Raw genomic sequence first — 72,089 nt, 5'->3', positions numbered from 1 at the left:
TTTATCCTTGACCTTTGGGAGTTTGAGTTTAAGTGTCTTGAGGTAGCCTCCTTTAAGTTAAATCTGCTAGATGTTCTATAACCTTCTTGTATTTGGATATTAATATCTTTCTCTAGGTTTGGGAAGTTCTCTGTTATTATCCTTTTGAATAAACTTTTACCTCTATATCTTTCTCTACCTCCTCTTTAAGGCCAGTAAATTAAATTTGTCCATTTGAGGCTATTTTCTAGATATTTTAGAAATGCTGTATTCTTTTTTATTCTTGCCTCTTCTATTTGTGTTTTCAAATAGCCTGTCTCCAATGTCACAACTTCTTTGTTTTGCATTATCAATTCTGCTATTAGAGATTCTAATGCATTCTTCAGTATGTCAGTTGTATTTTTCAACCCCAGGATTTCTCCTTGACTCTTTTTAATTATTTCAGTATTTTTGTTAAATGTTCTGATAGAATTCTGAATTCCTTCTCTGTGTTATCTTGAATTTCTTTGTGTTTCCTCTAATCTGCCAGGACTGTGTCATTCCCCTCAAGGCAATGGGTTCCCCACTGCCCCAGGGTATGTCTAGAAATGTCACTTGGGAACTAGGGCCTGGAATGGGGTCCTTATTATTGTGACTGATGCCTTATCCTATTGTGGTTGGCTGCTATCCAAGATGTGAGACAAAAGTCCTCTTTATCTTTCTCTCCTCTCCTAAAGTGGACACAAGGGTCACTTTTGGAGTCACAAGCTGTGCTGCCTGGGTTTTGGGAAAAGGTGGCACAAGCATTTTCATAGCTGCCCAGGCAAGTGTCTTACTAGTCTGTGTGCCCTTAAGTCCACGGACTCTGAGCCCAGCTTAGCACTAGGAATCGCAATCCTTGTGGTCCAGACCGCCTTTCAAGTGTATTTAGGACCCCAGAACACTTTAGCCCATAGTTGCTGAAGGGACTTTTTTTGAGGAACATCCATGCTATTGTCCATAATTGACAGAACTAATTTACATTCTCACCAACTGTGTGTAAAGTCCCCTCCCCCACTTTTTTAAAACAGTCTTTTTGGTAATAATCATTTTAACAGTGTGAGGTGATAGCTCATTGTGGTTTTAATTTTCATTTTTTGATGATTAGTGATGTTGAGCCTTTCATCATATATCTGCTGGCCATTTGAATATCTTCTTTTGACAAATGTCTGTTCAGATCCTCTACACATTTTAAAATTGTTTATTTGCTTTCTATTATTGAGTTGTTGGAATTTCTTATATATTTTGTATATTAACATCATCAGATTTATTGTTTGCAAATATATTCTGTAAGTTGTCTCTTCACTCTGTTGTTTTCTTGGCTGTGCAGAAGCTTTTGTTTAATGCAATTCCGTTTGTCTATTTTTGCTTTTGTTCCCTGTGTTCTTGGGGTCATATTTAAAAAAATTATTGCTCAGACCAATGTCATGGAGGTTTTCCCCCACGTTTTTCTTCTAGTAGTTTTATAGTTTCAGGTTTCATTTTTAAGTTTTGAGTTGATTTTTGTATGTGGTGTAAGATGAGAATCTAATTTAATTATTCTGCTTTTGGATATCCAGTGTTCACAGCACGATTTATTGAAGAGATTATCTTTTCCTTATTGTGTATTTATGGCATTTTTGTCAAAATCAATGGACTGTAAATGTGTCGATTTATTTCTGGGCTCTCTATTCTGTTCCATTGGTCCATATGTCTGTCTTTATGTGCCAGTACCATGCTATTTTGATGACTACAAATTAGTAGTAGATTTTGAAATCACATAGTTTGATGCTCCCAGCCTTATTCATAATTATTTAGGTCTTCTGGGTCTTTGAGGTTGTATATGAATTTTAAGATTTCTTTCTATGTTGTGAAAAATGTCATTAGACTTTTGATAGGGATTTAATTGAACCTGCCAATTTATTTTGATAGTATGAACATTTTAACAATATTAATTCTTCCAGTCCATGAACATGGGACATATTTCCACTTATTAATGTCTTCTTCAATTTATTTTACCAATGTTTTATAATTTTCCACGTATACATCTTCCAACTTTTTGGTTAAATTTATTCCGATTATTATCTTTTTCATAGTGATTCCAAACAGAATTGTTTTCCTGACTTTTTGGGATAGTTTATTGTTAGTGTATAGAAATACTACTAACTTTTGTATGATAATTTTGGATATTACAACTTTACTGTTTGTTTATTAGTTCTAACATCTTTTTTTGGGGGAGAGACTTTAGGATTTCTGTATCACACATCTGTAAACAGAGAAAATTTAATTTCTTCCTTTCTACTTTGGATGACTTGTACTTCATTTTATTGCTTAATTACTTAGCTTAAGACTTCCAGTATGATGTTGAATAGAAGTGGTGAGAGTAGAAATTCTCATCTTATTCCCAATCTTAGAGGAAAAGCTTTCAACTTTTTGCCATTGAATCTGATGTTAGTTGTGGGCTTGTCACATATGGTCTTCATTGTGTTGAGAATTACATTCTTTCTGTAATTAATTTGTTGAGAGTTTTTATTATAAAATGATGTTGAATTTTGTCAGTTTTTCTTCATCCATTGAGATGATCATATAGTTTTTGTCCTCTATTCTCTTAATGTAGTATTTGCATATATTGAACCATCCTTGTATCTCAGAGATAAATCCCACTTGATCAAAGCAGATTATCCTTTTAATGTGCTGTTGAATTTGGTTTGCTAGGATTTTATTAAGGAAATTTGCATCTATGTTCATCAGGGATATTGGCCTGTAGTCTTCTTTTCTGTTAGTGTCCTAGTGTGGCTTTGGTATTAGGGTAATGTTGTCCTCATAAAATGAATTTGGAAATATTCCCTCCTCTTCATTTTGTTTTGGAAGAGTTTGAGAAGGATTGGCATTAGTTCTTTAAATGTTTGGTAGAGTTTAGTAGTAATCCGTTCCTGGGATTTTCTTTGATGGAAAACTTTTATTATTTGTTCATTCTCTTTGTTCATTATTGGTTTGGTCATATATTCTATTTCTTCATAATTCAGTCTTGTTAGATTGTATGTGGCCAGGAATTTATCTGTTGTTTCTGGGTTATTCAATTTGTAAGTCTGTAATTGTTCATAGTAGTCTTTTGTGATTCTTCATATTTCTGTGGTATGAGTTGTAATGTCTCTTCTTTTCATTTTATTTGTAAGTCTTCTCTCTTTTTTATTTGGTTTTTAATGTATTTTCAATATCTGTGTTAAATTTCTCATTTTGGTTGTTTACTGTGTTCCTGATTTTTTAAAAATGATTTGTCTGTATTTTCCTTTACATCGTGAAGCTTTAAAAGCAATTATGTTGAATTATATTTCAGACTGTTTACATACCTCCATTTCTTTGGGGTCAGCAACTTGGAAATTATTGTGTTCTTTTGGTGGTGTGATTTATTGGTTTTTCATTGTTTCTTGTTACCCTCTCATTGATGTCTGCACATTTAGTGGAGTAGTCCTCTCTTGCAAATTTCATTGGCTAATTTCAGTGTGGAAAGATTTTCTCTTATGAGGCATGATCTTGCTTTGCAATCCTTGTGGCCCAGACTGACACAAGGATCTAATGGGATGGACTGAGTGGGTGGAATGGATTGGTTTTGGAACCAGTGGGATGTGGCTTTATAGTCCTTGTGTGGCCCTGTTAGCTGATGTCAATGTTGACCCAGATTTGAGGGATCCTCAGTGGCCAAATGCTTGGATGTTTGCAGTGACAGCAAGGGTTGTCAGGCTCGTTGCTGGTGGTGGCTGCTAAGGTCTTCCTTATTTATTTTTCTCCCACTGGGGAAGTTGTGGCTTAGGGAATCCCATTTGACATGGGTCTGGTGTTGGTGGCACAGGTATATTATGGGTGGCACCTATTTTGCAGCCATGTAACTGAGGCTTGGATCATGGGCACACCTGAAGGAACTATGGTTTTGTGATCTGGAATGATAATGACACTGGTGCTTAGGGTGAAGGCACTCCTGCCACCACATAGGTAACAGTGCTAGAGGTGTGAATGCTTTGAAGCAGCCAGGGAGCCAAGAATGGGAGCATAGATATATGTAGAGTTACAATGGCTCTGGAGTTGGGGTGGGTACTAACTTTCTGTGGAGGATGAACTGGTGCCCAAAGTGTGGGCATGCTCAGAGAGACCTTGACTCCAGGGTCCGGAGCTTGCTCTACTGATGGACCAGAGTCTGATACATGGGTGGGTGCAGTGCAGCCACAGACTCTCGGTCTGAGTGTGAGATCTTAAGGGGCAGCTGCAGTTTGGGGTTTGCATGGTGTTGGGGAGGTGGCAGCTCCTTTTCCAAAGTAGCTCAATAGCATCTGCTTCTTGCAGGTGGAGGCAGTACAGTTGTGTCTCCCTCTCTAGGATTTCCTGGTGGGAATGGCTCTTGGTTATCTCAGTGGCATAAATGCTAGTGTTCTCTGCAAAGCAGGGATCATGATGACTACCACCACATGGCTGAACTAATTGCCTCAACCTTTCCTCTTTGTTCCTAATCATCTCCTGGCATCTCAAGTATGCAGATATCACTAGAAATCCTTTGTGTGTGGTTATTCTCCATATTTTTGCTCCTCTGTATTGCTGCAGATTCTTTAATGGGCCCTTGAGCACTCTCAGAGCTATTTTGGTTTGTGGATAGCTGTCTCTCTCTCTCTCGATATATATATATATAAGATATATATATTTATATATTATATATAAGATATATATCTTATATATGATATATTTATATATATCATATATAAGATATATATTTATATATATTACATATAAGATATGTATTTATATATCTTATATATAATATATATTTATATATATTACATATAAGATATGTATTTATATATCTTATATATAATATATATTATATACAATATATAATATATAATATATATATTTATATATTATATATTTTTTTGTGATGGGGATGAAGGCTAGTATCTTTCTTACTCCATAATCTTGGTGGTATCTCAGAAAACTTTCTTATGTCTCATAATTTATGTCTTTGCAGAGCCAGCCAGCCACTTTGTCGGTCTTCGGGGCAGATAATCCATGGGTGCCAAGAACAATGTGACTGAGTTTGTTTTATTTGGCCTTTTTGAGAGCAGAGAGATGCAGCATGCATGCTTTGTGGTATTCTTCCTCTTTCATGTGCTCACTGTCCTGGGGAACCTTCTGGTCGTCATCACCATCAATGCTAGCAACACCTTGAAGTCTCCCATGTATTTCTTCCTGAGCCACTTGTCTTTTGCTGACATATGTTATCCATCTGCTACCATACCGAAGATGAGTGCTGACACTTTTGTGGAGCATAAGATCATCTCCTTCAATGGCTGCATGACCCAGCTCTTTTGTGCCCACTTCTTTGGTGGCACTGAGATCTTCCTCCTTACAGCCATGGCCTATGACTGCTATGTGGCCATCTGTAGGCCCCTGCACTACACAGCCATCATGGATTGCCGGAAGTGTGGCCTGCTAGCGGGGGCCTCCTGGTTAGCTGGCTTCCTGCATTCCATCCTGCAGACCCTCCTCATGGTTCAGCTGCCTTTTTTTGGGCCCAATGAGATAGACAACTTCTTCTGTGATGTTCATCCCCTGCTCAAGTTGGCCTGTGCAGACACCTACATGGTGGGTCTCATTGTGTTGGCCAACAGTGGTATGATTTCTTTAGCATCCTTTTTTATCCTTATCATTTCCTATGTTATCATCTTAGTGAACCTAAGAAGCCAGTCATCTGAGGGCTGGCGTAAGTCTCTCTCCACATGTGGCTCACACATAATCACATCCTTTTGGTTCTCATGCCCCCCATGTTCATGTACATTCGTCCCTCCACCACCCTGGCTGCTGATAAACTTATCATCCTCTTTAACATTGTGATGCCACCTTTGCTGAACCCTTTGATCTATATGTTAAGGAACAATGAGGTGAAAAATGCCATGAGGAAGCTGTTTAGGGTCAAGAGGAGCTTAGGGAAGAAGTGACACTCCAGAGAATCTCAATCCAGCCAGGAAATTGGGAGACTTTCCATCTTGTAGCATCTAACACAGCCTTTGTATTTCCAGTCTGATGTTTGCAATGGCAATTATCCTCCTAGCTCTTGTTGTTATAATAATTCCACATATTCTTTCAATCCTTTATTCATTAAATATTTATTGAATGTTTACAGTGAGTGAGAATACAAATAAAAGTAAGATATAATCTTTCCCTCAAGGAGAGTACAGTCCAGGATGCTTTTAGTGCGATATTTAAGAGCTCATTCAGGAAACGTGTGAGGGCCTGTGAATGAGGGAGTGTCTTGGAAGTCCAGATATCTCACTGATAAATGAATAAAATCACTACATAATTCCTTTGTGTTGGCTAACACAGGGCTCAATGGAATTCATTCTTTTCTTTTAAGAGTAAAGAGCCACTTTACTTTTACCCTTTCATGCTCTCAGAAGGCAGATACATAAATAAATAAGTAAATAAATAATGTGGAGAGGTCAAGGGATTTACTAAAAGTTACACTTTAACTCCAGAGCAGGGTGAGGACTAGAACACAGGTCCCTAATTCAGATTTCAGAGCTTTTCCTCAGGACCTCTTGATAAAGTGTGACTAAATGGACACCAAGCAGGAATGACCAAGAACTTTTGAAAGACCAGGAATGATGGTGATGATGACTTGGGATTATGAAGAGAACAACCAGGAAGAATAAGTTGTCAGCACTTCTTTCAGTGGTGCAGATTCCTCTCTCCAGCAGAACAGCTGACTGCTCCCCTCTTTAACCCCTGTTGCTTTGCTCCATTTTGCCGCTAGAGGGAGCCAAGTTAGTAAAGGATGCAATTAAACGAGCCGGATTAGGTATCTCAAACATTCGTGGGTCATGTAACCTCACTGGGCCTCAATTTCCATATTTACTGAAGGAGATATTGACAATACCAGCTTCAGAAGGCTGTGAGAGGACCTATAAGACTTTGTAAAGACCTAAATCAAAATCTGTTTTTCAATGGTGGCTGCTAGTTGTGTTAACATAATATCTTCGATTCCCCTTTCTCTTCCTATTCACCCCTCTATCCCTGCCTTTCCCTCAAAGCCCTTGTAACCAAACTATCTGATTATTTCATTTACTCCAAAAATGTTTATTGAACACTTAGGATTTGCTGGGTGATATTCCTGGGGCTAGAAGTACAGCACAAAAGAAAGCAGGCAAAACTCTTTGTTCTCATGGAGTTTATATTTCATTGTGTGGTAAAAGCTGACCCTTACTGAATTCTTCCAATCTGCAGACATTCTTCTAAATGTTTTAATTGTATTAACTTTTTAAATCCTTTCAACAACTTCATGAATGAGATATAATCACCAGGAATGTGATGAGGATTGGGTGAAACTAGTGGTAGTAAAGAGGACTCATTAGTACCATCTGATGCTGAACAAACACAAATGCAAACGTTGATCTTGATTATGAAAAAATAGTAGCAATAAAATAGCAGTTGACACCTTGAAAGCATAATATTCTCAGAAGTTTTCATACACCAGCTTAATCTGTGTTGGATAAATAATCCCCTTATAAAACTCCTTGGAACAATGTGGGAGCATGCATGAGTGGTTATTCAGGTTTAAAGGTAAGTGGCCGGGCGCGGTGGCTCACGCCTGTAATCCTAGCACTTTGGGAAGCCAAGGCGGGAGGATCAAGAGGTCAGGAGACCGAGGCCATCCTGGCTAACACGGTGAAACCCCGTCTCTACTAAAAATACCAAAAATTAGCCGGGCGTGATGGCGGGGTCCTGTAGTCCCAGCTACTCGGGAGGCTGAGGCAGGAGAATGGCGTGAACCCGGGAGGTGGAGCTTGCAGTGAGCCAAGATCGCGCCACTGCACTCTAGCCTGGGCAACAGAGTGAGACTCCATCTCAAAAAAAAAAAAAAAAAAAAGATAAGTGGAGATACAGACAGGCTAAACTATGTACATAGGCCACACACAGACTTCTGATTGCTAGTTTAGTGCTCTTTCACTACTGCTTTCATACAGTATTTTAAAGTAGAGTGACAGTGGTATGTATGTCTTAAATATATATGCAGGCATGCATGTATGTATATATGTATTCACGAAGATGAAGACAGGTATATAAGGCGCAATCTCAGCTCACTGCAACATCCACCTCCCAGGCTCAAGTAATTCTCATGCCTCAGCCTTGCTAGTAGCTGGGACTGCAGCACATGCCACCAACGTCCTGCTAATTTTTGTATTTTTAGTAGAGACGGGGTTTCACCATGTTGGCCAGGCTGTTTCTGAACTCCTCACCTCAAATGATCTGCCTGCCTTGGCCTCCCAAAATGGTGGTATTACAGGCGTGAACCTCCACGCCTGGCCTCTACTCTTTTCTTTGAGGAAATTGAAGCACTTACATCATGGATTTGTCAGATCAGAGGTGACTGGAAAGCAATCACTCAGGAATCCCACTCTTTGCCTAGACTTCTGTTTACAGAAGATTGACCAACTCAGGAGCCATTTTAGGGTGTGGAATCATAGGTGTGCTCGATATGGCAGATGTTTCTTCCTGCTTCATGCTGGGTTGAGGGAAGAGGGAGAAATTGGGTTGGAGGAAGTAGATCATGTATTTCAGGGGAAAGACATCATCTGAGTTTCAGCTACAAGTGAGAAGACTGGATAAGTACTACAGGAGGAGCTGCATAAGGTATGAGCACTTGGCATTAAGAGAAGAGACTGCTGTATGATACGGTGGAAATTACACTAGATGGAAAGTCAGGAAACAGGGTTCCAGTTGCAGAGCCATCCCCACCTCCATCCAAGTTCTCTGGGCTCCCATTTCCTGATGTATACAATTAAGGAGATTGGTTCGAATCTCTAAGGACCTTCAGCTCAGATAGCCTATGATTCCATTTTGTTCAGGAATATAGACTACATGAAATCTGGGTCAATCTTATTTTTTTCTCATTTTATTCACATATTTCCTTAGAATTATTTTTAGGTGATTTTATAAAAAGAAAATATTGCATACAGTTCCCATAGATTTACGGACTTGACATAATTATCACAAGAGGGAAAAATATCAAATTAAGAAGATTTAATTGTGTTTTTCACTACTCTTCCTCTCTAAGAGGCAACTCCATTTTAATGTTCCCACTACAGGTATTCTGAAAGTTACTAGTAGATGAAGCACACTGACTGGTCACTCAGCCACTCTGTCAGTACATTTACCCTTCAGTACTGAGTTTTCCGGGAGGACTTCTTAGTTATAAATACAGACAAGATGTAATTGTTATTATAAATTTACTTATTCTGCTGTGGTTGGAGAGAGAGCAGAGAAAGGATGTGGTGGTAGGTATGGTATTGGGAAGAGACTATGAACTCCTCCTTCTTGGAAGGTGAAAGTGTCCACAGTGAAGGCAGAAAAGGAAGGTAGGCTACAGGTGAGAAGTTGCCCCATAGCTGATTTCTTTCCTAAAAGATTTAAAAATATTATTACTTAAAAATATTTGATACAAAAAATATATTTATTTTTTAATATATGTAATATGTAATACATAATAAAATTGTATATTAATGTTATAAAACATAATTAATAAACATCTATGAACTTGTTATCAACTTAAGAACAATCCTAATAACTTGTGTCATATGTGTCTTCTCTATTCTATTTCTTTGCCTTCACAGTGATAACCAATATTCTCGTTTGGTTGACGACTTCCTTACTTTATGAAAATAGTTTTAACATATGTGTATATACACCTAACCAATATGTTGTTTAATTTTTCTTATTTTTAATTTTATAAAAATAGTGTTACACATTTGTAGTCTTCTGACTTGTTTTTTTCACTTAACATAATATTTCAAAAATTCATCCTTGTTGTTGAATGTAATTGTATTTCATCATTTTTACTATTGCACAAGATGTCATTGGGTGAATATGCCACAATTATTTTACTATTCTTTTTTAAATATACCTTGGTTGTTTCCATATTTCTCAGCTATCTGAGTGCTGTTATGAACATTCTTGTATGTGTGGAAAAGTTTTCCTGGGGCATATACCTAGGGATTGAATTGCTATGTTGAAGGGTATGCAAATGTTTCAACTTTACCAAAAAAATGTCAATTTGCTTTTGAAAGTGGTTGCACCAATATTCACTCCCTACAGCAATGTATAAGAGATTCTGATGATCTACACTCTTGCCAACACATGGCACGGTCAAAACACTTTAACAGTTTTGCCAATCTTAAGAGTACTCATAGTATACCCTATGTCTTAGTCCCCTTTGGCTGCTATAACAAAAATGTTATACACTGGGTGGCTCAAACAACAAACAGTTACTTCTCACAGTTCTAGAGGCTCCAAATTAAGTCCCAGATTCAAGCACTGGCAGCTTTGATATCTGGTGAGCTGGGGACCTGCTTCCTGGTTTATAGATGGCCATCTTCTTTCTATGTCCTCACATGGTGGTAGGTGTGAGGGTGCACTCTACAGTCTTTTTTAAAGGAGCATTAATCACATTTATGACAGCTCCATCCTCATAGCCTAATCACCTCCCAAAGGCACACCTCTAAATACCATCACATTGGGGGTTAGGATTTCAATGTATGAATTTTGCGAATGTTGGTGGTGATGGGGGATGTGGGGAGAAGTAATACAAACATTCAGTTTATAGCACCCTCTCTGTAATATATAATTCTATGACTACTAATGAGATTGAACAAAATTTTACATGCATCTTCTCATATGTGCTTCCTTTTCTGTAAATTGCCTATCATATCTTTTGCCCATTATTCTATTGATTTATTTGAATTAAAAATAGATTTCTAAGAGTTTCGTGTATATTTGGACTAATCCTTTGTCAATTACATATCAGTTATAAGATTAACTTGTGGCTTATCTTTTCATTTTATTTTGTGCTAAATATTTTTATTTTCAATGTAGTTAGTTTTAAATTTTCCATTGTTAGTGATTTTTGTGCTTGTTTAAAAAATATCTTTCTTAAATCAAGGTCAGGAAGATATTAACTGATAGTTTTTCCAAAAATTTAAAGTTGTGCTTTTCATTTAAGTTCTACCTCAAATAGACTGTTGGAAACTGTTTGAGGAAAGGATTAACTTTTAAATTTTCCCCCACCATATGGATAACCAAACATTCCATCATCATTTATTGAAGAGTCCTTCTTTTCTCCATTAGTCTACAATGTCAGTTCTGTCATATACATTTCTGTATTTGTATGAGTCTGGTTCTGGGCCAAGCTTACACTGTCTTAATTACTATATTTTTATAAGGTCTTGATATCTGATAGGACAAGGTCCTCTAAACTTGTTTTGTCTATTTTGAGTCATCATCTTTTAGACAATTTAAAAACTAAATTGTCAAATATCATACAATAACTCGTTGGAATTTTTGTATAAAATTGTTTCTGCAAATAATTTGGAAATACTATGCAGCCATAACTTGTATTTTACAAGTACTTGTATTTTATGAGATAACTCATAAAATACTTGTATTTTATGAGATAACTTTTATGAGTTATCTCATAAAATACAAGTAATGGGATACCTTTGATTTGGTTAGGTGTTACTAGACAGAAACTCTTTTGAAAATCTAAAGGCATAGATTTCTGTGGAAGTAACTTATTAAAGAAATGTTCTCTGGAAAGGGGATACTGGAAGCAAGACAGAGTAGTGGAGAAATCTAAACAAGGATGCAGTTTCAAGTAATTTTCAGCACAGGATCACTTTAGCCTTATCTTGTGGGGAAATGCTGGAGTGTAAACGATGCCAAGCGTTGTTTTGATTTGAGGTAAGGATGTAGCTTTCATATGCCCACAACATTCAGACATTATTTAAGGGCTTCTCTGGGGCTGGAGTGGGGTGAATGTCCCACGTACTTTTGTCTGTCCATTAATATTGGGAAAATGGACTCCAGTGGCTCAAGGGCAGCAGGTGGTAGCTGTTGGAAATTGTTATGGTTTGAATATCTCCATCTACAACTCATGTTGAAATTTAATTGCTATTGCAACAGTACTAAAATGTGGGGCCTGTAAGAGGTGATTTGGGGATTAGGTCTATTTAAGAATGGATTAATATCCTTATCCCAGGAGTGGGTTAGTTATTCCAGGAGTGGGCTACTGATAAGAAAGATGAATTTGGCCAAATTTCCTCTCTCCGTCTTGCATCCTTCCTCACCATGTGATGCATTCTGTCATGTCTTCATGTCTGACATGTCTGAAGACATGTCATCATGTCTTCAGATGCTGGCACTATGCTTTTGGACTTCTCAGCCTCCAGAACTATGAGTCAAAAAAACTTCTATTGCTTATAAATTACATGGTCTGCAATGGAGCAAAATAGAGAACCCAGAAATAAGACTGCACTGCTGCAACCATCTGATCTTCGACAAACCTGACAAAAACAAGCATTGGGAAAGGATTCCCTATTTAATAAGTGGTGCTGGGAGAACTGGCTAGCCATATGCAGAAAATTGAAACTGGACCCTTCCATTACACCACATACAAAAATTAACTCAAGGTGGATTAGAGTCTTAAATATAAAACTCCAAACTATAAAAACCCTAGAAGAAAATCTAGGCAATACCATTCAGGACATAGGCATGGGCAAAGACTTTATGATGAAAACACAAAAAGCAATTGCAACAAAGACAAAAATTGACAATTGGGATCTAATTAAATTAAAGAGCCTCTGCAGAGCAAAAGAAACTGTCATTAGAGTGAACAGACAACCTACAGAACGGGAGAACAGTTTTGCAATCTCTCCATCTGACAAAGGTCTAATATCCAAAGTCTATAAGGAGCTTAAACAAATTTACAAGAAAAAAAAAAAAACAACCCCATTAAAAAGTGGGCAAAGTTCATAAACAGACACTTCCCAAGAAAATAAATTTATGTGGCTAACAAACGTATGAAAAAAAGCTCTACATTACTGATAATTAGAGAAGTTCCAATCAAAATCACAAGGAGATACCATTTCATGCCAGTCAGAATGGCTATGATTAAAAACTCAAAAAACAACAGATGCTGGTGAGGTTGCAGAGAAAACGGAATGCTTTTACACTGTTGGTGGGAGTGTAAATTAGTTCAACTACTGTGGAAGACAGGGTGGTGATTCCTCAAAGCTCTAGAGGCAGAAACACCATTTGACCCAAAAATCCCATTTCTGGGTAAATACCCAGAGGAATATTAGTCATTCTATTATAAGGGTATATGTACACTTATGTTCACTGCAGCACAATTCATAATAGCAAAGACACGGAATCAACATAAATGCTTATCAATGATAGACTGGATAAAGAAAATTTGGTATATATACACCATGGAATACTATGCAGCCATAAAAAGGAACAAGATCATGCCCTTTGCAGGCACATGAATGGAGCTGGAAGCTGTTATCCTCAGCAAACTAACACAGGAACAGAAAACCAAACACTGCATGTTCTCACTTATAAGTGGGAACTGGATGATGAGAACACATGGACACATGGTGGTGGGGGAACAACACATGCTGGGACCTGTTTGGGGTGGGGTTGGTGGGAGGGAGAGCATCAGGAAGAATAGCTAATGGATGCTGGGCTTAACATCTGGGTAATGGATTGATCTGGGCAGCAAGCCACCATGGCACATGTTTACCTATGTAATCAACCTGCACATCCTGGACATGTAGCCCAGGACTTAAAATAAAAATTTAAGAAAAAAAAATCATGCCAGTCTCTCCTGGCCTGTAAGTTTTCCACTGAAAAGTATGCCGCCAGGTGTATTAGAGCTCTACTGTATGTTATCTGTTTTTTGTTTTTTTCTGCTTTAAGTATCTTTTCTTTATCCTTGACCCTCGGGAGCTTGATTTAAGATGCCTTGTGGTAGTTTTTAGGATAAATCTGCTTGGTGTTCTATAACCTTCTTTCACTTAGATATTGATCTCTTTCTCTAGGTTTGGGAAGTTCTCTATTATTATCCCTTTGAGTGAAGTTCCTAACCCTGTCTCCTTCTCTACCTCCTCTTTAAGGCAAATGATTCTTAGATTTGCCGTTTTCAGGCTATTTTCTAGATCCTGAAGTTGTGCTTCATTATTTTTTATCCCTTTTTCTTTTGTCTCCCAGACTATATTTTCAAATAGCCTCTCTTTAAGCTCCACAATTCTTTCTTTTCCTTGATTAATCCTGCTATTAGAAGACTCTGATGCATTCTTCAGTATGCCAATTGCGTTTTTCCACTCTAGAATTTCTACTTGATTCTTTTTAATTACTTCAATCTCTTTGCTAAACTTACTTGATAGAACTCTGAATTTTTTTTCTGTTTTATATTGAATTTCCTCGAGTTCCTCCACATAGCTAATATGAAGTCTCTGTATAAAAGGTCGTATATCTCTGTTTCTCCAGGTTTGGTCCCTGGTGTCTTATTTAGTTCATTTGGTGAGGTCGTATTTTCCTGGAGTCCCTTGATGCTTGTAGATATTTGTCTATGTCTAGGCACTGAAGAGTTACATATTTATTGTAGTCTTGTGGGTCTGGATTTGTTTGTACTCATCTTTCTTGGGAAGGCTTTCCAGATATTCACAAGGACTTGGGTGTTGTGACCTAAACTGTATCTGCTTTACAGGGTACCAAAGCCCAGTAGTCCTGTGGTTCTTGAGGACTTGTTGAGGTACCACCTTGATGGTTTTGAACAAGATCCAGAGGAATTCTCTGGATTACTAGGCAGAGACTCTTGTTCTCTTCCCATACTTTCTCCCAGATGAAGAAGTCTCTTTCTGCTCCGAGCCAGCTGGAGCTGCGGGTGGAATGACACAAGCCCTGCTGTTGCTACCACTTGTAGGACTGTGCTGAGTCAGACCAAATGAGAATTCATTGTTTACCCATCAGATTAGAAAACACTTAAAGTCTGACAACATCCAGTTTTGGCAAGAATAAAGTGATGTAAAGGTAACACTCACAAACTGTTTGTAGAAATATAAATCAGTAAAACAATTGGCAATATATAGTAAATTTAAAGATACTGATATCTTATGACCAAGAAATTACCAACCTACCTGAGAGGAACTCCTTACGTGGTACACATTCATAATTACACACAAAACATTTATTAATGGATTTTCATATTATGAAGAAACTGGAAAATGTAACTGTTCACCAACAGTAGAATAAAATACAATTTGGGAGGCTGAAGTGGGAGAATCACAAGGTCAGGTGATCAAGACCATCTTGGCTAACAGGGGGAAACCCCGTCTCTATTAAAAATACGAAATTAGCCAGGCGTGGTGGTGGGCACCTGTAATCCCAGCTACTAGGAGGCTAGACAGGAGAATCGCTTGAACCTGGGCGGCGGAGTTTGCGGTGAGCCTAAATTGTGCCATTGCACCCCAGCCTGGGCAACAAGAGCGAGACTCTTTCTCAAAAAAAAAGAAAAAATCGTAGAATAAGTACACATATTGAGGCATATTTATATATTGGTGTAGACTATAGCACTAAAAATTGCTGCTGCGTGATTCACCACAGATACATCTAACAATATTTAGTGCAAGATAAAATAAATTGCAGAAAGATATATAGAGCGGATGCATTTATTTCAAGTTTTAAATGTAGCAAATCAGTAGTACATATTTCTATGAATATATAAACACCTATCCAATGATGTAACTCTACAGAAGGATAAGAAACATTAAATTTGTAATAGAGTTTACAGCAAGAAATGGGACAAGAGACAGAATCAGTCAGGAGAGATGTATATTAATAAGTTTTAAATTTCTAAAATAACTGAAACAAATGTGGCATTCTGTGAAGATTTAATAGTGATTAGTTGTGTTTACAAAGGAGTCTTTATATTATTTTCTTTTTTTCTCTTTTTTTAATTATTATTATACTTTAAGTTTTAGGGTACATGTGCACAATGTGCAGGTTAGTTACATATGTATACATGTGCCATGCTGGTGTGCTGCACCCATTAACTCGTATATTATTTTCTATTTTTGATATATATTAAAAATAGTTCATAAGAAAAAATTAACAAGCGAAACCATGAAACTAATTTAATAATACAGGTAAAAATCCACATGATCATAGGTGGCATAAACTTAACTTCCTGAAAGTAAAAAAAGAAACAATAAAGTGAAATTAAAAAAACAAGAATATTTAAAATGATAAAATATTAACATTGGAAAAGATACGATAGAAGAGATAAAATGGAATTCATGTGTGTATATATATATATATATATATATAATGGTTACAGCTGTAAATATAACAAAAACATGTTTATATCATTGAGAAATATCTGAAATAAATAAGAAAATATATAAACACCACAATTTAAAAACAGGTGAAGCAGCCGGGCACGGTGGCTCACGCCTGTAATCCCAGCACTTTGGGAGGCTGAGGTGGGCGGATCACGAGGTCAGAAGATCAAGACCATCCTGGCTAACACAGTGAACCCCGTCTCTACTCAAAATACAAAAAATTAGCCAGGTGTGGTGGCGGGCGCCTGTAGTCACAGCTACTCGGGAGGCTGAGGCAGGAGAATGGCGTGAAGCCGGGAGGCAGAGCTTGCAGTGAGCCGAGATCACCCCACTGTACTCCAGCCTGAGCAACAGAGCAATACTCTGTCAAAAAAAAAAAAAAATAGGTGAAGCATACAACCTTGATTCTCACCAAAAAAAATTTGAATAAGCAATTAAAAAAAAGAAAATGTTATTTTGTAATCAATTATACACACACACGCATAAAACACACAAATATCCATATGCATTCGTGGATAAAACATTCAATTCAATTTGTTTATTCAATGGAAACAGGCAATGGTAATAAAAGAGTGAAGAATTGAGTTCACATGTTGATGGGAATCCTTACTGGTACAACACACAAACAAGTAAAAACTCTTTCTAAAGGAAATTTGGCATTTCCATGAAAAGCCATATGAAATAGGGTTTCATTGGATCTGTGATATCATTCTAAGGATATAACTTAAAGTAATAATCCAAAGTATACCTAAAGGATCCTCATTTCTATATAATATGTATAAAAGAAAAACAGAAAACCTCATCTACTACGGTTGGCTAGTTTCTGGAAAATAGTTTGGAGGCTTATTAAGTATTATAAAATGTAATTAGCAAATGCAGTCACTCATTGCTATTTATCTAACTTTTCAAACAGACTCACGAAGATAAGCATGGAAGATTACAACTAAACAAGTGTGCTAAATGTTCTGCCTTATGTGAGATTCTGAACAGGTAGAAGATAGGTAGATATCCTCCATTCATTCAAAGGGACAAACAAAAACATTTTTAAAAATGTAATGAGCTGTCATTTTCTCAGCAATTGATAATTCTGTCTTTTATGATATTTTACTAGTATGAGTACTAATAATGGAATCGTCTGCACTTCATTACTTTTTACAGAGCTAGAACAATGTCTTCTAGTCTTATATTTGAATTTCTATGCTTTCATTTTCAATTTACTGAAGTGGCACTGTAAGCTCTAGCTAATAATTTGACATACACTTTTAAGTCCCATACGCAAATTACAAAGGACAAAAAACACTCAATGACAGATTGATTTGTTAATTTAAAATGTTCATTAGTTGGTCAGATAATAAGAACAGATTCCAATGCCTATGACCAAAATATCTACCTTACTTAGCAAACAGTTTCTTTTGAATAACTTTCCTTATACTTCTTTTAACATCTTTGTTCCTCAGGCTGTAGATCAATGGGTTTAACATCGGACTCACAAAGATATAAAAAACAGCTACAATTTTCCCCTGTTGTAGAAATGTCTCAGAAGGGGGCCTCAGGTACATGCAGAACAGTGTCCCATAGAAGACAGTGACAGCCGTCACATGGGACCCGCAGATGGAGAAGGCCCTGCGCCTCCCCTCAGCAGTGCGGATACACAGAATGGCAGTGAAGATGAAAGTGTAGGAAATGAGGATGATGGTGAGAGAGCAGATGAGGTTGGAACCAGCCACCAAGAACATGGCAGTCTCTTTGACATAAGTATCTGAGCAGGTGAGGACTAAGAGCGGTGGGTCTGCACAGTAAAAGTGGTTGATTTCATTGGGTCCACAGAAGGACAGAAGAAGCATCAGGATGGTCTGTGCTAGACCATTTGCAAAGCCATAAATATAGGGAGCAGCAGCGAGACAGAGGCAGACACACCTGGACATTTTGCTTCCGTATAACAAGGACTTGCAGATGGCCATGTAGCGATCATAAGCCATCACTGTGAGCATATAATAATCTGTGATCACCAGTACAATGAAAAAGTGAAATTGGATAAAGCAGCCAATGAAGGAAATGGTTTTCTCTTGGATAAAATTTAACCAGCATCTGAGGAGTAACACTGGTGGTATAACAGAGATCTACAAAGGAGAGGTGACTGAGGAAGAAGTACATTGGAGTGTGTAGTGTCAAGTCACTTCTGATTAACAAGATCATGCTCACATTGCCGATTACTGTGATAAGGTAGATGACTAGAAATACCACAAAAAGAAGGCGCTGCAGCTCAGTCCGATCTGTCAGTCCCAGGAGAACAAACTCAGTCACAGCTGTATGGTTTTTCTTTAACATTGTGTTTGCTTGGCTTCAAATGACGTCTAAATAAAAGGAAATTAAAATTCATTTAGGTTTCTCATTTATGCATTACCCTAGTGGTGTCATCTGATATCTTCCTCTTCTCTCAAAATGTAAATACATGTGACATTAAGAAATAGCCTAGTGAGCATGTGATTGATGCTTTAAACATCTAAACTAATATAGAGATTTTTATATACAAAGGCAATAATATTTAAAATGGTTTTCTGTGGTTCTTTTCTGCAAGTCTTTTGATAAAGAGCCTTATCTTTTATCTTTTTGCAAGTCTTTGTTATATGTGTTCACTTAGACTTTTCTTGAACCCATGGTTGTAAACATTGCTTTTCTTTGAAACTGTAATTATTTGTTTAACAACACACCTTTGAATGTGGGATCTAAAGTATCAGCCCTTGAAACCCTCTAGGTTTATCACAACTGAACATGCTTAGGGAAGTGGAACTGATGCCTGGTATATATCCCTGTAGAACAAGAATCCCTTTGCCTGCCCCTCTGAACTGGAGATCATTTTCCAGATCGTCCCTCACCCTCTAATGTGTGCCCATTTTCTTCACTTTATTCTACCTCAGCTGGCCCTCTTATCAACAAATCTTGTTTAACTTTAAAGACCAAGCTACATTTCTTTGTTTTGTATATTTTTGTCGAAGGGGGCAAAAATTGGTTCTTGGGGAATGAAAGCAGATATTACATATTTGTATTTATAATACATATACACATAATACATAAACAGTATATATTTGCATGGTATATAGATACACACATGCACCTGTACTGATGGTATTAAATGTTGATAGGGAGATAAGGAAAACAATAGTGTATCAAAGGGCTCCTGGGGAGGGGGGCAATAAGGAAAAAATGATGAAGAAACTTATCCTTAAACTAAAATGCTGTTGTTTTAACTCCACCTCATTCTAACACTTGAAAAGCTAAGAAAAAACATTGGAACACAAGTTCAATATAAATTTGTTAAAACGTGTAACAGATCAAAGTGAAATCATAATCATATTAACAACACGTCTGAGACCATACTTAAAATATCCTGATCTGAATCTCTCAACATTTGGGCAAGATAAAAGTGACCATGAAGATCGTGATGGAACAATCGACATGTTTCTTCTATGACACATATCCAGACTTGACAACGTTATACTGACTTTTTTTTAATAACTGCTATGCCAACACTGGAAACAGGTCACTTCATAAAGCACTCTGTAAATTCAATGTTCAAAACTTGTCCACTGTATTATCTCATTCTACACAATAGGACATTGGGCTTCTGCCTAGGGTAATAAGATAGAAGATAAGTCACCTAAATCACTGGACTCGTAATTGTCTTGTTAAAGCTCATAGGGTCCAATTGAATTTCTTTTTGTTTTTATTTTTATTTTTTATTTCCATAGGTTTTGGGGGAAAAGATGGTATTTGGTTACATGAGTAAGTTCTTTAGCGGTGATTCATGAGATTTTGGTGCACCCATCATCCAAGCAGTATACAATGAACCCAATTTGTAGCCTTTTATCCCTCACCTCCTCCACCGTTTCCCCCGAGTCCCCAAGTCCTTTGTGTCATTCTTACGCCTTTGCATCCTGACAGCTTCGTTTCCACTTATGAGTGAGAACATACTATATTTGATATTTTATTCCTGAATTACTTCACTTAGAATATTAGTCTCCAATCCCATCCAGGTTGCTGTGAATGCCATTAATTCATCCTTTTTTATGGCTGAGTAGTATTCCATCATATATATTTTATATATATTACATATAATATACATGTATATATCCATCAAACAACAACTGGATAAAGAAACTGTGGTATATTATATATTATACCACAATTATAATGTATGATATACATATAATATATAATATACCACATTCTTTATCCATTTGTTTGATGGTACATTTAATTGCCAAATAGGCAAATACTGTTTTGGTGCTGGATTTCATTTTTGTGTGTGTGTGTGATGGAGTTTCACTCTTGTCACCCAGGCTGGAGTGCAATGGTGCAATCTCAGCTCACTGAAACCTCTGTCTCCCAGGTTCAAGCAATACTCCTGCCTCAACCTCCCGAGTAGCTGGGATTACAGGTGCCTGCCAACACGCCCAGCTAATTTTTTTGTATTTTCAGTAGAAATGGGTTTTCACTATGTTGGCCAGGCTGGTCTTGAACTCCTGACCTCAGGCAATCCACCCGCTTCAGCCTCCCAAAGTACTGGGATTACAGGTGTGAGCCACTGCGCCCCACCTAATTACATTTTTAATAGGCTTTTTTATTGAAATATTAATCACCTTTCAAAATAACTTCTCAATTCATCTGTTTTCTTATGAGTCTTTTTTTTTTCTGTTGGAAATTGAAGTAATGCAAGAAATAAATAGTCCAAATAATTTAACTGAGAATTTTGTGGAAATAGTCTTTCTTATAAAAAAAAAACAAGAACACAATATCCTACTGCTTTGAGCAAGGAAATCTCAGGGAGAAGCTTTTGCAATTGGACAGAAATGGCTTTGGAGGCATCTGAGCCTGTGCTCTCCTGACATGCACCCTACACTGAGACATTCGCTTGTGGATGATTGCTTCTACTATTCTGTCCTACAAAGAGTCTAGAAGGTTGGTCTTTGGCTTCAACAAGAGTGGTGTCTCCTTGGAAAGTGGTCGTGGTTCAATTTGGAGTGGAAAAAGAAATCTAGAGAAGACACGTTCACAAAATATATTTTGTGTTATTTTTAAGTAATATAGGCTATAAACCTAAAAGTAGCCCATTCTTTATGAAAGGGCTATAAAATATTACATGATACACCTCTTATAATTGTAAAGAGTGGCACTGTTAACACAAAATGAATCAGAAGGATGATTTAATACCAGTTCTTTATTGTTCTAAATGAAGTATAAACAGTAAGCACAGTTTACTATTGAAAGCCAGCAGAGTGGGACAGTTACTAGGAGTTTGCAGTCACACTTCCTGTGTGAAAAACCCAGTGCCTCTAGTTCCTACCTGTGTGGCCTGGGGCAAGTTATTAATTTCTGTGTGCCTCAGTTTTTTAATCCATAAAATTTGATCAATAGCCATTCTCTCTAGATGAGAAAGTTAATTCAGTAAAATTTTAAAAATATATCTGTCATGTAGTACATGCTTAACAAATTGTGGCTACTAGTATTATTTGGTGAATGATCCAGGTCTAGTCTAGAAGAAAACTCAACATCAAAGCATGAGCTCCTTTAGGGTCAAGGATTTTTATCTGATCTAGTTATAGACTCAGCGGCACCTAGATTTGTGCATCCTGAATTGGAGGCAGTCAATAATTATTGATGAAATAAAAATTGCCTTTGGCCTATTTTCTTTTCATTATGTAAACACTGTAAACACCAGTACTCTGAAAAGAATAGCAACACTTTAGTATAAACATTTTCTTATTCATCAGAATATGTTTCAGCTCAATTTATTTCTATCAATTAAAATATTTACTGCTGGATTTTAAACTTTTTAAAAAATATATCTAATCCTACCTGAGAAAGAAGCGTGATTTCATGATGACAGAATGGGTATTGAGAACCTGTAGAGTCTATAATGCAATTACTGTGTGGAGACTAAATCCCTGCAGGTCAATTATTTCTAGCAAAAAGTCATTCAAATTACGAACAACCACAATATTTCGATTCTTCTGAAAATCCTGAGCTCATGGAGCACATGAGTTTTGCCAACTCCCCACTGTCTTCAGGGAATCCCATCTCCCAAGAGTGATGTAGGAATGGGATTCATTATTTATTTTACTTTACTCCCAAATGATTTAATATGTTAGACTTTGGGAAATATTAAGTTCCTGCTTACAGCAAGTATAGTGGATGGTATCAGGAGAAGGTTTCAGAGTCTGGAACACCATTGGAAGATAAACTAACTTTTGTTGAACTTGAACTAGTGATATATCAATTTTGAGTTTTGTACCTTTATCTTTTTAATAGGGATAGTAATGCATAACTGTGAAACACTGTGGATTTATAGATAATATAGGTGTGCTGGTGATTCTCCTTTTCCACCCTACTCCCATTCACATCTATTGTCTTCTCTTCTATGCCTTGCATTGTTTACCTGGAGTTGGGCTCCTATGGACCTGGTCAATAGAGCACCTATGGTGTCTGGTTTCCAGCGACATTGACTGATGAGAAGACTCACCAGGACGTCACAAGTGGGAAGGATAGGGAATTACCTCAATTTCTTTCTCATTCCCTTCCTGTTTCATTATAAATGTGCTAAAGTGGCTGCATCCCTCCCTGGAGAATGTCTTGTGATGTGTGTCCTGGGAAGATGTTTGCAAGGGATTTCTTCCTGGCTGCAGCTCTTACTGAGCTCTGTGACAGAAGCCACTGTCCTTGGTCCTTCAGACCTAAAGATGGAAATGGTTTTCTACAGTTAGCCTCGACTTTTTTAACTCCTTTAGCTAATTTCTTTAACTTTACCTTTTTATTCTCTGTCTTTTCATTAAATTCTCTTTAGCTAAAACATATGAGTAGAATTGTGGACATCTCAGATCCAGGCCGGAGCAGCATATCGTAGTTATTCATTAAGTCTTGCAGTGAGTTAGTAGCAGTAATAATAACTATTATGATAAATATTATTGTAGCTAAAAATTTGGAATAGTTCTACATTCATCATTGTTGGAACTTAAAGGAGCCATTGAATTGCCCTCCTTTTGGATCCTGACTCAATTAGAGTCTACACACGGGAGACAGATATGAAAATTACTAGCATTATTGCAGGTGAATTTGGATTTGAGAATGTGGTTTAGACATGCTTCTCTGTTCCTTTCCTCTGAGGTGAAGTCATTCAAATACAGTACAGCAATGGGATAACTCTCCTCTCCCCTTCCCTTTCCACAGCCATGAACAGCCTCAACATCCTTATCAATCACATCGACAAGGAAAGGATGTTTTGGACTAACAGCCAGGCCATCACAATAACTCTTTTTATAATCTCTCCAATCCACTCACCCTCCTGAGATAGGTTGATAGAAGGTGTAGGAAGAACACTTCAAAGTGTCCTTCAAAATCTTTTCTTCAGTCATTCAATCCTCTGCCTCCTTTGTAGCATGCTTGGTACTCCCTTGGAACAATGTATGTGTTTCAGAAATCTCAGTCCTTTTTAATTTCCTCCTCCCATTTCGGACCCTTTCCATGGCCAAATATTTTCTCTATGACTTTTTAAATATCTCAAAAATCAATTTTTTTCTACAATGAAAATAAGAATAAAGAAATTGATACAATTGCTAGGAACTTTAAAGAAGGTTGTAATGATGCTTTGAAAATTTTGGGAGATCTTTTATCTTAAAATCTTACAGAATTTTATTAATTTATTCTCAATAAAAATTACAACTTTGAAGAAATGCTGTCAATGGAAAGTGCATGACACCAGGAAAGTAAGTCATGGCCCTGACTACTTTTTATCTCATCAGCCACTAATAACCTGGTATCCAACTCCATTCTTTTTACCTAGACACTGAGTGTTCCTCTTGTGCCTTCTTCATATGAAATATGAATATATATATGCATTACAACATATATATATCTTTTTCATGTATATTTTTATATCTGTAAAATTTTAAAACTGTCTGAAACATAATTACTCATAAAAATAATTACCCAGTTAAACATCTTAATAAACCCATATGGCTTGGGGTGTTTTTAGAGTCAACCCAGAAGTATCTATGAAAATAATATTTTAATTGAAACCTAGCTCTTGCTGTGTTCCTGGAAAACATTATTTCATTCTTCTGAGCTTCAGCGTTTTCATCTGTACCAAATAAGGAATAATATATGTATCACAAAGATACTGCACATGTTAAATAAACTTTGTTTTTCATTGGCAGTGAATGTGGCTATCCATTTGTAAATTCTTTGCACACTTGTGGTCGCTATTTAATAAACATTCAGAAGTGACAGTACTTTTCAGAGTAACAGTTGCAAAGTATGTGCTGTGCCATCAGATAAGGTAAAGAAAATGTAAAAAAAAAAAAAATTGCAGCTTTTACAGTTCTGTGTAAAATTCTATGTAATTGCTTTGTTCTTTCATAGGAGCCCCATCCAGCTGAGTAGAGATGTGGTAAAACAAGTTTTCAAAATATGTTTTCTATAGTGAGTGTGCTATAAATCTAATTAATTCTGTTTCTCCAACTTGAATTTAGGAAAGCCCAGAGATAATTTAAAACACCAAAAACATGTGTATGGAACACATAATGTTGAAGATGATTTTCACACATAGTTGTAAAGTAATTCATATTCAGTCAATTTTTGCACATTTGGTTTGATCATTCACTTTCAAAGTTCTGTAATGAGCACAATTTATCTCCTTAAGTGAAGAAACATAATTTCTTCACCAAATGTTACAAAATGTTACAAAAAGTGTTACAAAATTTAAAAATAACATTACAGTACAGCTTTCACCTAGTTCAATAAACCAACTACCCAGAAACACATTTTTAAGAATGACAAAGTAAAGAGTATATGCAGATTTTTAACTGTAGCAGCATTTTTGTCCACCTTGACAAGTGCTTTTGTTTTTGCTTTGCCTGTTTGTGTAAACTGGTAGGTAAATAATTTGCATATTTCTCTCTTTTTTTAGAAAAAAATTATGGTGACCAAATACCTTTAATTGTTGCATTACCTAGTTCTGTATGTCAAGACATAATTACATATTACATGGAATGGTTAAATATGGCTTCCTTTTAAAGAGTAGCTTTGGACTTAGAATAGCCAAATATTTAAATAACCTATTTTGGTTGGTCTTCTTCTTTAGGAAATACACATTCAGATTTTAATCCCTTTTCTCCTTCCAAGATCTGGTGCTAGTTGGTGTAAGCCAAAAGTCTACAAGGAGGTATGCTACACCCTAAAAGAGCTGCTTGAGTTTTCGAATTTATATAAGCAGAATTGTGGAGAACAGGCACAGAAATGGATATTAAGGGTGTGGGATAATAGTGGGAGCAATATAAAGTTGGATCAGGCTGAATGTATTGATATGGGCCCACTAAGCAGAGATTCTGCACTCAATGTTACAAATCAGGGAGTTAAAAAAATGTTCTAATAGTTTATTAGCTGAAACATGGATCAAAGGATGGCCTACTGTGAGTGATCTTGAAATGCCAGATCTTCCCTGGTTTAATGTAGAGGAAGGAATCCAAAAGCTTAGGGCGATTAGAATTCTAGAGTAGATTAGTCACATTAGACACTTCCTCTGGATATAGGTTTACCTATCCCGCATGTAATGCTTCTGCTAAGATTACCATTCGTGGACTCCCAGAATGCCTTATCCACTGTCATGGTATTCCACACAGCATTGCCTCTGACCAAGGCACTCATTTTACAGCTAAAGAATAAGACAGTGCGCTCATGCTCATGGGATATACTTGTCTTACCATGTTTCCCATTATCCTAAAGCAGATGGATTGATAGAAAGGCGGAATAGCCTTTTGAAATAACAGTTACAACAACAACTAGGTGATACTACATTACAGGGGCTGGGCACGGTGGCTCATGCCTGTAATCCCAGCACTTTGGGAGGCCGAAGCAGGTGGATCACTTGAGTTCGAGACCAGCCTAGCCAACATGGTGAAACCTCATCAATACTAAAAATACAAAAATTAGCTGGCCGTGGTGGCACATGCCTGTAATCCCAGCTATTCGGGAGGCTGAGACAAGAGAATCACATGAACCTGGGAGGCAGAGGTTGCAGTGAGCCGAGATCATGCCACTGCACTATAGGCCTCTGGGAGACACAGCAGGACTTCATTTCACAAAAAAAAAAAAAAAAAAAAAAAAAAAAAAATTGCAGGGCTGGGGCAAATTTCTCCAGAAGTCTTTGTATGCTCTGAGTAGGCATCCAATATGTGGTACTGTTTCTCCCATAGCCAGGATCCAAGAATGCAAGAATCGAGGGGTGGAAGTGGAAGTGGCGCCATTTACCATCACCTCTACTGACCCACTAGCAAAATTTTCCTTCCTCTTTCTGCGACATTATGTTCTGCGGCCTAGAGGTCTTCATTCCAGAGGGAGAAACTTTGCCACCAGAAGACAGAAAGATGATTCCATCAAACTGGAAGATAAGATTGCCACCTGGCCACTTTGAGCTCCTCCTGCCTCTAAGTCAACAGGCTAAGAAGGGAGGTACAGTGTTGGATGGGGTGACCGACCCAGACTATCAAGATGAAATCAAACTACTACTCCACAATGGAGGTTAAGGAAGAGTATTTGTGGAATACAGGAGATCCCGTAGGACGTCACAGTATTACCATGCCCTGTGATTAAGGTCAATGAGAAACTTCAACAACCCAGTACAGGCAAAACTACAAATGACCCAGACCCATCAGGAATGAAGATTTGTGTCACTCCACTGGGTAAAAAACCATGTCTTGCTAAGGTGCTTGCTGAAGGTAAAGGGAATACAGAATGGGTTGTAGAAGGAGGTAGTTATGAACTGAGCATAAGGGGTCAAGCCCTGCCGATTCCTCCATTATTCCTTACAAGATTAGACAGAACTAGGCCTCTTGGGAAGTGCTCTGGAACATAGGGAAGCTGGATGTCTGCCGTGGGCTCTCTTTTCTCCACTGCAGAACACAGGCCCAAGAAATCCCTTTCAGTGTGACACTGTTTGGTCAGGAAAGAAGCAACATAGTCAAAGTGAAACTGCTCCTCTTACACTTCTAATATGACTTTTCCCAGTTTCTATGCTCCAAGAGTGTGCCCCACCTCACCCTTGGGTTATGGAATTTTAACCTAGCCATTCATATCTGTGAGAAGTTGCTAACTGGTCATTCTGTGCTGGAAACCAGAACTGAGCACCTCCTCTTCTGCCATCATGCTCTACAACAAGTTTCTAGCTCCTTGCTTTTTCCTACTTTTATTTTTAAATTCTACTATTAATAAATAAGTATCCTATAATTATATATCCTGAGATCTGAATTAAACTGAACATGTGAAGTTTTTGTTAGCTTATTTTCTTACATGTAATAGCAGTGATTGCTTATCATGGAGAATTTGGACATAGCTATTAATAAGTTTTATTTCCCTTTATCCCTAACATTTTACAAGACATCTGTATGTAGCATTGGATATGTCTTTGCACATAATATATTACACAAAATGATTTACCTTTTTCTTAACTAGGAACATCCTCGCTTTAATGGCTATATAACATTTTGAGAAAAAAAAAATTCACCTGTACTTTACATTTTCCTTCACTATCAAGGCTGATGACATTCTAGTTATTTAGAGACAGCTTCTATCCCATCTGGTAGATGCCTGTGCTTTACCAGTTATCAAATTCAGGCAGTCCTCACTTTGAGATTTTGTAGTATCTAAGTAAGAACCACGCAAAACAAGACACATTTCCCGTATAGAAAGGTTTCTGTTACATAGTATGGTGTTAAGTGGGAGCTACTTGTATTTCAAACATCATTTGTTTCCTTTTTCTGGATTATAAAATGAACATCACCATTAAACTCTTCATACAAGTTTCTAATTATGCCTTCAGTAGATTCTCAAATTTGGAATAGCTGAATAAAATTGCATAAACATTTTGACTCCTTAAAATATTAACAATATTGTATTTATTTCTAGAAAAATTTTATACCATTAATCAATCAATGTATGAAAGTGCTAGACTTTTTCAGCTCTCTTAAATATAGACACATAAACAATATCATATTTCTTGTTTTTAGTTGCCACTATTTTCTGCATTAATTTTAGCATTTTGTATTTTAATCAATTTTCTACATATAGTCTTCAACATTTATTGATATGATCATGTTTCAGTGCTTCAAATGATTTATATTAACAGCATATTTCAATAATTTTGCCACTTTGTCTTATTTGTGGCAAATACATTGCCAGACTCTAGGGTGGCTCCTATTTTTAAATAGTTTTATTGTCAAATTAAAGCCACTATATTACTGTGAAGTATTCCCACTGTTAGGAAGCACAGAGTAATTTTTCTCTGATTATTGAAATGTTTAATATTTATTTTAATTCTAATTAATAGGTTTTTTTCTTAGTCTTTGAAATAACTCATAGAAGAAGAATATATTTGGTCATGTCATTTCTTTTTGGGAGAGTTGATGGCAAAAATTCAGCCTAGTTAGAGAAAAGAATCTGTATTTAGAGATATTTGTTGAAAAAAATGTTTTATTATGAACACTGGTTTGGTGTAAAAATAAATGTTTGTATAAAGGTGTTAATACATTGATAGAATTACTATACCAAGATTAAGTGTTTTCGCCTCACTCATAGGCCACCAGCATTTTCCTGCCTTAACCATAAGCAGTTTTCCTATGGCCTCCATAGAGAGGAAAATAGTTTTCATTGTTTTTCAAATAATTTAAAATGTATAAGTATTTCATGTATAGCCACATTGAAATATATATTTGTATATATAAAGTATGCATATAGTTTCTAAATTGAACAATAGTATGCATAATTTATGGGTTAAAAATATTGGATATCTAAAAGCAATTATCATCAGATGATTTGCAGTCTCCTAAGAGAAAATTGAAGATAAAATTTTTCCACCAGAAATTAAAACATATTTTAAATGTGCACTAATCACATGAATTTAGTTTAAAATATATGTATATTGTGGCTAAACATAAAGAGGAAATAGGCAGAAATAGATTCACTTATGGTATAATAGAGGTGACATCACAAATCAGTTGAAAAACGAAGCATTGCTTAATAAATAGTGGGAGGAAATTGGTTAAAAATAAGAGGGAAAAGATAATTTATAACATTACAACACAGTAAAAAAATATATCTAAAATAATTCATGATATCACTATCAAATATTGCAATGAATATAAGTGCTTGTTTATTCAATTTTAGGATGAGAAAAAGTTACATAGAAGCAATAAACAAAAGATTACAGTTTTCCAAATAGAAATGCAAATATTATTCTTGCAAGAAATTATCAGCAATAACATGAAGAGAAATGATCAACCTTATATGTAGCCTTCATTTGTTCAATATATGCTTCAATTTTTATTCCGTGCTTATTAAAACAGAATTATTTTCTAAGACTTCCCTTGAGACATCAAAGAAGCAAATAACCATAAACAAGAGCTCCTACTACTGATAGAGTTATAGTGAAATGATTATTCTCAAACATTACTAGTACAGGTTTAAGTTGCTAGAAGCTTTCTGGAGAAAAATTTATCCATAGAAAAATTTAGCAGGAGTTTCAAAAGCATTCAAAACATTTAATTCAGCAATTCCGCTTCTGGGAACATACACAAAAGGAACAATTAGAGACGCACAGATACATCAGTCATAAAAATACTAAGATACATTGATATGATGGAATCATGGTTTACAAGATAATCATACGGAATAAAACACAAGTGAATGCTGAGTTCAGCTCTCTTCAGGTAGGTGATTACAAGTAAATGTTACTTCTATGTCTTATGTATGTCGATATGGTTCAGTCAGTTTTCTACAATTGACATGTATTATTATTGTATTAAGGTCATATGATCTAACTATTATATGACATTCAACATGATGTTCGTCAGAAATATTTAATCTATATAAAGGTGCATACATTATATCAAGTGAAAATCAGTGTTCAAATTTGTATATGATAAGTGATTTCACATTTGCTTGGTGCATTTTAGTAACATGTAGGCATATAAACTTATTGAGAAGAAATGTAACAAAATATAAAGAAAATGTATCCTTTGTCACAGGACAGATCCCTCATAAATTTTACTCCCTCATATTTGTCTGTACCTGGTAATTAATTAATATGAATATGTATGCCTTTGTGACTGGGAAAATATATTAATAAAATGCAGTATAAATAGCATATATGTCTTCTGTATATCAAAATTTTCTCCCTTCACATGGACATTAAGACAATGTTAGTTATAATGCCTATTAATTATGTTAACCAGAATTTTCAAGGGAAATTCACATTAGCTATTCTGAGGATACATATAACTATCATAGAATAACCACTATTTCATCTATAGCAATAATCTCATCAATTCATAATCTCCAACATTCCACCAAGCATTTGCAGTATGTTGAGAACTTCTTTAATAACAACAACATTATGAATAACAAAGAGAGAGAACTTGAAACCAAGGAACCTGCTTTTGTCCTACTGAGTGGCCAAATGACTCTGGACAAGAAATTTAATCTCTCCGTGCCTCAGACTCCAATGTTGTAAATGGAGATAATAATTCTCTCATTATTTCATTTATGAAGATTAAAATAAAGTGATCCTAAAATCAGCACTACACTGTGACTGTAACTCTTATAATTACTTTTATTCATGTCGATTTATGTTCTATCCTATCTCCAAAGAATTTCTGATGTGACTTTTACCCAAAGACATGCAGAAGGAAAAAAATTAAATCACAAATAGAAATAAATAAAATATTTTATTAAAAATCAATCAGAAACAGGTCAATCATTTGGACTAAAAGGATGTCAAAGTTTAAAAATGGTTGCTGCAAGCCAGAGCAATTCTCATGACTAGAAAATAAATGGAATCGTACAGTTATTTAGGCCAAATATAGAGTATTTTTTGCACTCATTCTAAAATCCAATTTTCAAATAGGGTTTCAAATCTGGATATGAGACCATTCTGCTTGCCAGAAATGAAATACAATGCTTTGCCTATATATCTTTATTTCTCATAAAATAAAGAAATACCCCACAGATGAAATGATGCGGGCCCTCAAAAAGGAAGTGAGGAAGCTGTGTCACTCAATTCCCAGCTTTTCTGCTTCATTGTTGTCTCTGCAGATCACCTTCCTCTGTTGTCCCACCATCATTGCCAAAACCAAGCAAATACAAGAACAAACAGTGCTAAAATGTAAATGTTAAATTATTGTCACTGAAATTTGCCTTCCTCCTTTTTCAGATACTGTTTCTGAAAGAGGATTTGGCTAGAACCAGACTTAATCAAATGAGACTCAAGAATATGTCCCAATTTTACAAAAACTGCAAGTCATCTGCTTAATATTCTGGAAAACCATTTGAACACTTTATAGTAGATATAGTAGTTGATATCATACAGACATTTTCTGTAGCATATTCTGTATGGTGTTAGTTAATATCACCATGCAAAATATTAAAATGCCAAACATATGAGGCAATTTATTAGGGCTAAATACATATGTATCAATATGCAGTCATCTGGTTGACTAATAATGCGTGGATTAATGTGTCTCCTTAGTTAACCTCTCTGAGATTGATTTTTCTCTATAGCAGCTTCAAGAACTACTAGAACAGACTTATTTTAAAAATAATGGGCCACAGAAAGTTTTATGAAGCAAAATAAACACTGGGTATTTCCTCCAGAAAGATATATACACCCCTATTTATTTGTATACTGTTTCAAGACATTTATGGATATGCAGAGGGCAGTTAATAGACCCTATTGACTCCTACTAAATTAGTCCTAAGTCAGAGGTATGGCACTGGAAAACATAACTGGAATGCAGTTAAAGTAGTTTGATGATAGAATTGGATCCATACACTTGGAAACTCATAAAAAGGTGTTGAGAGTTGATTTTCAGAATGAAGGGAGATAACCAGTATTACCACATGAACAAAAAAGAAGCTTCTCAAGATATTTACAAGATGGGTTTGGGGAATACTTACAGCAAATTTAACATATCAGTGACCCATATATTTATATTTTTTGCACATGGATTACAATAAGTACAAAGGTGGCCGAGCTATTGTTCAAGACACCATACTGAAGTAGAAATAACTTCATTTTTTAAAGAGTGTAAAATTATTCCCCCTATCTTGAGCCTCACTATGGCTCTGTGGATCATCATATTCAAAGGAGACGAATTTTCAGAATTTCTCTCAGGCTAAGTTAGTTAAAAATTCACCACCCCCCCCAAGTAAGTAAACATAGTATTTTCATATAGAATTATTAGATACCAAACAATTTATTTTCATAGAATCTCTGACAAAACATTTTAAATTTCTCAACTTTAAGGCTTTTATTTCTAAGAAATCAATCTTCAAGGTTTTCATTTGGTTAAGAAAGTAAAGTGGTTACTGACAGTCCATGATGTTAAATAAATCATGACTACACTAGGTTTTTCCATTTCAAAAGCCAGTTTGTTACTCCACAAGAAATTCATGACTGCAAATAAACACAGGCCTAAACTGCAATTTTACAAAAGGAATTTCCCCTAATCATTTGTTGCATGGCAAGGATTACATCTTTGTTCCTTAGGCTATAGATCAATGGGTTCAGCATTGGGCTCAAAAAAGTATAAAAGACTGCAATTATTTTGGACTCCTCTACGGACTTCTCTGATGGAGGCCTTGTGTACATGCAGAAGAGGGTTCCATAAAACAAAGTGACTACTGTCAGGTGGGAAGCACACGTAGAAAAGGCTTTGTGCCTGCCTTCAGCAGAACGAATCCTCAAGATCGTTGCAAAAATGAAAAGATAGGACAGAAGAATGATGAACAGAGAGCTTGAGAGATTAAAGCCTGCAACTACAAACATTGCCATCTTTTTGACACGCGTGTCAGAGCAGGCCAGCATGATAAGAGGAGGGTCAGCGCAGTAGAAATGATTGATTTCAAGGGAGCCACAGAAGGATAAGTGAAAGGTCAGCAGTGACTGAGAAAACCCACTAAGAAACCCATACATGTAAGGGATAGTGACCAGACAGACACAGATGTTCTTGGACATCCTGGAACTGTAATGTAAAGGGCTGCAAATGGCTACATAGCGATCCAATGCCATTGAAGCGAGGATGTAAAACTCAGTGATCACCAGGGCAATGAAGAGAAGACACTGTGTGAAGCATCCAGCGTAGGAGATGGTCTTCTCTTCTGAGAGGAAATTGTGCAGCATATTTGGAGTAACACTGGAAGAACAGCAAATGTCTACAAAGGAGAGGTGACCAAGGAAGAAATACATGGGTGTTTGCAGGTGAGAATTGGTCCTGATCAGCAGGATCATGCACAGGTTGCCTGCCAGCGTGATTAGGTAGATCACCAGGAATACCCCAAACAGGATCTTCTCTAGCACTGGGTCGTCTGTCAGTCCCAAGAGAATGAATTCTGTCACTATGGTGTGGTTTGGGGCGAACATCTTCTTATCTCTTGAAACTGAAAGTGACAAAGAATGTGAGGATGTCTCTCTGATTCAGATTTGGCATTTGTTTCATCCATTTATCATTCACTCATTCATCTATTTATCTAGGTGACAATTACTTCTCTTGTTTCAATAATCACATCAGAAATTTTACATAACATTTTCTCCCTATATGTCTTTTTTAATCTGTATCTTTCTATACATCAAACCCACATACTTACACAAACATACATATTCTCTATTTCTCTCTGCCTTACATACATACATACATAAGTTTATTCATTCATACATTTATACCTGTCTTCTTGGTGTACTCCACATTTGGTAATTTTATTCAAACTTTGTGAGGAAACAAAAAATCCAAAGGAATGAATATTAAATACAAAAACCCTAGGTTATTTGCATCTTTCAAATGGATAAATAAAGGAAGTCTGATCTTTATTATCCCTCCAGCTCTGATATTGTATTGTTTCAGATACAAAATGAAGAAAGAAAAGCAAAGCATTTTCAATTAAGACCCATAGCTGTGTGCCTTACCTTTATTCAGGAACCATTAAATTAGAGAAATTAATTGCTATCTGATATATGGCTAAGAGGGTACAAAATGAAGACTTGTTTTTTCCACTTTGTAATGTCACTGCCTGTTTACTCATGTGTACTGTATAGCTTCATTTCTTTCTGTTCCAATTCCTGCGGTTACTACGTAAACAAGTCTCCCAGCTCATGGAGCACACATTATAATAGAGGGAGCAGAGCATACATTATAATAGAGGGAGCAGAGATTAAACACACAGAAAAAGATACATATAATTTCAGGCAAAACCATTTTTCTGTGAAGAAAACATGAATGTAGGATGCTTTTAGATGACCATTCAAAGAAGATCTTTCTAAGAGTGCAGCATTTAAACAGTAGATATACAATTCTACTATTTGGGGAAAGTGTGGATTTTTTTTGTTCCCATTTTTGTGCCACTAACCCACTCATGATAATATTGTTTACGTATGCACAGATAATTTTTAAAAGTGGTCTTATCTTCCAACTCAAGCCACTCTCTCTCAGTTCTCTTTGAAAGTAACATAAGATTGTAAAAATTTCTACTCCAAAAATTGCACCTTAAAGCCATTGTTTATTCAGTTCTCACCTATACATCAAAAGAGCTTACATATAATTGATTATAGAGAGTCAATGCAATACTAACATATGGATAGAAAAGTCTAGTGAAATTGGAGAAAACATTTGTTTTCCCCATTGATGGAATACTTATCTCTACACACACACACACACACACACACACAAATTGTATTTTTAGTGAACAAATGTAGAAAATGACCTACCTGTTAATGTTAATGGACCATATCTTATGAAAACAAGGTAGCAAGATTTACAATGTATTTATTAGGTATCTTCCCTAGAGTATTTTTAAACTAATTCTAAAGAGCCAATTAAAATATGCTTTGTTCCTCAAGAGCATAACCTTAATTTGATGTTTCCTGGAGCTAGACTCTCCTGTGAGGATAAAATTCCTATGTTACATTTATGCAGAGTTTCGGTACAAGTGTGCATGAGATCCTTAGCACAAACAGAGAAATTAGCCATCCCTTTCAATAACATGGAAGAGGAAAACATGGGTAGATAACTTCTGCATTTTTAGTATAATGAAAACAAGGAATTCTCATCAGAACTCTTCAGCTTTTGCCTATAAACACTGCAGTGAGGTCATCTAATGAGTGAGGGGTAGGAAGTTGTGGCAGGTGAGACATTTGAGAAGAAGAAAGATTTGAAAGACTGTGAGCGCAGAAGAGTGGCATAATCAGTAGAAGGAGGCAGAAGTATTGGTCGGGACCCACAATCCTTTGGAGGATGGGCGTTATGGATTTATGTTGGAAGTAGTCTGCACTATCGAGGTTAATATTAACATGCTAATCATCAAAGGTCTCAGAACCAGGGCTATTTGTAGAATTGATGATGCGTAAAATTGTTGATTTAGAAAGGGAGTTGCAAATAGAATGAGAATATTTGAAAATTGTGTAGCACTGTATTTGTTGGAGGACAAAGGTACCTTGAGATGCGTTCATTAGTCTGTATCTTCCAGTGCACATATAGTTCCAGGTTAGTACAAATGGATCAAAGTGCACTCTGACCAAGACAAGAGAATCATCCCTAATTTTCTTAGAGTTGCAGGTGGTGGGTTATACTCTGAGAAATCATTTAGTAAAATATAGCTGTATATCAAAATCAAAATGTAGATTTGTTACATCCCATGAAATTTGAGAATATAGGGCATTCCTATATATTTATTTCAAATTGATGTGTAAAGTCTTCTCTATCTCAATTATTGTTTTATTTTGGTTCCTTGCATTACTAAAATTGTAAAATGCAATAATATTGCTTAAATATTTTGGAGGCCAGGCACGGTGGCTCTTGCCTGTGATCCCAGCACTTTGGGAGGCCAAGGCCTCTAGATCACCTGAGGTCAAGAGTTTGAGACCAGCCTGGCCAACATGGCAAAACACCGTCTCTACTAAAAATACAAAACTTAGCCAGGTATGGTGGTGCGCGCCTGTAATCCCAGCTTCTCAGGAGGCTGAGGCAGGGAGAATTGCTTGAACCCAGGAGGCAGAGGTTGCAATGAGCCCAAATTACACCACTGCACCTCATTCTGGGTGACAGAGTGAGACTTCATCTCAAAAAAAAAAAAATTAAGATGGAATATAAGGTATTATGAGATTATAAAACTGGTGTCCCTCATTTCCTCCTCCCTTAATGTAGAGGTACCTTGTTTTGCATAAAAATGTTGAAGATTTGGATAGTTTTTAAGTAGACTGCTTTCACTTTGAAGAAAAAATTCCCTAATGTATGTGCGTATGTATGTATGTATTTTCTTTTATATGTTGGTATACAATGGCTACGTAATAAAACATAAGATTTACAAAGTGAATTTTCTGACAAAAATAAAACTAGCCCTATAATAACTGAATGGTTAGATGAAAAGTAATGAATGGGCCGTTTTCATTTAGAAAAGCAAAGCATTTATAATTTTAAGTACGGAATCACATGATCAGATGTCCACATGAAAGAAGGCAATGTTAATTTATTTATACAGCAATGAACAGAAAATACAGAATTTAGCTATGTGTATGATACTTACTCAAAGAAGAGTTTTACACATAATTATGTTATTTTTCATAGAAAACCTCCAGAAGGCTCTGTTTATATTACTCAAAGACATTAATTCCTTAGTTCATGTCATTTTTCTTCCACTGCAATAACTAGCACGTGTGTCTGCTAGAGGGACAGCTGTCGGATTTAGCTACACAAATGATACAATGGTCAGGTCGTTGAATACATCCTACTAGCCCTTTAGATTTTTACTTGTTTGTGATTATTCAATTTACTATTTTTATTCAAAAGTTATAGCATGCTATTATTATCAAAATCCTGCCTAAGAAGTGTTCTATAATAGTGTCATGCTCACTAGACACTACATCACTGATGTTGTGTTATTATTTGTATGAATAGTACTATAACCATAATAAATTCTACCCATTTACTATTATTTTGAAGCCAAATGCTCTTAATTAGGTTTAATATTTAACTGCTACTCTGTATCAAACTGTCTACAATCAGGTAGGCAATATAATCTTGAAAAAGAATGCATGAAATCCATAGTTTATTAAGCAGGATGCAGCACATTAAGAGAAAACAGTCTCCTTGGGACAGATTTCTTTTTTTTAACTTTTATTTTAGGTTCAGGGGTCCATGTGCAGCTTTGTTATAAAGGTAAATTCTGTGTCACGGAGTTTTGGTGTACAGGTTATTTCATCACCCAGTTGATAAGCATAGTGCCCGATAGGCAGAGTTTCAATCCTTACCCTCCTCCCACACTTCACCCTCAAGTAGGTCCTGGTGCCTGTTGTTCCCTTTTTTGTGTCCATGTGTATTCAATGTTTAGCTTCCACATGTAAGTGAGAACTTGCAGTATTTGGTTTCCTGTTCCTGCATTGGTTTGCTTTGGATATTGTCCTCCAGCTTCATCCGTGTTGCTACAAAGGATGTAATCTCATTCTTTTTTTTTTTTATGGCTGCATAGCATTCCGTGATGTATATGTACCACATTTTTTTGTATCCGATCTACTGTTGAAGGGCATTTAGGTTGATTCTATGTCTTTGCTATTGTGAATACTGTTGTGATGAACATACATATGCATGTGTCTTTATGGTGGAATGATTTATATTCCTTTGTGTATATACCCAGTAATGGGATTGCTGGGTCAAAAGGTAGTTCTGTTTTAAGTATGTGCCATTATCCCAAAATTCACACCATCCTACTGAGGAGCCATCTACCCCTGAATCACAAATGTGTCTAAATGCTGCTGCAGTGATTCATCTGCCTAAGCATGTGTTGCTGTGAAGGATAAAAAACTAACACATCTAATCATTCTAGAGAAATGGAGGCCCACACGAAGCTTCATGAAAACCTTAAGACTACAAATACCCAAATTACGGTGTAGTCCCACATGTGACACTTCCCATATTCCCCCAATGAGAAGATAAAAATCAATATATTAAGACACACTTGAAAGTATCTGCTTCAATGGCAATGAAAGAGTGGAGAAGTGAGGTCACATATTGATGTGAATGCCTCCTGGTGATGCAAACAAAGAAATTTATAAAGCCTACTAATGGAAATTTGGCATTGCTTCAAAAGCTTTATGAAAGAAGATTTCATTGGCTCAAAATATAATTCTAAGACTGTATCTTACAGTAGTATTCTGAGATATACTTCAATTGAAGGGGTGGCATGCCCCTCCACACCTGTGGTTATATCTTGTCAGGTGGGACGAGAGACTGAGAAAAGAAATAAGACACAGAGACAAAGTATAGAGAAAGAACAGTGGGCCCAGGGGACGGGCGCTCAGCATATGGAAGACCTGCACTGGCACCGGTCTCTGAGTTCCCTCAGCTTTTATTGATTACTATTTTCACTATCTCAGCAAGAGGAATGTGGTAGGAGAACAGGGTGATAATAGGGAGAAGGTCAGCAAGAAAATGTGTGCAAAGGAATCTGTGTCACAAATAAGTTACAGGAGAGGTACTATGCCTGGATGTGCACGTAAGCCAGATTTTTGCTTCTCTCCACCCAAACATCTCAGTGGAGTAAAGAATAACAAGGCAGCATTGCTGCCAACCTGTCTCGCCTCCCGCCACAGGGCAGTTTTTCTCCTATCTCAGAATAGAACAAAGGTGCAATCGGGCTTTATACCAAGACATTCAGTTCCCAGGGGCAGGCAGGAGACAGAGGCCTTCCTCTTATCTCAGCTATAAGAGGCTTTCCTCTTTTACTAATCCTCCTGAGCACAGACCCTTCACGGGTGTTGGGCTGGGGGACGGTCAGGTCTTTCCCATCCCACGAGGCCATATTTCAGACTATCACATGGGGAGAAACCTTGGACAATACACGGCTTTCCAGGGCAGAGGTCCCTGTGACTTTCCACAGTGCATTGTGCCCCTGGTTTATGGCGACTGGAGAATGGCGATGACTTTTACCAAATCTACTGCCTGTAAATATTTTGTTAACAAGGCACATCCTGCACAGCCCTAGATCCCTTAAACCTTGATTCCATACAACACATGTTTTTATAAGCTCAAGGTTGGGGCAAAGTTACAGATTAACAGCATCTCAGGACAAAACAATTCTTCAGGGTACAAGTCAAAATGAAGTTTCTTATGTCTTCCTTTTCTACATAGACACAGTAACAGTCTGATCTCTCTTTCTTTTCCCTACATCAATGATCTTTATTGTCGCATTATCTGTATAAAAGAAAGGAGAAAACTTCATATACTATATTTGAAAGGTATCTAGAAAATAGTTTGGAAGTTATTAAGTAGTATAAAAATGTAATGAACTGTCATTTCCATAGCATTCTTTTATCGTTTGCTACCAATATGAGTACTAAAGAAGGAATCACCGTTCTTTATCGACTTTTACAAGCCATAACAGTCTTCTATTTAAATTTCTATGATTTTTTCTTAAATTCACTGAGATGGCACTGTCAACTCTAGCTAATAATTTGGCATACACTTTCAATTCCCATATGCAAATTATAAAAGACAAAAAACAATGACAGAAAGTGATTTGTTAATTTATAATGCTCATTAATTAGTAAGATAATAATAATGTATTACATAACCTGTAACTAAAATATCTACCTTACTTAGCAAACAGTTTCTTTTGGATAACTTCCTTTATTGTTCTTTTAACATCTTTATTCCTCAGACGGTAGATCAATGGGTTTAACGTAGGACTCACAAAGATATAAAAAACAGCTACAATTTTCGCCTGTTCTACAGATGCCTCAGAAGGGGGCCTCAGGCACATGCAAAACAGCGTTCCATAAAAGACAGTGACGGCAGTCACATGGGACCCGCAGGTGGAGAAGGCGTTGTGCCTTCCCTCAGCAGTACAGATACGCAGAATGTCTGTGAAGATGAAAGTGTAGGAAATAAAGATGATAGTGAGAGGGCAGATGAGGTTGGAACCAGCCACCACGAACATGGCAGTTTCTTTGACATAAGTATCCAAGCAAGCGATGACTAAGAGGGGTGGTTCTGCATAATAAAAATGGTTGATCTCCAATTTTACATCAGAGTCAGCCCTGGGAGATGCTTCATACTGAGAAAATAATCATGACCTTATATGCCATAATAAGAATATGGAAACTTGGAACAACAGATTCCTGTCTCCCATTGTATATACTTTCTGGGTCATATTCTCTCCATTGATATGTATTTCTCCCTTCCTCTCCATCCCTCCATTCAAAAATTTATAGTGGAATTAAATGTGCATATAATGCATTTTCTCCAAAAAAAAAAAAAAAAGTGGTTGATCTCATTGGGTTCATAGAAGAACAGACAAAGCATCAGGATGACCTGTACCAGACCATTTGCAGAGCCATAAATATAGGGAGCAGCAGTGAGACAGAGGCAGACACACCTGGACATTTTGCTTCCATATAACGAAGGGTTGCAGATGGCCATGTAGTGGTCATACACCATCACTGTGAGCATATGATAATCTGTGATCACCAGTGCAATGAAAAGGTGAAATTGGACAAAGCAACCAATAAAGGAAATGGTTTTTCTCTTGGAAAAAAAATTAACCAGCATCTGCATCTGAGGAGTGATATCGGTGGCATAATAGAGATCTACAAAGGAGAGATAATTGAGGAACAAGTACACTGGAGTGTGTAGTGTTGAATCACTTCTGATTAAGAAGCTCATGCTCGCACACATGGACACAGGGAGGGGAACATCACACACCAGGGCCTGTCAGGGGGTCGGGGACTGGGGGAGGGATAGTATTAGCAGAAATACCCAGTGTAGATGACAGGTTAATGGGTGCAGCAAACCACCATGGCACATGTATACCTATGTAACAAACCTGCGTGTTCTGCAAATGTATCCCAGAACTTAAAGTATAAATAAATAAATAAATAAAAATGAAAAGGTGCTCAACACACTAATCATCAGGAAAATGCATATGAAACAAAAGCATGATATCACATTTGTTATGATGGCTGTTATTTTATTTAAAAAAAATCCAAAAGACAACAAATATTGGTGACATATGAAGAAATTGGAACCCTTGTACAACACTGGTGGGAATATAAAATTGTGCAGCCACTATAAAAAACAGTATGATGAGTCTTCAAATAATTAAAAATGGAATTATCATATAAACCAGCAATCTCACTTCTGGGCATATATCCAAAAGAATTTAAATCAAGATCTTGAAGAGACATAGGTACTCTTATATTCATTGCACCATTATTTACAATAGTCCAGATATAGAAACAACCTAAATGTCCATTGAAAGATGAAGAAAATGTAGTATACACATATAATGGAATATTATTCATCATTAAGAAAAAGAAGAAATCCTGTCATATGAACCTGGAGGACATTATGTTAAGTGAAATAAGCCAGGCACAGAAGGACAAATACTGCATGATTAAATTTATATGAGGAATCTAAAATAGTCAAACTCATAGAAACAGAGAAGAGAAGGTGGTTGCAGCGGCTGGAGGAGAGGGAGAAATGGGGTGTTGCTGTTCAGCAGGTATAAAGTTATAGTTTTGCAAGAATAAATTCTAGAGATACGCTGTATATCATTGTGCCCATAGGTAACAATAGGTATATTGTTAACAGTTAAAAATATTGTGCACTTAAAAAAAAAAAGAAGATCATGCTTACATTGTAATTACTGTGATAAGGTAGATGACTAAGAATACCACAAAAAGAAGGGGCTGAAGCTCAGCTCAATTTAAAGAAAAGTAAATTAAAATGCATTTAGGTTTGTCATTTATGCATTAACCCAGTGGTGTCACCTGATATTTTCTTCCTCTTCTCTCAAATTTGTAAATACATGTGTCATTGAGAAATAGCCTAGTAAGCATGAGATTGATGTTTTAACATCTAAAATAATGTAGAATTTCTTACATACAAAGGCAGTTATATTTAAAATGGTTTTCTGTGGTTCTTTTCTGCAAGTCTTTTGATAGTTAAAGAGCCTTATCTTTTATCATTTTGCAAGTCTTTATTATATGTGTTCACTTAGACTTTTCTTGAACCCATGGTGTAAACATTGCTTCTCTTTGAAATTGTAATTCTTTGTTTAACAACACACCTTTGAGTGTGGCATGTAACGTATCAGCCCCTGAAACTCATCTATTTTTATCACAACTGAATGTGCTTAGGAAAGTGGAACCGCTCCATGGTACGTATCCGTATAGAACTAGGATCTCTTTGCCTACCTGTCCAACTCTGGAGCTCAGGCTGTTGCTTCCCAGTCTGGTGGTGAATCCTCCATAGTCTGGTGAATATAGATGTATTTTCCCTTTTCCCCTTCCCATTGTGATCTGCTTATTATATCATTTGCTTATTATTATATCATTTGCTTACTATATCTGCATTGCCACTTCCATGTGATAAACGTTGTTTACCCTTAAACGTATTGTGTCCGTATCTTTTCTCTCCCCTCACATGTTCCCCACACAGAACATTTTTGGCGTCACGAACAAGAACCAAAAGCAAAAGCAAAACATGCCATTTTTCGGCCACAAGGACCAGGCTGGAAGCTCGGGGACTTCCCATATCCTGGGATGGGAATGCCCCCAGTTTTCCTCTTTGGCTATTGAATGGTCCAGGGTAACTGGCCTTTGTGAGAATTGGGAATCTAAATTAGTGCATTTTAAACCATTGGCTGTGTGTGAACTTTCAAAGTTCTTTAATGAGCGCAATTTATCACCTTAAGTGACGAAACATAATTTTTTCACCAAACACTAAAACATAATTTCTTCTAACATATTTCATCAAGGTTTGAGAATAGCTTGGCTTTATGACTTAAGTGTTACAAAATGTAAAAAATAACATTACATTAGAGCTTTCACCCATTTCAATAAACCAGGCAGAACCATGTTTTTCAGAATCACAAAGTAAAGAGTATATGCAGGATTTTATAACTGTAGCAGGAATTTTGTTCACCCTGAAAAGTGTTTTTGTTTGTTCTGCACATGTTAATGGAAACTGGTATGTAAATAATTTGAATATTTCTCTCTCTTTTCCAAAAAAAGACTTATAGTGAACAAAAGTTTAATTGTTGCAAAAGCTTGTGTCTATACGTCAGGACCCAATTACATGTTACATGAACTTGTGATCTATGGCTTTCTTTTACAGAGTAGCTTTGGACTTAAAATGGTCAATGATCGAAATAACTCTTTGGTTTGTCTTTCTCTTTAGGTAAATATCCAGTCATTAAAATTTTAATCCCTTTTTCCCTTCTATGACTTGCGAGGCCTCTATCGGTAAGGAAGGGAGGCCTAGAAATGCATCCGGTTGCTGCTTTCCCGTCTTTCTTGACCTCTAATCTGCCTGGTGACAGTTTTGTTTTGCTGTCATCCATCACGACAAATGTACCTCAGAGTCATTTCTCTCTCTTCGCTGAATATAGCCATAGCCTTCTTATCTTCCCTGAAGACCGAGTTGCACCTTGGTTTTAGAAGAATTACAGACCTCCCTTAGGTCTGCCCCTTATATCCATTCAGAAATGGCCTGGGGAGTCAGCTATGTAGGACTCAGCTGCACTGGTGCAACCCATCCAGGTCATCAAATCTTAGCTATTTGCATGTTCCCCTATTAGGGACTTGCTGGAAGTTTGGAAGTTTAAGTACTGTCTATGCCACATGGAAACTGAAGAAACTGTGGAAATAGCTGTGTTCACAGCTGCCCAAATAAGCTAATCCCAAAGTTGACTTTGCTTTAGCTACTCAAGAAGTTGATTCAGGGCCAAAGCCTAGGCAAGGGAGATTGGGATAACCTGTCTCAGAGAAAGCTTCTAAGTTTTTTTGTTGTTGTTGTTCCTCTCCATTCATTAGTGTGTCCAGGCTGAAGAACCAGGACTTGGGTTTGGATTTTTTCTCTGTCATAATCTACATTTTTTAATGTCAAAAATTAGTGGTACTAGAGTGCAGGAGAGGAAGATTGTTTTAGCCCTAATGAAAGATATAATACTGTTATATTATTTTATTTTATTTATAATAGCATTATTATGAATCTGACCCAGAAGCAGTAGGACTTTGATTTCAAATGTTAATCTACTTGAGACCCAAAGATTAAACATTATATGAATTAACATATCTCTGCAATCATAAATTATACATATCTTTGTATAAGTAGCCTATGGCAGTAAGTGTACTTGAACTAATTTTGTTTAAACTAATTACCACTGTTCAGTTATTTACTCAATAACTCTTCACTAAATATTAACTGTACACCCAAAATGTTGTGCAGATTTCCATAGAAATTATCAAGATGAAATTGATGTTAGCTTTATCCTCAGAGCATTTACAATTCATAGGAGTAATAGAATAGTTATAAAAGAAAGCAAATATTGCAAGAGAGGCAGAGAAAACCAACAAAGGTTTTCAGAAAAGCAAAAGACTATTTTAGCTGAGGGTATAATATGCAGAGTCAAGGCAAAGGTCTTTTGACTACCAAGCATGGAACACCTTTCTATCTTCTCCAGAATTAATCCCAACATCAAAATCTGTACCAAGTGTTTTTGCATTTACTGAAAGACACTATGTACATCTAAATTAGGATTCTATCCATTATGATGTGACTTTTGTAAATGCCTCCAGAGGGAGCCCTAATGATATCCTGTGTGGTTTCTTATCTAATGCTTCAGGAATGAGTCTCCCAAGATAAGTCATTCAGGTATAAATCCTCCCACACTGGGGACTTTTGAGTAGGATGGCACATGTATACATATGTAACTTACCTGCACATTGCGCACATGTACCATAAAACCTAAAGTATAATAATAATAATAAAAAAAAAGAATCAGATTTTCAAAAAAAAAAAAAAAGAAAGAAATTACTATTCCTTTACAGGTAAGTCTGACAGTTCTGAGAATCAAGAACTCATAAGAAATTTGTGTGATTTCTTATTTCCTCTTTTGAACATAAAATGAAATTAGTAGTGGCCATGAGAATTGTCATGGTAAAACAAAACCGTAAGCAGACAGGCCTCAGACTCTCTGATGAAGACAACAGGTAACTAGTGATATACGAGGAGGTCAGGCAGGCTCTGTAGATACCCCTGACATTAGTTACAGATTCATTATTCATGACACAGCTGAGACTTGGAGTAGGCTTACAAGTTGAGCTTTAGTCAAATCTTGGAATTCAAAAACATACATTTCTCCACTAACTTCTCCAAAACTACCTTCTCCAAAACTAGAGGCTTAGAATTTGGCACAAGAAAATATATTCGTCTATGTTTTTAATTACTTAATATAATTATTCCTAAGAGGAGAGTGGCAAGAGAATTGGATAAAAATGAGGGTAAGGTCAACGGTGAGAAGGAAAAAAAAAGTGAACACCTTTCCATCATCATTTCTAGGGGCTTTTCTTAGGTTTCTTCAGTTCAATTTTGCATTGAAATATGATGGCAATGCTGTGTCTGGGCTGGCTGGGCACAGTGGCTCACACCTGTAATCCCAGCACTTTGTGAGGCCGAGGTGGGTGGATCACCTGAGGTCAGGAGGTCGAGACCAGCCTGGCCAATATAGTGAAACCCTATCTGTACTAAAAATACAAGAAGTTAGCTGGGCATGATGGCAGGTGCCTGTAATCCCAGCCACTTGGGAGACTGAGGCAGGAGGATCACTTGAACCCCGGAGGCAGAGGTTGCAGTGAGCCAAGATGGTGCCACTGCATTCCAGCCTGGGCACCAAGAGAGAAACTCCATCTCAAAAAAAACAAAAAAACAAAAAAAAAACACAAGACAAACAAACAAAAAAACAGGTTTGCATTGGTTTGTTCAAAGGGAATACATTTTTATCTATTGTGTTTCTGTCCTTTGCCAACACTGCTGTGGATTTATGGAGCTTTCACCTGACGTGTCCCACTTGGCAGAATTTTTCAGAAAATACTCTACATGGCTTGAGGTTGTGTTTTTTCCTCCTGCACTGTACACAGAGCTTTAACTCTTCCCTGCCCTAAGCATAGTTTGGTTTCTTTCCAATAGTTCCATTATTTAAAATAGAATAATTTTATATATTTAATGATTATTCTCCTTATTCTTCCCATTTTCTTACTCATCTCCCTCCTGACATAGGAGAACACCACTGAATGAAAAGTGAAAGCTGTTGGAATTTTCAACAATATGAGATGTGTCCATCTGGTATTGGCCCATGTTATTGTGGCTTATGGTATGTGATGTGTGATTGAAAATATCTTAGACATCATTCACCACAAACCATCTGCAATGGCACTTTTAAAAGTGTGAACGTGTTAGTAGGAATTATAGCCCTTTTTTTCCCACTCCCCACATTAGCTCATAACTTGAAAAATAACTATGTCAAGGTCTACTTTCACAACTGGGGATATGTAGGATACACGTTTTTCATATGTATCCCACAAATCAAACCCTGGGCTGTATGTAATCAACAATTAGATGGTGTGACCCTCTATAATCTCACCCACACTTTACCCTCTGTTTCTTGGGTGCGAGAAGACTTGAGATAGGATCATGAAGGCTCTCAGAAATGTTTTCTTTTTTTAAGCTTTCTAGCACCAACACAATACTATAAGGGCTAACGTCAGATAATGGGATACTTTATTCCAAACCAATGAAGGAAAGTTTTATATGCATTGATGATGGCAAGTTTTATATTTGGGGGCTGGAAGAAAGGCTTTGTGTGACAATATCTCAGAATCTACTGGAAGGGGAAAGTATAAGCTATCGGGGTAAAACCATGTGAAAAAAAATCTTATTTAATACAAACAGGCCGTTTCAGTTGTCTAGTTCAGTGCTTTCAATGTTGTCTGTGCATTACAATAGAATGAAAGTTTGTTAAAAAGTATCATATCAATTAGGTGCAGCAAACCACCATGGCTCACATTTACCTATGTAACAAACCCGTACATCCTGCACATATATCCTGGAACTTAAAATAATATTTTATATATATATATATCATTATTAATTCTATATATTATATATATATTAGTTATATATATGTGTGTGTGTGTGTGTGTGTGTGTGTGTGTGTGTCCCACCTGGGTTGGGCTAGAACCTAGGTATCAGTGTTTTTAAAAACTCCAACTTGATTCTCATGTGAAGCCAGGGCTTATAACCACTGAGCTAAATGTTAGATTTGTGAATATGTGATACATAAACTAAATAAAGCAACATCATTTTTCCTTAAAAGGTATGAACATTCTGTGTCCTCTCATCCTTGCAAAATTTTCTATAGTAATTAAAGACAACTCATTTTTGTAGCCCTGAGTCAACTCCCACCTAATTTCCAACAGTGCAAACTGAAAGTTTTAACTATTAATATGCTAAGTTTTAGCTCAGGAACCATTATCACCAGCTTTGTTACTAAAACAAATCCCTAACGATCTCTCTACCTCTAATTGTACTAACTTCCATACATTCTTCACATGGTAGATGGAATTTTTTGTAGCAACTTGGTCTCTGCTGGTAACATCTGAAAGGTAAGAGATCTGCATACCTTGAAATGTCAGCCGACGAGAGTTGGCAAAGTGACCTCATTAATTCATACACTAATGGTTACTGTGTATCTACTATGATTCAAGCATTTGTCCAGGTTCTGGGGATATGACACAAATGATGTTCCTGTGCTCATATAGCTAACATTTTGGAGGAAACAGAAAACAAAAATTTAAGTAAATGATTTCAGAAGTGATAAATGATATACAGAAAAATAAATCATGATTCATGATTAAAAAGGTATTTGGAATAGAACGAAGTGATGAAATGAATCACTCAAAATCTGGGAAGGAATTGGGCAGAGGGAGCTGAAGTAGGAATATTCTTAGCATGATCAAGGAACAGCTAGAAAGGTCAAGGTAGCAGGAGAAGAAGGACAGAAGAGAAAATGGAAAGAGAAGAATTTGGAGACACGGGTGGGAAGATGTTGCATAGGTCCTTGTGCGTCCTGGCGAGAAGTTCAGATTTTAGCCCATGTGTGATGAAAAATCTTGAATCATTTTACCAAATTTATAATAGGTTGTGATTTATGTTTATAAAATATAACTGGCTGGTGTTGGAAAACAGAGAATTTCAAGAGTGGAAGAAGGAGCTATTGTAGTAGCTTAAGCAAGAGATAATTTTATCTAAGACCTGACTGGTAGCAAAGAAAATGCTGGAAAGTGGGTTTAAAATTTATTATGTAATTTTTTGAAGATAGACCTCAGAAGACTTTCTGATGGGTCAGATATAAGGTGTTAAGTCAAAAGTGTAGGATAAACTGAAATACAAATATAAACTAAATTGGGATGTTGTGAGATAAAATGATATTTATGAAATGAAAGTGGATATTAGGTGAAGAAACAATCTAAATTATCTATCAGTTGTTGCTTTGGACAAAAAACTTTAGGATGGACAGAACACCAAGGGACCAGGAGATGTCCATTGTTACTGGAGAGTAAGAAATGAGGAAGAAACTGAACCTGAATGTATATACCATAGACTTAGGAAATACGTGTTCCTCCAATGCACAGAAGATTTACTTTTGCTGGCAACAATGGAGCCAGTCTACAGGGAGTTACTCATTAGCCGTGTTCCCAGATCAAGCATTTGTGTCATTATCAGACTGTGGCAGTCGCCTTTTTGAGGATAAAGGATCCTGATTCCACAGCCTATTTAGGGACACCAGTGAGCTACATCAAATCCCATATGTGTTAGCAGAGTTGAGGTGGAAGAAGCCAAAACAGCCAGCACAATGTGGTGCATAAACCTCAAAATCTCCTGTATTGTCTGCTTTAACCAGAGCCACAAACTACCTGAAAGCATCTATCGAGACTTTTCCGTCTCTAAGGGAAATATTCTTTGCAATTCTCTTTGCAACATGTTTGTTTTAGTGCTCATTGATTTTGCCTATTTTTAGATTGCATATAATTTATTTCTCTTTTTGTATCTGGCACATTCTTCTTTTCTTATTAGAGACTATGAAGATAAAGATAGATCCCAAATGCAATGACACGGAGGTAACTCAATTTATTCTGCTGGGACTGACTAGCCAGCCAGAGCTGCAGCCTATACTTTTTGTGGTATTTCTCCTGATTTACCTCATCACCCTGACCGGGAACTTTGGGATGATTTTCCTAATCAGATTCACTCCTCAGCTCCAAACCCCCATGTATTTTTTCCTTACTCATTTAGCATGTGTGGATATTTTTTACTCCACTAATGTCTCTCCGCAGATGCTTGTTAATTTCTTATCTGAGAAGAAGACCATTTCCTACGCTGGGTGTCTGGCCCAGTGTTTTGTCTTTGTGACTCTGCTCCTTACTGAGTATTACATGCTTGGTGCCATGGCCTATGACTGCTACATGGCAATCTGCAATCCCCTACATTACAGCAGCAAAATGTCCAGAGCAGTTTGCATCTGCCTGCTGACTTTCCCCTACTTCTGGGGTTCTATGGTGGGCACGATGCAAGTAATACTGACCTCTCACTTGTCCTTTTGTGGACCCAACACCATCAACCATTTCTACTGTGCTGACCCACCCCTCTTAATGTTGACATGTTCTGACACTTACATAAAACAAACTGCCTTGTTTGTGTCAGCAGGGATTAACCTCACAGTTTCCCTGCTCATCATTCTCATCTCCTACATTTTCATTTTCATCACCATTATGAGGATCCGTTCCAGTGAAGGGCAGTGCAAAGCCTTCTCCACCTGCGGCTCCCACCTGACAGCTGTCACTATGTTCTATGGGTCCCTATTCTGCATGTACCTGAGACCAGCAAATGAGCTGTCTGTTGAGCAAGGGAAAATGGTGGTGGTGGTTTGTATTTTTGTGAGTCCCATGCTGAACCCATTTATCTACAGCTTGAGAAACAAGGATGTGAAACAGGCCTTGAAAAGAGTGTTTATGAGAAACCTTGGTAAGACGAAGAAAAATTCAGTAACTACAGTTTCCCAATAAAAAATAAATGAGTCTCTAAAAAAATAAAAAAGTGACCTTCATTGGTTCTACCTAAATGCAATTCTCTGGAATAACAGTAATATATTTTTGGATATGCGTAGCTTAGGATCAAGTGCAAGTCTAATGGGAATAATGAATGTGAAAGTTGTTTGGAGGTGATGATTGATAGGAATCACCACAGCAGAAGTCAGCTGTTTCTGATTAAGCAGGGTCATATGTTTAGTCTTACTCAAGAACTTATTTCTACTTGATTAGTCAGCAGATAAATTTTTCCTTTCACTACCTTGGTCACCAATATTGGGCATCTCTGAGCTACTCTTATCAGCAAAGTGAAATTATTCACAACATGTTTTCTGAATAAGAAAATGATTTACATTCATATGATATATTGCACTTTCCTCTACTGAAAGACGATTATCTTCTCAAAAAAATCTTGCCATTTCAGATTTTTCTTACTATAGCTTTGGTCTATGTCTACTTAATTTGAAACTTAATTTGAGACGCAAAGAAGAAAACACATGAAGCTTTCAAATCTAGACTATATCGAAAAACCAAAGAAGCAAGAGCTGCATTTTCAAGGTTTTAGTCTAAAACTCAGGTCTTCTGTCATACTTTATGGCCTTTTATGTGATTCTCTACTATATAAGGGGGACCTGGCTACTAGTTTAATCCCAATATTTACAGTCACTATCATATTTATATTAAGAAGTTTCTGACGTCTGTATTTTGTTTTTAAAAATGTTAGAATAAGTCAGTAATCAGTGTGCTTAGTAAAATAAAATGTAATGACCCATACTGCTAGTTGGGCAAATGCTGACCATTATGTCAAAAGCAGATGTGAAATACTCTGGCCATACTTATTTATTTTTACTTTTTTTTATGTTCGGGGGCACCTGTGAAAGTTTGTTATATAGGTAAACTAGTGTCATGGAGGTTGTTGTATAGATTATTTCATCACCCAGGTATTAAGCTCAGTACTCAATAGTTATCTTTTCTATTAGAAGAACTCTATGAAATGTGACAGACGGTGTTGTAAACATGCTTTGTTAAAAGGAACCTATAAATTACATCATATGGGAACACATCTGGTCCATCAACTAATCGAGTGAGTTATTTTAACCTTATTTTTGAGGTCTAACAGCATAAAGCATCATTGCCTAGACTTAAGAGTTTGTTAATGAAAAAAACAGTGGGAAGGCAAGGAATGTAATTTTACTGAATAAACGTATTGTGGACTCTAGTCACTATTGTAGAGCAAGATTTCTCCTGGTAATTCACGACCCCACCCCTCTCACCAACATACACATACATACACAAGTACACACATACCACACACACACACACACACATACACATACACAGAGCTAACAAACACATGAGCCATTTCAGGCGAGAACAGTTCTTTCTAAAAACAGACACCTTGCTGGTAATGCAATAATTCTGAAAATGTGTCAAGATGAGTATATTGTGTAAAAAGCCCGTGAACAGAAAAAAATCAATCCATAATATGAGAAAATAAATGAAAGGCTTGGCATCAGAGAGACTGTTCTAATTCCAGGTCTATGTCAGTTTGACTAACTTTTCATCCTTTCATGGAAAAAAGATGAATATTCTATTACTATATGGTGAAATCACATTTGTTTTATGTAAAATTAAAGATTCAAAATACTAAAATTTTTTTGTTTATTAAAGTTTTTACTTTCCAAGAACACAGGACAACTTGCTTTAAAAGGACTAAACATTATTTGACAGATTACCCAACCAGATATAATAGAACTTTCAATTCCAACACTGACTTTTTAAAATTGAGGTTATCGAAAATGATTTTGTCTTCCATAGTCCTGTGCCTTCTATTGGAATTATGTTCTCAATTTAAAAACTCTTATTGATGGGCTACTATGAAGGCATGGAGATGTATACAAGTACATTTCATATCTCACAGAGCTCTCAGACTATGTTAGGAAACGTTACATTGTATTATTATTACTATTATTAGCTTTTGTTTCTGAGATTAAGAGCTGATTAGAGTTGTAATATCTACAGAATCACAGGAATATACATGTGTAGTTGTATACTTTGGGAATGACAGTGAAAATAATGTTTGTGCTGTGTCTTGATATATGAAGGTCCTTCAGGAAGAAGAATGGTGAGATGGGCAAAAGCATTGATTGAGCAATACATTGTGTATTTTTAATATGCAATGTCTGAAAGCAGAATAAAGACGGATAAAATTATAATATTGAGGTTCAATTTCTCATCAAAAATAATATGCTGTAACTGAAAGCAAAATTATTGCTTAGGCACTTTTAAGTGGCCACTTTTCCATTTAGATGATGAGTCTTTGAATGAAATCATCTACTAGGATCATACAAACTATATTTTATCCAATCCCCTCCATTTGGAAGCATTTATTGTTCACATGTCCATGATCACAATCTGCAAAGAAAACTTAGTCCTACTTAGAAGATATCTCAGTTAAAACTGCCAGTCAAATCAGCTGAAAACTTTGAACTTACCCAAATAAAATTGCATCTATTAGCAAAATAGACATGTATGGTTATTTGCCAAGGCATTAGAGAAAGAATGTGCATCTTGCCCTAGTTCTTGAAGGTTAAATCATTTCCACATGTAAAGATCAAACGACCTGACTCTTTACATACAAGAATTATGCAGAATACCTCTTTCCCAATCCCAGAAACTTCTGCTTCATAATAACTCTTAGCATTCTTATTCGGTGTTTTATTCTTATACTTATCCTGGAGTTTATTCTCATTATTCTTGCTACATATTCTTTCTCTAGGTTAAGAACACTGGACTTCAGTCCTTCTCTCATTATCTAGTTCTGGTATTTCTCTCTGGTTCACTAGGGAAACAGCATAGTTTCTAAGCCCTGTTTCAGTGTCTGGACATTTTCTGGCTCAGCTTATTCCTCATAACTTCTTCAGCAGTTCAACTGTCATCCAATCAAAGAGTCATCACACATGGAAGAATGTAGAATTGTTCCTTTGGCCACTCAGTCTTTTTCTGTCTCAGCAACTTTTATACTGGGTTTTATAGCTATGAACGGGGTGTTGAACTGTGATAGTTGGTTATTTTTGAGATTCAGGTTATGTAGAATAACTGGGATTTACATAGAGTGGCCATATTCTCCAGGAAGCTTGGAACAGTTAGTGCAACTCCACTATTGGGAAAAAGCCTCATGGCAGAATGAAATAGAGTTAGGGTAAACAGAAGTAGATTTGGTCATTTGTAAGTTTCCTTAGAACCCTGACATCCTATGGCTTGATGATTCTAAGTAGAGATATAAGAGGCTGTTTTAAACATTTTACTTAAAGAAGCTTTGACTTCCTTGTTTCTCAAACTATAGATGAGAGGATTCAACATGGGGATGACCACTGTGTAAAAGACAGACACCACTTAGTCTTGATCCATTGAGTAGCTGGAGCTGGGATGCAGATACATGAACAGGATTGTCCCAAAGAAGATAGTGGTCACCACCAAGTGGGAAGCACAGGTGGAGAAGGCCTTGTGCCTCCCTTCTGCAGAGTGAATCCTCAAGATGGCAGCAAGGATGTAGAGATAGGAAACAAGAATCAGTAGGAGACAACTCAATTCATTAAAACTGGCAAAGGCAAAAATGACAACCTCATTGACGTGTGCATCAGAACAAGAGAGTTTCAGGAGGGGTGGAATATCACAATAAAAATGGTTAATGATATTGGAGCAGCAGAATGACAGCTGGAAGGTGAAGCCAGTGTGAATGGAAGCATTTACAAAGCCTGAAAGATACGTGGCTAACACCAGGAGGGCACTGAGGTGGGGGAACATCAGGACTGTATAAAGCAGAGGCTTGCAGATGGCCACATAACGGTCATAGGCCATGACAGCCAACAGAAAACCCTCAATGCCAGCAAAGGAGCCAAAAAAGAAGAATTGAGTGGCACATTCATTAAATGAAATGACTGGGTTCTCCACCCAGAAATTTATCAGCATATTAGGGGCAATGACAGAAGAATAACAGAAGTCAACAAGGGACAAGTTACTGAGGAAAAAGTACATTGGAGTATGGAGATGTGAATCAATCTTGATTAATAGAATCATACCAAGATTTCCAACAACGGTGATCATATAGATGAGAAGAAACAACACAAAAAGAAGACACTGTAATTCTGGGTGATCCTTGAACCCCAGGAGAATAAATCCAGACACTGGTGTAAAGTTTTTCATATCTTAGTCTCAGAATAGATGACTCATTTGCCGGGATGAGAAACAAACCATGATAGATATGTTAGTCTGCCAATCTGCCTCACTATAGTAACAACTGTATCAGCTATGTGTATCTATGTGTAAGTATACATCTATATGAACCCCATAGCATAACGTGTTAATCCTCAAATATACACAATAAAATTTACTTAAGAGAGGAACAAATGAAATAAATTATACCCCAAAAACCTAGGATATTAAATAGTTCATTCTTGACTGTAAGTAAGATTACTTCTAAGATGTTCTGTGTTCATGACTACTCTTTATTTTCTGTGGAGGTAAAGAACAAAAGATCCCTTAAGTAAACTCAATTACCTATTTTATTTAAAATAGTGCGTGTGTGTGTGTGTGTGTGTGTGTGTGTGTCACAGAGAGAGAGAGAGGCTTTCATGATATCCTACTCTATTCTCCAACTTTTCTCTATTCCTCTTCTGATCCTACTGCCTTCATCACCTGTCATCCCATTCCCCTGCCATTCCCTTAGCAATTAAACATACGGACACAGTTATATATATGCTGTACTGAATTCTGCATTTCTTGTTTTCTGCATTTCTGCATTTCTTGTTAGCGCATTCTAATCAGGCCTTTCCCTCCATCACTCCCTGGAAATTGCTTTTGTTCAAGACATCATTGGTCTTGATTGCTAAATCCAATGGTGAATTATCAGGCCTCATTTTTCTAGATCTATCAATAACGTTAAACATAATTAATTACTTACCACTCTAAAAGGCTTCTTTCTCTACTCTTCCAGAACATTAAGCTCTCTGTTTTTCTTCCTACTACATGGCTTGCTCCTTCTGTCTCCGTTCCTTGTTCCTCCTCTTCTCCCTCTTTGTGTTGGAGTGTCTCAGAGCTTCCTCCTTTTCTATTACCACTCTACCCAGGTGCTCTTATTGTCTGGTGGTTTTAAATATTGTCTATGTACTTGTACCTTCTGAGCCATATCTCTAGTCTTGTCCTCTTTTCCAAACTCCAGGCTTATAATTTAACTACTTACATCTCCATATGGCTATCAAATGGCAACTTAACATGACCAAAACTGAATTCCTCATATCCTCCTCTAATTTGCTCCAAACATAGCACTCCATCTCAAGTCAACGACAGCTCCATGCTTTCACTTGCACAGGGGAAATTAAATAAATAGACAAAAATGTTGGATAAATGATATTTTCTCCTTGTCACATGCTGGATAGCCAATCAATCAGATTATTCAATTGGGTTTTCCTTTAAAAGATCTGTATCCTAAGCCAGCTACCTCTGCCATGTTCATTGTCACTAAATACCAAGCCGTCTTTTACTTACATTATTGTGATAGTCTTTTAAACTGATTCTCCTATCTCTAAAACAGCTAAAATTCTATAACCTCTTTAAAAAATTGCAGCCATTCTTTAAGTCTCTTATTTTTACATAAATATATATGTACACACATATGATCAATCACATTATATATGTAATAAATGTATAAGGTGACGTAAAAGCTATCATATTTTCTCTGATATGTATGATCCTCTGAGTGTATGGGTATGTTATGTTATATATGTTTTATACATATATGTATGTTTTATATATACATATATAACACACATATATATATGAGGGAAGCAATTTGTTTAGTTTTTGTAACTGTTTTCCCACCATGTGTACATAATTTAGACTCATATTTAGAAAAATATACATGGAGTGGCTTACATTCCATTTATTACAAAACAGCATGGGATACATCATCCCTCATGAACATATGGATTTGCAACAAACTTAATCAGGATAGAATTAGCCTTGTATTAAACATAAATTTGAACTAAGGAATATTAACTTGTTCGATGTCATAGAGCAAGTGCAACTAAAATTCAAGAAAGAGGCTGAAAATTGTTATCAGTTTATCAATTTATGCATTTAATGGCATAAAAGTATTCACTTTAAGGTTCTTCCCAGAGAATTAAATATCTCTTTGGGTTTTGCTCTTTTTATATGCAAAATTAATTAAATTTTCATATTTTTACACCACACACATTTGTGTATATATACATGTATAAGTACATTCCTGTATGTATGTGTACATATATGTTGAATATTCTATGAAATTATTTGTTTCTAGTGATTCTAAACCCCCCTCTTTTAAAACAATTTATGTTCACAGTTTAGTTGACAACATTAAATTTAGTATTTCAAACATACTTAATTTAAGATGTTTAATCTTAATTTCTTAAATTTTTTTTAAGTCCTCTTGAAACTTTCTACATTGGAACAAGTTGTGATAAATTACATGATCTTACCTTCTGTCCTTAAGTAATATTCACTGAAAGTAGTGGTTCTTACTAATTTACTTTTGTTTTGTAGGAATACAGGTTTTCTGTTTCCCACAGTCAGATTTATGGCTTTGAAAAACTGTGCAAGTGACATAGAGGAATCAACTATGGCAGAATTCAGCAGCACATTTTATCCTTTAATTCAACGAAGGATAAAATGCACTGCTTTTGAATCCAAGACCCAAGATCACGTCTTATTAAGACTGTGATCATTCTCTGGAGATTTAGTCTCTGTTAAACACTAAAAAGTCTAAAGTCAAAAATATGCCAAGCCATAATTAAAAAGTGAATTCATTTTTCACTGAGGTAATTGAACTACATTTTCTCCAGTGCATCATTTATACCTCAGAGAGTATCTTAGGAATTTAGAGAAGAACAAAAACTATCTCATGATCCAGAGGCGCCATTGAGCACAGCATTGAATTAAACCTACAGGATTGATCAGACCCTGTCTCCAACCCTCAGAATTCCACTTAAAATACAATCCTTATTCTTTTCTACTAGAATATGGCTTTCGTTTCATTAACTTTTTTATTCACTCAACAAATATTAATAAGTTAGTTTCATGAAGCCGACACCACCTTTGGTACTGGTAAAATAGCCAAGAAAATTAATCTTGCCCATTCCCTCTTGCATCTTACCATCTGGCATTGGTGGGAGACAACCATTACAAAGTAATTTGAAAAACTGTACTCTAAAACTTAAAGTATAATAATAATAAAATTTAAAAAAAAAAAAAGCACAAAACCTCTTTATGAGCTACTAGGCCTTATGTGATCTGCCTCCCTTTCTCAGTATCTTCCCGATTGCTGTTCTTTACCTCCTTCAGTTTTCTCTCTCTGGTCCACATATATTTGTCTCCTTGCAATTCTTTTAATAAACCAAAGAGGATCTTGCCTTGGAGCCTTTGTGTTTAATGCATGTGTACACAGAAAGCTCTTCCACAAACACTCAGATGGTATCATCCCGATCCAGGCATTGCTCAGATGTTTTTCAACAGAGAGCTCTTTTCTCACTCCACCACTCTCTATTTTATTACCCACTTCATTTTTCTTCAAAATGCCATTTATGTTTATGTGAAATGCACACACACATTCACACATACATAATACGTTTGACAGAGACAATACAATCTCCCTCACTTAAATATAAGTTTATTGAGATAAGAAACTTTGTTTTCTTACCTGTTATATCTCCAGTATAAGTTACGTGCAAGTTACTCAACAAATATTTAATGGATTATGAGTAAAGATACAAAAGTTGCCAATATTCTTGCTCCAGCACAAACTAAAGAAGTATAATAGTAGGTTGGTACAAAAATATTACGGTTTTTGCTATTTTTTTAAGTATTGCAAAAAACTGCAATTACTTTTGCACCAACCTAATAGAAAATACAATCTGTGACTTAATATTGAGATAATTTTAACTCCAAAGACATAAGTATGATTTGCAGGTATAGTCTCTTCTAGTAGTACAAAAGGTGGGATTATTTTACATATGTCTGAGTATCATAACTAAGAAGAAAAAATTAATTTCTTAATCCTTTAATGTATCCAAAGTCCCTACATGCCAGGTTGTTAATTAAATACATGAATCTGGAACTTGGGTGAGAGGTCAAGGCTAGAGATGCAGGTTTTGGAATCATGGCACAGTTCTTAGGTCACCCAAGAATTAAGTGCAGGTGGAGAACCAAATGTCAAAACTATGACTTTTGCTCCAAGATGTAAAGGTCAGCATGAGATGGAGGAAAAACAATAAATGCCAACTGGGAATAAGTAGGAGTGAAAGAAGGAAACACAGAAGAGTGAGGTGACATAGAAACCTATATAGGGTTATATCAGGGCAGGTGGAGGATTTAATTGTGACAAATCCTGATATATCAAGTAAAAGTGAGACAGAGAAGCGATCTTCGGATAAAGTAGTGTTGAGGTGTCATGTGTCCTCGACAAGATTGGGCTCAATGTACAGATGTTACAGAAATATGACTGGAACATGTTATAGTGTAAATAAGATATGAGGAAGTCGGGCAATGAGTAGAGGTAGTTCTTTTGGAAAGATTAGTTATAGAGGGGAGTAGAGATGAATTAATAAGTTGGCGACTGGATGGGACTTACTGTCAAGGACACTGTGAAGAAGGGTGACACTATCAACATGGCACAGGTATACATATGTAACAAACCTGCACTTTGTGCACACGTACCCTAGAACTTAAACTATAATTTAAAAAAAGAAGGGTGACACTAGAAAATATTTGTATACAAATGAGGATATTATTATAGAGTTTGAGATACTAATGCTTGGGGAGAGTAGAGATATAATTTCAGAAGTAAAGGCCATGGAAAACTCAAACACATGAACTAGCTGGTCTTAGGTAGAAGCAGAGATACTTTATCCATAATGACATGAAGGGAGAAAGAGTGTATTTATAAAGATGTAGAGGTGGTGAGGATGATCATATCTTCTTTTTTTTTTTCAGGGTGAAGTATGAGGAAAGTTCAGTAACACAGAGTAAAGTGATGATTAATTCTCTCTGACTGTATTAAGCAGTTTAAATGGGGGACACATAGAAGAAACAATTAAATCTAACTAAGTGGGAATTTAGACAGATGAGCAGAATGGAGAGAGGGTGGAACCATAGAGTTGAGCATAACTAATAGTGTGTCATTATGTGATAGACCACGAAATCTCAGCTGGGCAATGAGTGAAATGTGGACATAAGACAGTGGTGAATAATGATAAAGTACAACTGTCCTTAGAGTAGTGATTTAAGACAAAAGTTAAGGGATAAATATGATAACAGATGAACCAGAATAAAAGTAAATATGAAGGAGAATGAAAGTTCTGATACGGTTTGGGATGGGTTTGAGAGAAACCTTAGTTAACAATTGAAAGTGGAAGTTATTGGGATATGACATGAGAGGACTCTTCCAGGTGGTTAGGAAGAAATAGTTCTTCCTTTGTGGTCTCTAATGAATATTTTACTTATTTATTTATTTATTTTTTAATTTATTTGAGACGGAGTCTCACTTTGTTACCCAGGCTGGAGTGCAGTGGCACAATCTCGGCTCACTGCAACCTCTGCCTCCCAGGTTCAAGCTATTCTCCTGCCTCAGCCCCCTGAGTAGCTGGGACTACAGGCACCTGCCACCATGCGCAGCTAATTTTTGTATTTTTAGCAGAGACGGGGTTTCACCATATTGGCCAGGCTGGTCTCGAACTCCCGACCTTGTGATCCACCCACGTCAGCCTCCCAAAGTGCTGGGATTACAGGCGTGAGCCACCACACCAGGCCTCTAATGAATTTTTTAAGAATGAGGTGGTCTCAGTCGGAACACTGAAAACACTGGTGTCTCCCTCTTGGTCTACAGTGGATGGCGGAATAGAAAGAAATTAGAACTAGACATTTATCTAATTCCAAATCATTACACAGACTTCCTTCAACATGTCATCTCATCACAGAAGGCTGTTGTCTCATTGCTCCAACATTGAGAGTTTCCTCCTCACTATGATAAGCAATACAGATATAATTTTCTTTGATAAGTGTTTATTGAAAATTATGTGAACCTTTAGGAAGAGCAGAGATAAAATGTTAAAGTACATTGATTACTACCAACAAAATATTCAGTTTAATTCGGAAGTCAGTAAAATATTCCCCCATTATTGTTGTGGTTCCCACAATATCATAATACCTGATAAGACTTATTCATATATCTGATTTGGTACCTCTTGACATACTTGCAAGTAGAGTAGTGTTATTATTTATTATGAATGCTGTGGCACACTACCCAGATTTGCCTCTCAGGTTGAAGTATTCATTTCCCCAGCTTCCAGGCATATAGGCAACTGACAGCTGATAGCTGACCTACACTCCAGGAATTTCCCCTGCTGAAGGGAATTACCTTGTCCAAGATAATATTACCCCTTCCCAGTGGGTGACCATATCCAAAAATTGGCTATCGTGGAGGTACAAATACTTGTTCCTTTTTCCTTAATTTGGGACATCTCTGAAGGACATCTCTGCAGAACGCCATGTAAGAGTGGCTCAGTCTTCGTCGCAATTCAACTCCTTCTGTCCAGTCCTGCTCCCCTCACTATATATTGTTTGTGAGAACACTCTGATAAACTTTCTGCATAAAAATATCTGTCTGCCTCAGTCTGTTTGCCCAGATCCCAAAGACACCAATGTTTGTGTAATAAAACTCAGACTGAGATAAGCTTAATATTTAAACTAAAACTTAAGCCCAGATTAGACAATTCCAAGTGTTTTGATACTTTTTCCAGTCCCAACCTTCATCTAGTGTATTGATGCATCAAAGGGACCCGTGTGTGTGTGTATATATATGAGATACTAGGATATTAAAAAGTATACTTCATTTTAAATTATCTACTTTAACGCAGAGAAACAGCTTAAACAATCAGAGAATACAGTTAACATGAAAATGTATCTTCTTCTACATAACAAATGATGGGTAACATGGCTCTACAAGATGTGTTTCCGTAAGATCTTCTTTAGGGCCTTTTTTACATCCTTATTTTTTAAACTATAGATGAGGGGATTTAGCATAGGGATTATTACTGTATAAAAGACAGAGACAACCTTATCTTGTTCCATTGAGTAGCTAGATGTAGGGCGCAAGTACATGAAGAGGATTGTTCCAAAGAATATGGTGACAGCCATGAGGTGAGAGGCACAGGTGGAGAAGGCTTTGTGCTTGCCCTCTAACGAAGGCATCTTCAAGATGGCAATGAAGATACACAGGTAGGAAATGAGGACAATCATAACACAGCTGATGACATTAAAACTTGAGAAAGCCATGATCACAATGCCATTGACGTGGGTATCAGAGCAAGAGAGTTTGAGCAGTGGTGGGGTGTCACAGTAGAAATGGTTGATCCTATTAGAACCCCAAAAGGACAATCTAAAAGTCATCCCTGTATGTATGGCTGCATTTCCAAAACCTGCTAAGAAGGAGGCAGCTATTAGCAAAAAGCAAATTCTCCCAGACATGAGAACTGGGTAGAGCAGGGGGTTCCAAATGGCTGCATAGAGGTCATATGCCATCATGGCCAACAGGAAGCACTCAGTCCCCAGGAAGGAGCCAAAGAAGTAGAACTGGGCAGCACATCCATGAAAAGAAATGGCCTTATTCTCAGCCATGAGGTTCACCAGCATCTTGGGAGTGACCAAAGAAGAGTAAGAGGCATCTACAAAAGAAAGGCTACTGAGAAAGAAATACATGGGGGTGTGGAGACAGAGATCAATCTTAATCAATACAATCATCCCCAAATTGCCCACCATGGTTGCCATATAGATTAACAGAAACAATGCAAAGAGGACCCCTTGTAGATCTGGATTGTCGGAAAGTCCTAAGAGGAGAAATTCTGTCACTTCTGTTTGATTTCTGCCTTGAACCTCTTTCATAAGTCTCATCATTTGAGCTGCAATAAGAAAGAAGATGCAAAGTGGAATTTAGTCAGATGAATACATGATGGAGCTATATTTTTAGTGAAACATAAATTCTAACAGAAGAGCAAAAAGTGAAAAGCATAGTAAAAGGTATGTTGGATTTGATGCCAAATCAAAAGACTTGTACCTTAGTACTAGTTGTGCTGTCTACTAATGACTGAAGCAAGTGATTTAGTATGTATTAACTATGGTCATTCCTAGAGTTAACTCTTTATTGAATCATTAAAATAACTTATTCTTAAGATGTGACTGTCATAATTACTTGTGATAAATAAATTAATTTATATACTGACATACCCTCCAGACACAACTTCTGGAGAAGGATGATAGAATGAATTCAGGCCACTTACAATTCCTCCTCAGTACTAATAGAATGAATAAAAATAGTGAAAGTTAACAAAATTAATCCATAGTGCTGGACAAGAAAAATAGTTGGGCTGGGCTTGGTGGCTCACAACTGTAATCCCAGTACTTTGAGAGGCCAAGGCAAGGCAGATCACTTGAGCTCAAGAGTTCAAGACCAGCCTGGGAAATGTGGCAAAATCTCCTCTCTGCAATATTAAAAAAAAAAAAAAAATAGCTATGTGTGGTGGCTCATCCCTGTGGTCTCAGCTACTCAGGAGGCTGAGGTGGGAGGATTGCTTGACCCCAGGAGTTCAAGGCTGCACTGAGCTGGGTTTGCGCCACTGCACCACTCCAGCCTGTGCAGTAGGTGAGACCGTGTCAAAAAAAAAAAGAAAAAGAAAGAAAGAAAGAAAGAAGGAGAGAGAGGGAAGGAAGGAAGGAAAGAAAGAAAGAAAGAAAAAAAGAGAAAGAAAGAAAGAAAGAAAGAAAGGAAGAGAAAGAAAGAAGGAAGGAAGGAAGGAGAGAGAGGGAAGGAAGGAAGGAAAGAAAGAAAAAGAAAGAAAGAAAAAAAGAGAAAGAAAGAAAGAGAAAGAAAGAAGGAAGGAAGGAAAGAAAGAGAAAAGAAAGATAAGAAAGAAAAACAGCAGAAACTCTTGGGGTAGAGGAAGAATTTAAAAATGTCTGGCCAAAGAAGAAAATAGAGAATATTCCCACACAGCCAGTACAGTTCGAACCCCACTCTGATTTCCCATAATAAACATCTACAGAGAACAGAATAGGGTCAGTTAAACAGTAATTTTCCATAATTCACTCCAATATTTAGAGAATCAGATTGTAAGAATCAGTAGGCATCCCTGATTAAAATGGCAGAAGTAGCCAAGCCAGTGAAAATCTCTAATACTCACATTCACAAGTTCTCAAGAGAACCAGAAAACATCAGAAGTAGCACATGCAATTTTTCAGCCACCATACTGAATCAAGGGAATAATTTAACACCAAGTAATCAAAATGGAAATAAGAGTCACCCTTTGCAAGGTGTAATGAAGACAAACATAGGATAAGAAAAGTAAAAGAAATAAAAAAGAAAATTCAGAAGAGACGCCCAGACTAGATCTTCCAAATCAAAATGTAAATACCACCAGCGGAATTCTTCTCCAATTTAACTCAAATCCTCCACCCCTTCCATGATCTCAGATTATTAAACAAAAGTTTAAACTTACTAGGCTAACTGTCAAAATATAGCTCAGAATGTAAGACAGAGTTATATCCTTTTCTACTCACAGAAAAAAGTTATTTGATACTGTTTAAATTAAAACATGGGGTCGACCGGGCACGGTGGCTCACGCCTGTAATCCCAGCACTTTGGGAGGCCGAGGTGGGTGGATCACGAGGTCAGGAGATCGAGACCATCCTGGCTAACACGGTGAAACCCCGTCTCTACTAAAAATACAAAAAATTAGCCGGGCGTGGTGGCGGGCGCCTGTAGTCCCAGCTACTCAGGAGGCTGAGGCAGAATGGCCTGAATCAGGGAGGCGGAGCTTGCAGTGAGCCGAGATTGCACCACTGCCCTCCAGCCTGGGCAACAGAGCAAGACTCTGTCTCAAAAAAAAAAACAAAAAAAACAAAAAGACAAAAAAAACATGGGATCAAAGTGACCCAGTACCCTTGCCAGCATTGAAGATAAAGAACTTTCTGAAAACAGTGAAGGAAACAGTGGGCAGCAACTGGTTCTATTATCACAGACAGTGTCATACACAGAAGCAGCTATTTATGCTGGGCTCTACCTAATTGTCATTGAGATAGGGGCTCAGTACCCTAATCAATAATTAAAGCTGACATTTTGAAAGAATTCCATAACAATTTCAAAAAGTGTCATTGCACCCATTATCTTATATAAGCCTTACCACAAATCAGTGAAAGAAATTATCAGGTAATATCCCAAGAGTATAAGTAATATCGTCTTTTGTTAGATGAGGCCAGCAAAGTGTAGGGGTTTCTCAGCCAATCAGTGGTGAACCCTGAGCTAGAATGTAGGCATCTTGATGCTAAATTATTTGCTGTTCTTCAGCACCACATTGCCTCCGTCTGTATTTCACCGGCATAGATGCACAGCCTAGGTCCTCTTTCTTGAAGCAAACTTGCTGTTTGAACTTCAAAGAACAGCATCTTTAGAAGAAATGAAAAAAAAAAAGGAATAGATCTTTCTTCTCTCCTTCTCAAACAGAAAGTTTCTCTGAGTATTAACAGAAATATTGCACAGAATAAAATGTCTTAGATGTGCTAAACATACAATGTAAGTAATGATGAGTAAAACGTAAGTATTGACATGTGCGAAAATCTGTTGAGGATTTCTTATGCTCTACAAGCATTTCATTAACTGTTTTGCCTGCATTATTTTATTTAAATTCTATGTAATAGGCATTTATCATCCCCTTTTTGCAGATGGGAAATGTAAGCTATAAAAGATTAACTTGCCCGAGGCCTCTCTGGGCTCTCAAAGTTAGCCTAATAGAGTCTAAACCTATGGCCAGCCAATGTAACTTTCATTCTCTTAACATTTGAGGTCGTTTAGAAAAGCTTTGTCAACAACAGATGTGAGCACTGATAGACAAAGAGCTTGATATTGTGATTCTCAAAGATTTATTAATACTTTAAAATACATTTAGTTAAATAAACATGTCGTATGTCCTAAAGAGAAAATATAATTACAGTTGATGAAAATTGTCTTTCTTAGGACTCACATATATTAATCAGCAAGATAGCAAAACATATTTGTTTTCCATCTGATGGTATAAATAACATGCTTCTGTCTCCCCTTCTATTCTGATAAATATTTTTCCTGCTTCAATGCAGTATTTCCCCAGGCTCTGCTGAGATTTTTCAGTCAATTCTTTAGCCCAGAGATTCCTTAGTCAGAGATCTGGGCTCTCAATTTCTAAGAGATTTGAAAAATAATACTAAAGTTTCATGATATATTTCTTTTATTTAAAAGGGCTTTAAAATAATATTATTTATGGCTGCTTATATTTTTCCTAATAGCTATACATTTTGTGATAAAATAACACATACAACATTTATTTAACATTCTTTTTCAGCCACTCAATGCTCTTGGAACTTTGTGTTGTTAAGTGATTGAGGAAATTAACAGGATTGTGAATTTTTCCTAAGGAGAATAAGTTAAATAGATGGAAACCTTACATCTCTTGTCTTACCTTTAGTAACTATTTGATTTCTATTTGATCCCTTTGCTTGCTCCTGTCCAATGCTTAAATTCACCAGAAAGAAAGCAGAAACAATAAGAGAAATCTTTCTTCTTAGAGGAAGCATTCACACTAATTCTCCCAGGGTAAGCAGGAGGTATAGCTGGAACAGATGCTATAGCACACCCGTTAAAAAGAAGTAGGACAACTAAAACTGATTACCCCTTCCTTGTGATGTTACTCTGCATTCAGCAGAGATTGAGTCTTTCGTTCCTTTACTTTTCCTAAAAGATAATATCACAATTTTTTTATATCAGAGTAAAATACACTTCAGTATACAGAGTGTATCACTGCAGTGCAGCTGTCATATCAATTGCAGTTAATTTCAGTTGTGGAGTCTCTAGAATTGACTCTCGAGTAAGCATCCTAACTTAAGTACAATACATTTCTTGTTAGTTGGTCTCCAGGGACTGTGTCTCTCAGGTCACCTCATTGTAATCTGCTTATTTTTCCCCTCTGAAATTAAGAAAATCACAGCTCTTTTTCATGTTTCTCTACTGTACCCTCGGGACACCTGGGCCCAGCAGAGAATGAATTTGAGTCCCATATTCCTAACCACCATGAACCATCCTTCTTCTGTCTCCCCTGGTAGCTGGAGGTTTGTCCTTGGGAGAATCAAAAGAATCCACAAAATAGCAGACTAACTCTACCTGTGGCCCCATCTTCTATAAGTGTACATGTTAGCAGTTGGGCTACCTGGATAGTGGTGAGGGAGGTAGAGAAGACAGGAAGCTCTTGGCTTGGAATCCTGACTCCATGTTTGTGTGATTTTGGGCATTTCACTAAATCTTTCTGTGTCTTAGCTTTTTCCTTTCTAATATCTACCTTATAGGGTGACTCCAGAGAGAAAATAATTTAACAAATGTGAATTGCTGCATCCAATTCATATAATAATTAATAAATGAGTTTCCCTCACCCTTACATTCTTCCCCACTCTCCAGAGTAAGAAATAGTTATCAGTGGCCAGGCGCAGTGGCTTATGTCTGTAATCCCAACACTCTTGGAGGCCAAGGCTGGTGGATCACCTGAGGTAGGGAGTTCAAGACCAGCCTGGCCAATATGGCAAAACCCTGCCTCTACTAAAAATACAAAATTAGCTTGGCATAGTGGTGTACATCCATAATCCCAGCTACTTGGGAGGCTGAGGCAGAAGAATCACTGGAACTCGGGAGGCAGAGGTTGCAGTGAGTCAAGATGGTGCCGCTGCACTCCAGCCTGAGCAACAGAGCGAGACTGCATCTCAAAAAAAAAAAAAAAAAAGGAAATAAACAGTTATCAGCCTATCTAGCCTAGATTGAGACATATGGGATGCCCTATTGTCCAAAAATATCTTCCATATAAACGACATAGAATCTGAAACAAATTGATCAATATCTAATCATTATTTACATTATTTATGCTACTTTGAGAAGACACTTTAATTAATCCATCTCTCTGTATTATTTAATCAATGCAATTTGCATGAAATGCTGAGGGACACAAAGACTTTAAAACGGTTTTATGTCAAGCAATTCAGACAAGAAATCTTTGCATTACTTTGATTAAGTCTTAACCTTCTTGCTTTTTAAATTAATATCTTGGAGGAAAAATGCAGTAGGTTCCTATCAATTCAGAGTCTCAAACATAACTAGTAAATGAGACGATTTATTCAATAAATAAATAAATAATCTCAATAAGTGTAAATTAGTTGTTATATGAGAACAATGTGTGATGATTTAAGTGAGATTAAGGTTTGTGCAATTAGAGTATGGATGGAGGTTGGAAGAAAGATCATATGGCACAAGGGGATCAGTGGTAAGGGACATAGAATATCAAGATTTTAGGTAATAATGGAGTGGTAGAACGAGACTTCTAGGCATAAAGGAGTAATTAGGACCTGGACAGGTCAGGTTGTAGGACCTAATCAGTCCCAGGCTATAAAGAGCTTCAAAACAAGAAGAGAACTCAACAAGTGTCATCAAAGAGGCACCAGATGATGGTATATCTCCCTGCCACTATGATGAGAACCAATCAAAAGTCAGGATGAATTGAAATCTCTATGAAGAATTTGAAGAATTCACACTGGTGACAGAATTTTGAGCTCAGTACTGTAAAGAATGAATCACTGACAGTTAATTTGCAATGAACATTTTATAAAGAACCAAGGGACCCCCCACAGGCCAAAAACCAAGCAACAAGCATTCAATGGGCAACTAATAGAAGAAATGATGACTGATAAAGATGTGACCTCCACCCCAGAGAGCTTACACATTGATATGTATCATGAATAATGTGAGACCCTGTTCAGTCAGACCTTTCCCTTGTCATAGAAGAAGAGACTGAGCCAAGAGATAATAGCAGCTAACATTTACTGGGCATGTCCTGCTTGCCATGTGCCCCTCTAAACACACGTTTTCTGATACATGCATTCCCCATCACAGATAAGTAAGTTGGGCCTTGAAAAGGAACTTGTCTAAATAGTTAATTCAGATCAGAAATGGGATTCAAACAGTTTTTTTCATACTCCAGAATGTGTATTGCTAACCATTATGTGTTTCTGCAGTTCAAAAGCAGCAAAGATTTTGTGAAAAAAAATCCTTCTGTTTTAAATATGGATAACAATAAACTACAATAATGACTAATGGCTTATTTTATATGCTCTGGGCAATATTGGCAACCTCTGGAATAGTAGCTTCATGACAGTAGTTGCTGAGAGAAAGAGTGAATATAGGTATTAGGAGTGGAAAGGTGGAGTAGCTAAATTCCTAACAGCGAATTTTATCATCCCTTAGTTAAGAATTACTTAATGTCAGATGCCTACAACTTAAAGGCAATCTCAGTGGAGGTGATCTTTTCTTTTGGAGACATTATGGAAATTTTGGGCTGTCATAGTGACAGAGGAATATACTGCAGAATCTAGTGAGTGGGAGGCAAAAATACAGAAAGCCTGAAAGCTATAAGACAGTCCCAAACAACAAAAATTGCCCATTCCCCCTGGAATTTTTAAGTATCCTGCTAGTTATAATGCACTTGGTAGAATTATCTAAGCCTTTTAGATAGATCTATCGCCATTTTATATGTAAACACATTTTACATATAAATATGAATAAATATTGTTGCATGATTTTTTTGTGTAACAAACTTTCCATAAAAGCATCTATTAAGTAACTCTAGGGGAAAAAATGGTTTGGACCTTTACCAAGAGCTGTTCATCCTTTCAGAAATTTATGTCCTCAGTTATAAGGTAGCAAAACTGCTTGAGGTGCTTATAGGACAAACTTGTACCAGCCTGCATTTTTTAATAGTCACATTTATGGAGATTTCATATACATACAAGCATCTGCCTTTTCATTATGTAGTTATGCCTGATCCATTAGTAAATAAAATAAGCATTAAATTGTTTACTATCAATTTTTTTCCTTCTTTTTTTCTCTTTAAATTATGCACGTAGGGAAATAATAGTCTCTGAGGATGTCATAGCTCTCTTTCAGGAGCATAGAAGGGGAAAGATAAAATACTTGCTATAAAAAAGATGGCATTGGGTCAAAAGGGGTATAGAATCACTGTTACAGAGGAGGTTTATGTGTCTGTCTCCAGCCATTAACAGGGTTTCATCCAAATAGATTTTATATCACCTGGCCAAACCAAGAAGAGGAATTCCCTTCTTAGGTCTTGTAAACTTATTTTATCTTTAAAAAAGCTTTATTTGTCTAGTATAAAGTATGACTATATTCCACTATGCAGCCATAAAAAAGAATGAGTTAATGTTTTTTGCAGTGACATGGATGAAGCTGGAAGCCATCATTCTCAGCAAACTAACACAGCAACAGAAAACCAAACACCACATGTTCTCACTCATAAGTGGGAGTTGAACAATGAGAACACATAGACACGGGGAGGGGAACATCACACACTGGGGCCTGTTGGGGGTTTGGGGGCAAGGGGAGGGAGAACATTAGGACAAATACCTAATGCATGCGGGGCTTAAAACCTAGATGACAGGTTGATAGGTGCAGCAAACCAACATGGCACATGTATACTTAAGTAACAAACCTGCACTTTCTGTACATGTATCCCAGAACTTAGAGTAAAATTTTTTTAAAAATATGGCTATATTCCAACACACCGAACATTAAATACTACTGCTGCTACTGCCACTGCTATTACAAAAGAAAGAACTTAGTAAGTTAGCAAAATGTAAAATTGATCTAATAGACTTCATATAAGCCAGAATATCTCCAATTAGAAAATTTAAATGGAAGAGAAGATTCCCATTTATGATTTTCAAACATAAAATACCTAACTATTAACCAAATGAGAAATGTGCAAAAATGTCTGTGAGAAAAACTGTAGAACTCCAGAAAGATACAAAAGTAGACTTGAGCACATATGAAGACATATGTGCTCTTAGATAGCAAGATTGGACTGCATAAAGGTGGCAGTTGTTCAAAAGTTAATTCATGAATTTTACATTGTTCCAATAAAAATATCTTTCCTTAAATATGTTGACTATAAAGTTTATATTGAAGATTAAAAAAATTCTAATATAGCAATGAAAACCCTTAAAAAGGAGAACAAATGGAAATAGGGCTAGACCTACCTACTGGTATAAAATATATCAGGAAGCTTGTATAATTAAAACCATGTATTATTGATAAATGATTTGTGTAGATGTAGCAAATAAACAGAAAATAGGATAAATAAAGATAAAGACCCAATGAAACGAAAGTAAAATTCAATATGTAATAACAGCACCCCAAAACATTGGAGGAAAAGTAAATTTTTAAATAAATGCCATTTAGGCAGTTGTATAGTATTATGGAAAATATAAAATTTGATTTTTTTTCTTTTACCATACACTGTCAAAATGTTAACAAATCAAATTATAAATACAAAAAAATTAAGCCATACAAGTATTAAAATAAACATGATGAATTATTTAATAATTGATGTGAATTTGAATATAAATAGGACTCAAAATCCAGATATGATAAAATTAAAAATTGATAAGTTTGGCAACATGAAGGAAAAAGAAAGGAAGGAAAGAAAAAAAACCTGTTGTATGGTAATAAATATCTTAACCAAAATCAGAAGATAAATGATAAAGTGGAGAAAAGGTATACCTCACACACCAGGCCACATAAACATCTCCAATATATAAAGAATACCTAAAAGCTGTGAAGAGAAAGATGAATAAAGACATCCAAAAGACAGAAGAAATGTGCACTGATAAAATTAGACACACAAAAATGGAAATGCAAATAAATGGCCCTTTAATATTTTTAAAAGTTCAATCTTTTTAATGGCCCGGATCCAGTCAGGAGACAGAAAACCACACAGTAATTCTAACAGATAAAATTTAATATAGAGAATTATCACCTGGTATCAGTAAATTAAATATCAAGTGATTGAGAAAAGTCTAAGGTAAACAGGAAGAATAGATACAGAGCAGCCACTGCCTCTAGAGCTGAAGCAGGGCATCCACAGTAGGGAAAAAAAACAAAAAAAAACAAAAAACTAGGAGACCCCAACTCCTCCTTTTTGGCTCCTTCTGATATGGTTGTACTGGGTGTTGCTGTGTCCTGCTACATGGCAGGGACATTCCCTGGCCAGGCCTAGCAAGCAAGAAAGCACCCAGTAGGGTTAATTTACCATGTCCAGGTGCAGTAGGACGAAAGTGGGGCAAAGATGGGTAAGTTTGGAGTTGAAAGACAGAAAAATTTATGAGTGGAACAATATTTATTCCTAACAAGAAAAAATACAAATTACAACTAGCTTCTAAGAACATTTTCCACCTTTAAGATCAGCAAAAACAGAGATAGAGGATAGACAGACAGATAGATAGATAAACGAGAGACAGAGAAAGAGAGAAATGATAGATAGATAGAGGTAAATTTAGATGGGAAATACAAACCTAGACAATAAACTTTATTGGAAAGACCAGGGGAAAGAAGCACACATGCATTGCTTGAGGAGATTTGGCCACATTTAGCAAAACTGCCTATTACATTTCCCTTTCACCCAACAATCCCTCTTCTAAGAAACCACCCTAGTGATATACTGGACAAAGTAGGGAAAAGCATATGCAGTTCGCTATTTATCATTGCATTTTTTCCTAATAGCAAGATTTCGATACCAACTCAAATGTCTAGGAACAGATACCTGATAGACAATAGTATATCCACACAATGGATTATTATGAAGCTGCATAAATGAAAGAACGATTTTTATATGCTGACATAGAGTAAGTTATAGAATATGTGAAAAATTTAAAAATCA

The 72,089-nt window shown here is 36.6% G+C and overlaps 7 protein-coding genes across 7 annotated transcripts; 2 read left to right on the top strand and 5 right to left on the bottom strand.

The window, feature by feature from the left end:
* The first annotated feature begins 5,031 nt into the window (after positions 1-5,031).
* On the top strand, positions 5,032-5,960 carry LOC129007452 (olfactory receptor 4S1). The gene is given in 2 exon segments (XM_054438365.1): positions 5,032-5,761; positions 5,764-5,960. Coding segments are annotated over 2 exon segments (927 nt in total).
* An 11,627-nt stretch (positions 5,961-17,587) lies between these two features.
* On the bottom strand, positions 17,588-18,524 carry LOC129007451 (olfactory receptor 5M5-like). The gene is given in 2 exon segments (XM_054438364.1): positions 17,588-18,266; positions 18,268-18,524. Coding segments are annotated over 2 exon segments (936 nt in total).
* Positions 18,525-29,397: 10,873 nt separating this feature from the next.
* On the bottom strand, positions 29,398-35,016 carry LOC129007450 (olfactory receptor 5M1). The gene is made up of 2 exons (XM_054438363.2): positions 34,999-35,016; positions 29,398-33,677 (listed from the first exon to the last, which is right to left on the bottom strand). The coding sequence occupies exon 2, from the start codon at positions 33,658-33,660 to the stop codon at positions 32,713-32,715; it is 948 nt and encodes a 315-aa protein (XP_054294338.1). The 5' UTR covers positions 33,661-33,677; positions 34,999-35,016; the 3' UTR covers positions 29,398-32,712.
* A 4,859-nt stretch (positions 35,017-39,875) lies between these two features.
* Positions 39,876-42,817, bottom strand: LOC129008599 (olfactory receptor 5M11-like). The gene is made up of 4 exons (XM_063671647.1): positions 42,667-42,817; positions 41,918-41,981; positions 40,556-40,946; positions 39,876-40,298 (listed from the first exon to the last, which is right to left on the bottom strand). Exons 1-4 carry the CDS (start codon positions 42,815-42,817, stop codon positions 39,876-39,878), a joined length of 1,029 nt encoding a protein of 342 aa, XP_063527717.1.
* A 6,386-nt stretch (positions 42,818-49,203) lies between these two features.
* LOC129008598 (olfactory receptor 5M5-like) lies at positions 49,204-50,187 on the top strand. The gene has a single exon (XM_054440992.2). The coding sequence runs from the start codon at positions 49,204-49,206 to the stop codon at positions 50,185-50,187; it is 984 nt and encodes a 327-aa protein (XP_054296967.2).
* Positions 50,188-53,604: 3,417 nt separating this feature from the next.
* On the bottom strand, positions 53,605-54,414 carry LOC129007449 (olfactory receptor 5AP2-like). The gene has a single exon (XM_054438362.2). The coding sequence runs from the start codon at positions 54,412-54,414 to the stop codon at positions 53,605-53,607; it is 810 nt and encodes a 269-aa protein (XP_054294337.2).
* Positions 54,415-61,239: 6,825 nt separating this feature from the next.
* On the bottom strand, positions 61,240-62,193 carry LOC129007448 (olfactory receptor 5AP2). Its single transcript, XM_054438361.1, has one exon. It carries the CDS (start codon positions 62,191-62,193, stop codon positions 61,240-61,242), a length of 954 nt encoding a protein of 317 aa, XP_054294336.1.
* Positions 62,194-72,089: the final 9,896 nt, after the last annotated feature.

This window comes from Pongo pygmaeus, chromosome 9 (assembly GCF_028885625.2).
Source record: "Pongo pygmaeus isolate AG05252 chromosome 9, NHGRI_mPonPyg2-v2.0_pri, whole genome shotgun sequence".
NCBI classification, from domain to species: Eukaryota; Metazoa; Chordata; class Mammalia; order Primates; family Hominidae; genus Pongo; species Pongo pygmaeus.
The sequence above is the reverse complement of the archived record's forward strand: the minus strand, read 5'-3'. Positions and strand labels throughout refer to the sequence as shown.

What these genes read in the sequence shown, in the direction of transcription:
- LOC129007450 (XM_054438363.2), bottom strand. Translation starts at nt 33,660, where the DNA reads ATGTTCGCCCCAAACCACACCATAGTGACAGAATTCATTCTCTTGGGA.
- LOC129008599 (XM_063671647.1), bottom strand. Translation starts at nt 42,817, where the DNA reads ATGGGAAGTCCCCGAGCTTCCAGCCTGGTCCTTGTGGCCGAAAAATGG. An exon ending in CGGACACAATACGTTTAAGG is followed by an intron (nt 41,982 to 42,666) that starts GTAAACAACGTT and finishes CTTTAAATTGAG; the next exon opens with CTGAGCTTCAGCCCCTTCTT. An exon ending in CTTATCACAGTAATTACAAT is followed by an intron (nt 40,947 to 41,917) that starts GTAAGCATGATC and finishes CATGTGTGCGAG; the next exon opens with CATGAGCTTCTTAATCAGAA.
- LOC129008598 (XM_054440992.2), top strand. Translation starts at nt 49,204, where the DNA reads ATGAAGATAAAGATAGATCCCAAATGCAATGACACGGAGGTAACTCAA.
- LOC129007449 (XM_054438362.2), bottom strand. Translation starts at nt 54,414, where the DNA reads ATGAAAAACTTTACACCAGTGTCTGGATTTATTCTCCTGGGGTTCAAG.
- LOC129007448 (XM_054438361.1), bottom strand. Translation starts at nt 62,193, where the DNA reads ATGATGAGACTTATGAAAGAGGTTCAAGGCAGAAATCAAACAGAAGTG.